This window comes from Protopterus annectens, chromosome 4.part0 (assembly GCF_019279795.1).
Source record: "Protopterus annectens isolate FY-2018-M chromosome 4.part0, PAN1.0, whole genome shotgun sequence".
In the NCBI taxonomy this organism is placed as follows: Eukaryota; Metazoa; Chordata; order Ceratodontiformes; family Protopteridae; genus Protopterus; species Protopterus annectens.
This window is the reverse complement of record NC_056733.1, coordinates 1,810,795,516-1,810,867,604: the sequence shown is the minus strand read 5'-3', so window position 1 is coordinate 1,810,867,604 and position 72,089 is coordinate 1,810,795,516. Positions and strand designations below refer to the sequence as shown.

The following is a 72,089-nucleotide window of genomic DNA, read 5'->3' as shown; positions in this document are numbered from 1 at the left end:
AGTATCTCCTTAAAGTATCGGTTCTTGGAGGGTGTTAGCCTGAGTTTCTACATATTGACTGTTAGATACCCTCACCATTGTAAAAGAGTCAGAAAGGCACTTGAATCCAGTTTTCAGTGGTTGTTGGAAGTGGATCTGTTCAACTTTTCTGCCACCCATTTGTGGTGTGAAGGAATGTAGGAGGCATGTAAGTGGAGTAACAGCTGAGGGGCTATTTCCCAGTGTTCATCCTGGCTGATTTGCATAACTTGTATGAAAGAATACCCCTCTGCTTGTTTATGCAGCACACTAGTGTAGCATAATTTGTGATCACATTCCAGTCTTCATGGGTGCCACACTGTATTGATGGTCATCAGGGCTAAAATCAGGGCCATCATATTTCCTTTACACTGATTAGCTTCTTTATTGTTAATGTCCTTCAGATCCCCTTATCCCTTGAGTTTGTTTTTGTGATTCTTCTGTGCCAGGTCTGCAGTATCAATGGTGAGAGTTCAAAAACATACTGGGGTCACAAATGACATCACTCTTGTGCTTTGATTATCACTTGATGGGATTTCTGGCATTGTGTGTGCCTCCAACTAGCTCAACCTGCTCCATTCGCCCTTGCTCCTCTTGGTTTCACTCTGTTCCCCTACCCAACCCCCCATATCTCACCCACACCTCTATCCCTACATTTACACTTAGCCAGTGACAAGCCCACTTCATATCACAACCAATCACAGCATTTCAAACCAACTTGTTACTTAACCAAACACTTAATCAATCATACTAATCCGAGAATTAGTCCAAACCCTCCTCTAACTACACACACCTTTCTAAAACATCACCTCAATACTACCTCCAAAACATTAGATTAAATATTAACACTATGCTACTCCAACTCACATCAATAATTAATTTACATATTACAACCTACCTCTTTAGATCATATCAAAATCAACATATCATGATTATCCACTCTCCCACCAACCCAACCAGCACCCAGCACTATTCCTATTTAAGTAATATCATATCACCTCAAATATTTAACTCCATTACCAAACTTTTCACATTTAAATAAGCACACTCAAAAGCTAATTCAAGCCCATTTCAGAAATATACTCGACTACTTATTAAACTCTCACACCTATTCCCAGTCAGTACAACTCAGATTCAATTATGCAGTGACATACACCCAAATCCAGGCCCTCAATCCCAGAAACACACACCTATCCCTCCTAACATACCACTCTCTCCTTACATTAAACATCTCCATCATGATAACTGCAATCTACTAATATTAAACATGCACCTGAGAAGCTTACTTAACAAAATTCATGAATTTTATGCAACCTCTGACCAGTATTCTCCAGCTATATCAGTCCTAACAGAAACTTGTCTGAAACATTACATTCAAGACAATGAAATCCTAACCCATGGTTATAATATCCACAGACAAGCTAAGACTCATAAATGTAGAAGTGGCATCACAATATTATACAAAGATAATCTCAAACTTGAATGATTTGACAATAATCCCCTTGACCTGTCAAACTGTAAAATACTGATCCCCCGCCTTCAAATAAACGCTAATAAACACACCATTATAGTAGACATGTATATCCTCCAGGAAACAATCCAACTATTACTGAAGACTTCCTTTACTGGTGTGTATTAACTTTTAGGCATGAAACCGTTATAGTGGGAGATTTCAATATATATTGGTCCACATGCTCCTCAGACAATCTCTCAAACTTTCTAACCCTCCATGGTTTCAGTCATGTGATACAAAATCCTACCAGGTGTGACAAGCATAGCAAAAAAAAAACATCAGTCCTAGACTGGACCCTAACAAATACAACCATCCTTTGTCACCAATCAGGCTGTCTTCCAGACAGCCTAACTGATCTCCTGCCTACCTACCTACTAAGATACCATACATGTCCCCAAAAAAACACTCTCTACAAACATATCCACAGCAAAAGAAAGTTCTCCCCTGAGTTCTGTAAAACGCTCTTAAGTCAATATGACTGGTCCCCACTAAAACACCTCCACCTAGAACTAGCTGTTCAATATTTCAATGAAAAATTCCTCACTATCCTAAACAATATGTCTCCCCTTAGAAAGATACACGTGAAATCTAAACCCATACCATGGCTCACCAATGAACAAAAATGCTCCTCAAAGAGAGAAACAAAGCATGGTATCATCATCAGGAGACCAAAAAACAAAATTCCCTTCACACCTACCGCCAACTACGTAACCAAGCCAAAAAGCAAATTAAACGTGACAAAAAGTAATACTATACAACAATCCAAAAAAAGTACCAAAATAATCCCCAGAAATTCTGGGGAGCCATCAATCAATTGCTAAAACCTGGTCATTCCACTACCCCAACTTCATCCACAACTAACTCCACTGATAGTATTGCCTGACAATTTAACACACACTTTATCAACTCTATACTATCCCTAATTGAGAATGATGCCAACACCCCTCTATCTGTCAATACAGAACTGGAAACTAACCTCAAATCCTTCTCCATAAATCCAATCCAAACTTGTGCCATACAAAAACTCCTATCCAAACTTAAACCATCTTTCCTCACTGCCGACCAACTCCTGAATGAGTATCCAGGTCACTCATTGGAAGTTCTAGCTTGGCTGGAGTTTTCATTTAGTTTTTTCTGATTGTTTTTTCAGTGTGACCTTTAATTTGTTATTTGGGATATTTTGCAGTCACCCTAATGATAATGGACATCATCTGGGTATAACAGCCCTGTGTTTCTTATGCTTAGTCAAACACTCTGCTTATGCTATACTGATAAGGTCATAACAAGGCCGAAATATACATATCCATAGCTAGTGGGGTTTGGCTTTATTGGCCCAAAATTGTTCATTAAAACGACTTCAAATGTAAAAGTCACGGGCAATCAGAATCGCCATATAGCTGAAACACCTGATGTTCATAAGGGTCATTTGCATAAATCCAATAATAGTCATGGTGATTCTGTATACTCCAACAAAATATCAAAATCTTGGAATACCATGCCTCAGAATATACACAATACCACTAGCTCATCCAAATTCAAACAGCTACTTAGGAAACAGCTAAACAACGCCTGGCTTTGCTCCTGCATTAAGCCAGGCTAAACATATTCCTCTCCTTATCTCATTACAGTGCTATCCTTACTATAGCCTCGTCATCTCCCTTCTATCGCTGTATTCCAAATCCATCACCCTCAAACAGCTCCCCTACCTTCCTCCTCTTTCTGACTTACCCACCAGCCTGCTCTGTTGCTTCTTGATATACCTATTTAATAGCACTCAATTTATTCACTTACTGTATTATATTGTATAAATGCTACACTCTGATCCTTTACAGTTTCTACTAGTGACATACTGCCCTATTGATGTACATTTTTTCTGTCACTGCGCTAAGTACTACCTAAGTAAACCAAACTTTTGTTAATACTGCAGCTTTTATCCCAAGGCTCAAACATTGTACTGTTTTAATATTCTTTAATAGTGAGTTGTTAAATTGCGCCAATGTAATAATTTTTTTTGTAATTTTGTGTAAATGTAGTGGAACTTTTCTCCCTTGGTCTCTGCAGAAAATGGGTCAACAACCCAGTCAGACTTTCCCTGTAAACAAATGTAAAATAAATAATCAAATACATTGCCAGGAGAACCTGTGCTTTATATTAGGGAATCATGGTAATATCTTGCCCAATGGAGAATGTTGCTGGGCCTACAGACCTCTTAGATGCCACAAATTTTAATCATATTCACATTGGCCAGTGGTACTTTTATCACTGAAACTTACATGTAGCATGAGGTCTTAGGAACATCTGAGTTTATATGGCCTATCTTTCACATTTATTAACCAGGTAGGTGGGCTGGTCCAAAGACTCTTTTCATTCACAGCATGAACAAGCTAGGAAAGTACAAGAAATAGTAACATTTATACAATACAAGTAAATAAAACAACAGCTAATAAACATTCATAAACTAATTGTAAGTATAAAAGCAGCATGCTTGACGTAAAGGTACTAGGTGTATTGAAATCAGTTTGTACAGAAACATTCAGAGTAATTAAAATAATGACATTTATGAGTACTTAGAAGAGCCATTACAGTAAAATAGTGAAGTGTCTGAACCAAAATGAATCCAGTCTAGGGCAGGATTATTCATAGTCTCTGTAGAGCATGCATTTGATTTCATTTGCCAGGTGAACACATAGTGACTTCTTGAATAGTATAATGTCTTCCGCTTTCTAATGGTTTCAGGGATAGAGTTCCTGAAGGAAGGGGCTGTTCTGGAGAATGACCTATCACAAATAGTATAGTTGTATGTAATCTGTGCCACACAGACAGTAGAAGGTGTTCTGAATGCACAATGTGTTAAGAAGTGGAGGGCAATATCTGTGATTCTCTGTCTTAGAGGTAGTAGTATGGAGGAGAAGAGAAACCTTAACATTACCTGGCAGACAGTTTGATTTCACTAATGTAGTACAATGGTGCCCATTTGTATTAGACAGTTGGATAAAACTAAGGATTTTGTATTCAGCATTTTTTAACAACAATTGGCTACTTTTTCCTTCCACTGTTTTTGACTCTGCTACTGCTCTGATATTCTACACTCCTTTTTTGACCTCTGCCTGTAGACTGAAGTTTGTGTGACACTATCTCTCCTGTACTGCAACTAATATGTGCCTTTTCTGTACTTTTCTTTTGCATTCTTGTATCTTCTGATTTCCCATGAATTAGTATTGCTCCATAAAGGTTTCTCTGACTGTATTGCTGCTCACAGCCTTATGCCCTGTAGTGACCTCTTACTGTCTCTCTCTTCAGCTATGATCTTTTTGCATCTATTGAACAACCCAAGCTTACATTTTCCTCTTATTTTCAGCTCACTCTGTACCAGAACTCCACTGGTTCCCCCCTTCCTCCAGCCTGTATCAAGCTGTTTTTGGACTGTGCCCTATACAGAAAATCTGGGAAACTCTTTATAAACCATTATTTAACAACATAGGTGGTTATCTACTGTCTTATCAAACTTGGTCTTTACAATACTATCTGATTTGTGGCTTGCACACTTACAGAGACTACTCGGGGAATGTTTGTTTCCAAATCCCGCTTTTTCTTAAAATTTTGTACTACTAATTCCTTTTTCTGGCCACCAGATGGCAGCATACATTAAGTAATACTAACTTTTTGAGCCCTAGCAGATCTCCCTAGCCAATTCCCTCACTGCTCCTGAAATTTACCAAAGTGCAGAGTTTAAAAATGAAAAGTACAATTATAAGTGCAGTGCCCTGTTAAAAAAAAACGCATCAGATCCTTTGTGACTGTATACTTAACTTTTGCTCCCTCACTTACAGTTTATGGGAAGAATGTAACTTACCTGAGTGATAGTTTTTTCCCCATCTCTTTTGCCTTTTCCAACCGAGCCAACCCACTTCATTTCCCCTTGCTGGATTCGGGCTCTCTCCACTCCCCTAGCCTACCTCCATTCCCACCGACCCCCACTTTCATTATATTAATACTCTCGATGCCATACCTTCTCCTCCCCTCTTGCCAGTTACCTGTCCCTATCAATTAACATCCCCTCTCTACAGTCTCCACTCCACCTCACTCTCCTCCCTCCAGTCCCACAACTTACTCCCTCCCCCTACATCCATCAACCTTACCTCTATCTCTTTTTCACTAACCTCATATAAGTAGCTCCCCCCCATCCCCTGTTTCCCTTACTAGAACAAATTACTACCATCTTTTAAACTCTTCTCTCCTTTCTTAAGCACTATTTATCTTTCATGATACCTCTTTATCTTTCTGCCTCACTCCTCCTCTTCCTTTCACTATCAACCTCATACCACATTCCACTCTACTATCAAACACCATCTCCTACACTCCCCATTACTTACATCACCAGCTCCCTCCCTCACTTACAGCTTATCTCCCCCATCCCTCTTTCATCGTACTCCTTCATACCTTTTCAAGACTTACACATTTCCAAACATCTTTCTTACCTCTGTTCTGAAATCAAGACATACTACTACCGCACACCTTCTCACATATATTGTTACTTTCCTGAATACACTTCTCCTGGATGGGGACATCCACCCCAACTCAGGACCACCTGCCCCTACCTCCCACAAATACACTCCTCATACCTCACCCCCTAGTTCCCCACAAGTCTCCCTCCTTCTCCCAAATAATTACAAATCTTATCCTAAAATATCCAAAATCACACAATTGCATTCCTGGATAGCTAACACCCCCCCTGAAACCTGGTTGAAACCCCATATCTTAAGCACAAAAATATTATCTCCAGGCTATAACATCATCCGCTCTGACAGAAGCAATAGGAGGGGTGGAGGTGTTGCTATCCTCTACTTTGAACACCTCAGTCTCTCTCCACTCTCCATTTCTATACCCAGCTTTGAGCCTGCAGAACTCTTCATTATAAATTGTCACCTAAACCCAAATAAAAAAATTGCCATAACCTCCATCTACATACCTCCTGGGAATAATACTGCTATCCTTGAGAACATTCTGTCCTGGCTTGCTCAACATGACCCATATGAAACCATAATCCTTGGTGATGTTAACTTTCATTGGACTAAACTCTCAACTACATCTCCTAGTTCCAGTCTCAACTTTCATGGCTTCCAAAAACTCATATCCTCCCCTACTTGGACTAACAAAAACTCAACTTCTGGACCTATCCTGGACTGGATTCTTACCTCATATCCTAACCTTTATCATAACCATGGCACACTCCCTAACTCTTTTAGTGACTACTCCCCTACCTATATCAATATATTCTCCAAACATACTCCCTAAGACCACCTCCACAAGGAATGTCACAAACTCACCCATTTCATTCCTGATACTTTTAACTCCATATTGTCAAATATAAAATGGTCCTTCCTTCAACACCTCCCTGTCAGTGAGGCTGTAACATCCTTTAATAAGATATTCCTAAACATACTTAACTCCATGGCACCCATCAGAAAAATCAGAATAAAATCTAACTCCCCCCCCCCCGGCTCACTAAACATACCTGCTCCATTATGCATCAAAGAGACAGTTTCTGGAAAGCCTGGGTTAAAAATATGTCCGCTACTCTATTTCAAAGATACAAGGAGCTCCGAAACCTGTCCAAAAAAACTTGTTAACAATGATAAAAACATTTTTTTTCAGTTCCAACCAAGATAACCAACATAAAAATCCAAAAAAATTCTGGACTTCTGTTAATCATCTTCTTTATCCCAGCAATCCTTCAACTCCCAACCCTTTCCCACATCATACAGCAACTGAAACTGCCACTCTCCTTAACAACTACTTCATAGAAATAATCCAAAAACTTACACAAAATAGTAATACTTCCCCTACCCCTCCTCCACCCCCCTCAAAACACCTTTCTATACCCTCTCTTTCAAACCTGTTCCCACCTCTTTCATCAAATCTCTCCTTTTCAGACTCAAACTCTGCTCCCCTTCTGCTGATAAACTACCTTCATACTTTCTTAAAATTGCTTTAGAATCTATCACTTACCCTGTTTCTATACTCATTAATTGTTCCATTACCAAAGCATGTGTTCCAGATATTTGAAAATCCTTCTACACAATCCCTCTTCACAAGGGTGGAAACTCTTCCGATTCTTATAGCCCCATTGCTATCCTGTTCCCATCTCCAAAATTCTGGAAAAGTATATTCATACCCAATTACTCAAACACCTGATTGATAATCACCTACTAACTTCCACCCAACATGGCTTTAGACCCCACCACAGCACTTCCACTGCACTGCATTCCTTTACCCAAACAGTAGCAGAGGCCCAGGACAACAATTACTCAAACACCTGATTGATAATCACCTACTAACTTCCACCCAACATGGCTTTAGACCCCACCACAGCACTTCCACTGCACTGCATTCCTTCACCCAAACAGTAGCAGAGGCCCAGGACAACAACATGTTAGTCTGCTGTCTGCTCCTTGATCTCTCTAAGGCCTTTGACACTGTCTCTCACTCTAAACATCTAACTAAACTCTCCAACCTCAATCTTTCAGGCTCCTCAATAAACTGTCTCTAGTTACTTCACCAATAGGCTACAATCCATTCGCTGGCAAACTGTCTTCTCCCCTTTCCTTCAACTCAACACTGGTGTTCCACAAGGATCTATCTTAGCCCCCCTCTTGTTCAATATTTTACTAATAATCTTCATTCTGTCTGTAGCCTCTCAACACTCCTACAATTTGCTGATGACTCTACTCTTATCTCCACTGCACATAGCATTCCCCGATCTCTTAGCTCTTACTCAGGATACCTTTTCTTCAATTGAAACATGGCTCTCTGACAATCAACTTATACTTAACCCCCCAAAAAAACTAAACTCTTTTTTGCTCCCAAAATGCTGGCACATCACAAATCCTCCTTTTCCATCACCTCCCTCAACAATGTCATCATTAAACCCAAACCCCATTCCAAACTACTGGGTGTCATTATTGACAATGAACTGAAATATGATATACACACCCAACAAAGTATATAAAAACACCAGAAACTTTATCTACTCTATCATAATCAGAAATTCCTTACACCTTTCTCCAAAGTCTCCCTAGTTCAGTCTCTTCTATTACCCTGTCTACTATATGCAGCCCCTGTCCTTACAAATATTCAATCTACACTACTCTCTAAACTTGAACAAACATGCAATAAAATAGCCAGATTTGCCTCTAATCTCCCTTATAAATCCCATCACTGTCTCACCCTTAAGACACTTCAATGGCCTGAATTCTCTAAACAGCTACTACTTCCTTAATTGCATATTACTGACTCCATTCTGAATGACCCCCCTTCCTGCCCCTCTGTCTCTAACCTAGTGTCTTACTACAGCCCTTGCCATCACCTTCATACGACTGACAAAGTCTTCCTTGATATCTACAAACCTAACAAGAATATTGGAAAGTCCCTGTATAAGTACTCAGTAGCTCATGCCTGGGACACACTTCCCCTCAATATAAGAATCATCTCCCAAAGGCACCTGCTTAAATATGAACTTAAACACTACCTACAAACGACCTGGTCCTGCCCCTGCCAATCCCCCACATGACAACTTTCTCACATACTCATCTTTTACTCTTTTTTGTTTATTCAGCTCCTTTTCCTCCTCTTCTCTCTGTCATGTAATCCTACTTTATTCTTCTTGTATTTAAAAACACAACAGTTTTTCAACACCATGTCTCTTTTGTCAAATGCTGGAACATCTCTCATATATTATATTCTCTTGCAATAATATTCTTTATTTTTTAATTTCTACTCCTGAATATAATGATGTGTTTTGCTACTTATATACCTCATGTTATGTGTTTATACAGTGTTAACTATCTGGAGCATTTCTCCTCAGGTCTCCACTGAAATGGGCTTCTGGCTTAGTTGGACTAACCCGGTTAACAAATATCAAATAATAAATAAATAAAAATTGTATCTGGGCCAGGTCTGCAAAGAATCACCTTGAAGGAATATCTTTGTTCTAGTACAGGAAGAGTTTGCACAGCTTAGTACCCAAAATACCCACCTGGAAGTACTTTGATGTTTCTGGTGCCAGGTTTGATTTTGCCATGTTCAAGGAATATTCCAGGCTGGATAAGCAGTGCAAGAAGTAGATGACACCCCTTTACATCTCTTCCTTATTAAAGATCTGAATTGGATAATTGTCCTTGTAATGGAAAACATGGATTCCTTGGGGCCTGTGATGGGTGAATGCTGGTGCCAAACATTTGGTGAGTATTCTAAGCACAAGGAAAAGACCAAGGGGCAAGGAAATGAACTGAAAGTGGCCCTGCCCTGCCCTGACTTTCAGAAAATGCATGTGCTAATTGCAGATAAGGACATGAAAGTCTGCATCCCTCAAATCAGAATAAACAGTGGCTTCTTTGGCAGAAGCACCCGAGGGTCAGTATCTTGAATATGGTTACAGTCAGAAATTTGTTTCAACTTGATAGGCATAAAAGTGATCTCCCAGAGCCATCCTGTTCTAGTATTAGGAGCAGCCTGGAATAAAACATTTTTCCTTGCTCTTCTTCTTCTAAGGCCCTCTATATTCTTCCACATAGCATTAATTAAGTATTGGTTCATAGGTTCATAGGTGTATACTAGGCTAATGGCCCTGGAGCCTTTACAAGCCTAGCCCATAGAACTGCCCTGGCATCGTGCTGCCCAACGTTAGTTCCCAGTGCCTCTATCAACTAGAGCCAATGGAGTGATCCCCGGGGTGAACTTTCTATTTCCCATCCACTCATCAAGATTTCTCTTGAAGAGGGCCAGTGAGGTGCTCTGCTTGACATGTATGGGAAGTCTATTCTAGAGTATGGGCAGTCTCTGGGTTATGAACCTGCCCCTCCAGCATGTTCTGTTGATTGTGGTAATGAGGTTGAGGTCTCTGGAGTGAGTGGTGCGGAAGGACTGGAATTTCTTTAGATGTAGCATTTCTAATAGAGCTGGGTCAGACATGGCTTTGTAAGTCAAGCAAAGATCGCCTCTTAGTAGACAATGTGAGACAGCGAATAGCTGGAGTTTTTTTAGTCTGTCCATGCAGGACATGTGTTTAAGGCCTAGGATCCTCTTCCTGAGGTACTTTTGTGACCTCTCCAGCTGTTGCAGGTGTCTAGTGAGGTACATGCCAAATGGGGCATTGTACTCTATGATTGGTCTAATGAGGGAAGAGTAGAGAGAAATGATGATCTCTTTCTTCCTGGATGCACAACCCTTGGTAATGAGATGTGCCACATAGAAGGACTTTCTGACCACAGTGGCAATGTGGTGGTTGAAGGAGAGGTTGCTGTCAACCTGCGTCCCCAGATCTCTTATAACGGCTTCAGTGTTCAGTGGGCTCTCATCAATGTGGTAATTAGTGGGAACTAAGTTTTTCCCAAAGGGGATGACAACACATTTTTTGGCATTAAGCTTAAGGCCATGGTTTTGACACCAGTCACTGGTCTCAGTGAGGCCTTTTTGTAGGATGTCTGCATCACTTGGGGAGTTAATAATGGCTCCCAGCTTGCAATCATCTCTGAACTTGGTCAGCCAGAGTCCCTCTGTGTTGGCCTGGACTTCTGAGAAGTATTTGCCAAACAGAAGAGGACCCAGGGCCGATCCCTGTGGGACTCCGCTCATGACTGGTCAGAAGTCTGACTTGGAGTCTGCTACTTTCACACTTTGGGTTCTATCTGTGAGTCAATTTGCAACCCACCTAATGATATAGGGGTTGATGCCTAGTTTGGTGAGTTTATCAGTAATTCCTGAGTGAGGAATGGTATCAAAGGCCTTGGCCAGGTCAAAGTAGGCTGTATGAACTGCCTTACCTTCATCCACAGCTCTGGTGACTGACTCAAAGAAGTCAACCAGGTTGAGCAGGCATGCTCTACCTTTCACAAAACCAAACTGTGTGGGATCTAGAGTTTGGAGATTCCCCTGTATCCTTGTTAATTAGGTCCATGATGATGTGCTCCATAGCCTTATATATCAGACTCATCAGGCTAATGGGGTGATAATTTCCAGGGTCTGTAGATGCTCCTCCTTTATGGAGAGGGATGATTGTAACAGTGCGCCATTCGGTAGGGACAAAGCCTGAGGTGAGGCTGTGAGTGAACAGGGCACACAGATGTGGTGCAAGTTCACTTTGTAATTCATGTAGAACACAGCCAGGGATATTGTTGGGTCCCATGAAAGCTGTATTCTTGGCCTTGGACAATGCAGCTTTAACCTGTGCTGCAGTAATGCTGGGTGCCTGGCATTCTTCCAGTATTGAGATTGGTCCTTTGGGGGGAGGGGTAAAGTTGGCACTGAATCTGTCGGCCAGTGTGTTGGCAATATCTGTTGGCTCAGTATAGGATGTACCATTGCGCAGTAACTCAAAGAAAATGTGGGTAATGCTGTGGAGATTCTTGATATAACTATAGAAATCTTTCTGCTTGTTTTTAGTGTCTGCCACAATTTTGCCTTCATAGCTGGCTTTGGAGGTTTTGATGAGGGATCTCAACTTTTTGTTGAGGCTAATAAGGGAATTTTTCCAGCCTTCGGACTTCACCTTTTTCTGCAACAGTTTCTTCCTTCTGTTGTACAGTTTATTAATGGCAGAGGACCACCAGATTGGCTTCCTTTTTTGGGACGAGAGCATCTTGGTTCTGTTGGGTGTGGCTAGTTCCATGCATTTATGTACGTGTTCGTACAGTGCATTGGTGTATGATTTGGCAGTCATGCATCTATTTTCCATTGGCATGGGCACTGTGAAGTTAGCCATCTCTGTTTTTAGGAGTCCAAAGTCAGCCTTGGAGAAGTTTTTCATCGTGGATACCTTTGTGGGGGGGGGGGGGGTGAGATGTGGATTTCCATGGTGATTAGTTTGTGGTCATGTGTAACCAGGGAGGCATTGACTATTGGTGTAGAGCAGTGGTTGCTTATGTTAGTAATAACCAGGTGAAGGATGTTGCTTCCTGTAGTGGGGGTAAGAATTAGCTGGTCCAGGGCATTGGAACTGATGAATTCCAGGAAGCATTGGGCCAATGCATTGGTGCATGAGTAGTTTTCACAGTTGATGGAGAGGTAGTTGAAGTCACCTAGTATGAGTGTTGGCTGGATCCTAATAGTTTCCAGGGTGCTTAGGAATGTGGAGTGAGAGTCCTGGGACATGGTTGGGCACCTATAGCAGGCTACGACCTGAATCTTCGTCTTACCCAATGTTAGTTGTACCTGGAGTATCTCAAATGTGTTATGCTGGGCTACTAGTCGGAGGTATATGATATGTATCTGCAGCTTCATCAGAACTGGTACGATGGGAGGAATCCCCAAGAAGGAAGGGAGGGAAGGCTTTTTAATTCTATTCTGTTGCTTGAGGACGCAGTCTCTCTCGTTGTCTGTTAAAACAAGCAGGGTGTGTGTGTGTGTGTGTGTGTGTGTGTGTGTGTGTGTGTGTGTGTGTGTGTGTGTGTGTGTGTGCATCATGTGTGTGCGCGTATGTGCGTGTGTGTGCGCATGTGTGTGCATGTGTGTGCGTGTATGTGTGTGTGTGTGTGTGTGTGTGCAGGGGGGGGGGATGCATTTTGTATTTTGTGGATGCATAGCAAGTGCTACTCTTCTTGACAGAGGGGGAACTTACCCCAACCTCCCCAGCATTTTTGCTAACCGTCTTTTTTTTAAACTGGTCAACTCTAGATTGCTTTCTATAGAAAGTTCACTGTTTTGTAGTGTAATTCTATTTTTTGAGAACAGGGGATTGAAATATCTGCTTTATTGATTGCAAGCTTTCTCCTTTTTCTACAGTTTTTATTTCCTGTAAAAGAGAGTGCAATAAAGTTTGTCCAAAGAAACATTCAAAAGCTACCCAGTAATCTACTCTGGCAGAGGCCGATTCCTAAGCCAGGCTTGCCTATGTAGGACAGAGCTTGTGGCTGTACTTCTACTAACACTGCTTGCATCATCATAATTGCACTTAATGACATGCTTCATGACCTTGCAGACCATCTCGGTCGGCTTTCAAATCCCGTCCCTCAGTATCTCAACAAGGATGCCTTCTTCCATTTTCTCTATGTGCTTTTAAGATGTCTGCCTCATACTATGAGTTTGTCAGTTTAAGGATGCAGGTGCCAGGCTAGATGAAGTATATATCCCTTTCCTTCAGCAATTCAATGTTCTAGCCTGTTTATCACTAGAGACGGCAGTTGGACCTAGGGACAATATTGATATTCTGGTTAGATCTGTGATTATCACTCCTGAGTAAGCCTCATGATTTATATCACATTTACAGGTCTGCCAGCCTGTAGAATGTATTTTGATTCTTTAGTGCTGGTAGCTGGTTAGATCCAAGGGAACCACTGCTGACTCAACCTCATTATTTTTTGTACAGATATTTACAAGTGTTTTGCACTATCTGGGTTTCTTGGGGCTGGCTGCTGTAAACCAAATTCCAGAGAAACTGCCTTCAGGGACAACCTTGGATGAGCAGCCACCAGCCTAGGCTTTTCCATGCTTATTAGTCCAGACACTTTTTATGAGATTCTGAGACTTTGTATTTCCATTCGAAAGTATCTCTCATTATGCTGGGCCTTTCCTCAAAGAATGTGTCTTCTGTAGCAAAATGAGTGTATGCCCCTGCTAATGCCATAAGTTTTTTATGCTCAAAGGCCATTAAATTCTGGACCTGGCAATGCAGATGTTTCTTACTGAAATGGCACAGTGTTTACACAATTAAATGTCATGGTTTCTGTTCTAAACAAAAGTTCTATGGCAGAATTTGTCTTGTATGGGTGTATTTTGTTGGCTTTGCTGAGGATGTAGATGACTGCAAAAATTCAGTTAAACATTCAAGTTAAAAGGCAAGCCAGTATAAAAAATAAGTAAATTATACATTACTTTAAAGAATAGAAACATTTTTCAAACTTCATACTTCCTCATCTGTGGAAGTCACCTAAAAGGGATCAATAGCAGGCCAGCCACCCAACCAGCTATACATTTGACTTGACTATACATGACAAAGAAGAATTGAATAATGCAAGCTGTGCCACCTTTTAGCTGTACACCAGGCCAATGTCCTATTCTAAGGAAAGAACCCAGCTTCAATATGGAGCTCTAGAAGTCAAATCCATACCTTTTAACTGCTTCACATTTGTGTCTGCTCTGCTGTTCTAATTTGACATGAGACAATCCCATTTTTTCTCTTTTACTGGATTGATTGTAGAACCAATAAAAAAGAGACTTCCTGGAGCAGGTCACTATGATGCCCCTGCACTGGCCCCAGTAATCAAGGAGCCTCAATCCTCACCACTGGCAACAGTTAGGGTGTACACAATGGGAGAATGACAAGTACACACACACAGTAAAGTACAATTTCCTTTAAGAGCACACAGAGATCACAGTCAGTTTGGGGCTGGTTTCTCCTTCTTTCTCCTGATCCCCAATAAGACTCCCCACTGGCACAGCTACAGGGTTTAGATCTCAGCTGAGGGGCCAAGCAAAGACCTCCAGCACTGTGTCTGTCCAACCAGTGCTTTGTGTCCCTGCCCAAGTAGCTGACACACACATACACACTTTGAGATTTTATTTATATACAAACACACACACCTGTGAAAGGCTGACACAGGTTTACTAATTCTGCCCATTCTTCCCAGACTATAAGGTAGTTTTCACTGCCACCAACCCCTATTTATTAGCTACTATAAGGCCCTTACAAAGGGTGTCCAATCCTACTGTGCAATGTTACTATTATCCAAATAGTAGTCTGACCAAGGCTTGCAAGGCTATTTAGGAGTCGTCTGTATAGTGTCACCAAATACATATGCAAGTAGGCTAACAAATATCAGCCACAAAGATAGGTTTAAATATATTTAATAATAGATAATAAAAAACAAGACAGTACTCAATAAATCCAACATAGTTACTTCAGAGTTCAAAACCACAGGAAATATTTTAAAACAACATTGCAGGACAGTCTCAAATAAATACAGAAAACATCTAAACTAATATTTACTATATTCCTATATATAGCTAAAAGATATACTATGCCCTGAATCTTATTTACAGACAGGCAAGTGCAGATGTTGATGATGAGTGGATGTTCTTGCTGGGTCCAAAACAAAATACAAAATGCACAGTATCTCTCTGAGAGAGTTCTTAAATCAATATCAAGTATTACTGCTGGGTCAGCTTGGATGACATCACTCTTTGTCACCTGACCAGTTCCCAGGCTGGATAGAAACTTAACAGAATTTAACACATCTGTGTGAGAAATACATACCTCTCAGAACTGTGCAGCTGCTGGGAAGTCATAAAGCAATAAAACACCTTTTACACTTTAAACCTAGTAACTACTTCTCTCCAAGACAATAGAAAAAACATGTAGCTCTAAACATGCTGTCTCCTTGCTGCACTGAAACTAACTTTTATAGCACATCATAAAGCATTTAATTTCAACTTATTTTCTTGAAGTTTTGTAAGTTAATTTTCTATGTCCCAGCAGGGTATGCTATGGTTACATTCTTGGAACTCAGTACATAACATACAGTTTTGTATAAATCATATCAATATTCACAAATGAAATATAATTATTTAAAAAATTCCAGATAGCTGGGCTGGCAATATTACCCTATATCACAGTCACAGTCAAAACAGACCAATAATAGACAAGCCTGCAGTCTACTACCAGTGCAGGCTTTTTAAAAAAAGCTGATACCACACAGTGCTTACACATTATATTGTTTAAGTGTGGATCTATCTGTGCATCTGGTAAGTTAATTGTGTGTGTGTGTGTGTGTGTGTGTGTGTGTGTGTGTGTGTGTATGCGCACACGTGAGCTTGGGCAGAGGACATTGCTCTGCCTCTTAACAGTCTCTAGCTTTACAGAATATCCCTGATTTTGACTCATAATTTTGCTATGTGCCCTATAATAGCTTCCTTTTTTTCTGGTAACCCACTGAACATTATAGTCAGTAAATAATGGCAGTCAAATTAGAGTTTCATACTTTGTATTATTCTGAAAATGCACACTGGTGAAAGACCTCTTGTTTTGTCATCTTCTTGCACGAAATAGAGCTGTTTAGTAGTTAGTGTAGAGGATTAGCTGTGAACTCTTCATGAACTGCTTCTATATATCAAACATACAAGGCTTGATTCCTTCCATCTTCATTTGCTTACAGTATGACTTGTGTAACCAGAAAGTGGTCCTGCATCCTTGTTTGGGTGTTGTCCACTAATTATTTCTGGCTTTGTACAGAATTCATAACCAAAGAAGTTGAGGTGTTTTATTATGCTTCTGGTAAGTTACCACATACATTGATGTACGTTGCATTCACTAAATAATGATAGGCATGTGGATTTGAAAATTCATATCCTTTAGAAAATTGCTTGCTAATGCAAAACCTTTTACAATAGTCTGTTTTTTAATCCCTGATTTTGGGTCTTTGTACTAAATGGTTGTTGCTCTGAGAGTGTTGGAGAAGTATAGAGAAGGTCAAAAGGAGCTGCATTGTGTTTTTGTGGACTTAGAGAAAGCATATGACAGGGTGCCTAGAGAGGAGTTGTGGTATTGTATGAGGAAGTTGGGAGTGTCAGAGAAGTATGTAAGAGTGGTACAGGATATGTACGAGGGTAGTGTGACAGCAGTGAGATGTGCGGTGGGAGTGACGGATGCATTTAAGGTGGAGGTGGGGTTACATCAAGGATCAGCTCTGAGCCCTTTCTTATTTGCAATGGTGATGGACAGGTTGACAGACGAGATCAGACAGGAGTCCCCATGGACTATGATGTTTGCAGGTGACATTGTGATCTGCAGCGAGAGAGTAGGGAACAGGTGGAGGAGACCCTGGAGAGATGGAGATATGCTCTAGACTAGAGAGAAGAGGAATGAAGGTCAGCAGGACTAAGACAGAATATGTGTGTGTGTGAATGAGAGGGAGGCTAGAGGAATGGTGAGGATGCAAGGAGTAGAGGTGGCGAAGGTGTATGAGTTTAAATACTTGGGGTCAATAGTTCGGAGTGACGGTGAGTGAAGAAGAGAGGTGAAGAAGAGAGTACAGGCAGGATGGAGTCGGTGGAGAAGAGTGTCAGGAGTGATTTGTGACAGACAAGTACCAGTAAGAGTGAAAGGGAAGGTCTACAAGAGAGTAGGGAGACCAGCTATGTTATATGGGTTGGAGACAGTGGCACTGACAAAAAGGCAAGAGTTTGAGCTGGATGTGGCAGAATCAAAGATGTTAAGATTTGCACTGGGTGTGACGAGGGTGGACAGGATTAGGAATAAGTATATTAGAGGGTCAGCCCAGGTTGGAAGGTTTGGAGACAAGCCAGAGAGGCAAGATTACGTTGGTTTGGACATGTGCTGAGGAGGGATGCTGAGTATATTGGGGAAAAAGATGCTAAGGATGAAGCTACCAGGTAACAGGAAAAGAGGAAGGCCTAAGATAAGGTTTATGGATGTGGTGAGAGAGGACATGCAGGTGGTTGGTGTGACAGAGCAAGATGCAGAGGACAGGAAGAAATGGAAACAGATGACCTGCTGTGGCGACCCCTAACAGAAACAGCCAAAAGAAGATGATGATGATGATGATGATGTACTAATGTCTGAGCTAAGGGGCTGGGAAGGTATGGGGTCTATAATGGATTGCACTGTGTGTTTCTGACAATAGCAAGCTGAACTACATTTCTAGGTCATTATTTATGTATTTATTCATTTGATCAAAAAGCAGATATCTGAAGTATACACAGTTATATAAGTGGCTCTTAGTGACAGCCACATGTACGTGCATTCATGTGTTTGTGCAGTAGGCATACCTCTCAAGTGTCACAGATTTTTATCTCATACTTTCATCTGTTCCTTGTAAAATATGTGTCTTTCTGCCAAAATGTTGTGGATTGCAGTCACTACATAATAACAAGATGTGACTTTCAGACTTAATATGCTAAAGAAAATGCTAATGCAAGACCTGTTATACTGGCAACTTTCTAATATATAAGAGCAGTATTTAAAGTGTATCCCAGATTTCGGGCCTTTGTACTTAATTCTTGAGCTAGGAGGTTGGGAGGGTATGGTGGGCTGCAATGGATTGCACTGAACTAGATTTCTAGGTCAGTTTTTAGGTATTCATTTGATCAACTACTTCTGAAAAGCCACCCCTAGTGACAACAGTCTTCAACCTAGCATTATGGATAGTTGGACTACCCTTGTTTCTCCTGTCAACCTTGTTGACTTGGGTCCCTTGATGCAGTGTAGCAATTGCCTCATGTACACAGACAACCCTCTACTAGTAACACAATCTAGTACGGAGTGCGAGAGATGTAATTTTATTTATTTATTTATTTACATTTGTTAACCATATAGTGTCCGACTGGGTTGAAAAAAAGCTGTTTTCAGCTGAGACCCAGGGAGAAAAGCTTCACAACAAAAAGAACATTATTAAGGTACAAGCAGTAAACTTAGTTTAAGTAGTATATCGCTAACAATATGTAAATCAGCTTAACAAAAAAAATTATAGCAACACATAACAGAAATACAATATAAACATGCATGTTTCAGGCATACAGGAATACTTTTTTTTTTTTTTTTTTTTTTTTTTTTACAATATATATGAGGTACATATACTTTTACAAGGTGAGTCACTTCTGAAAGACCAAAATTGGTCATGTCGTTTTACAAGTTAGGTCATCTGAAGGAACAAAGATTAATAAAGAAAAGACAGTGGGATAGCCCTATGTGGGAGGGTTCCTATTACATTGTCGAAACTATAAAACTTCGAACACTACAAGATTGAACTTGTATGTTCGAAGTTTTTTATAATTTCGAACAAAAAAAATAAAAAACAGCAGGCAGAAATTAACTGTTGTAAGCAGGGGGGCAAGCCCACCCTGCACCCCCCACAACCCCAGCTCTTTAAATATACCAACTCCGAGATCGCAATACAGTGCAGAAAGGAAAGATTTCCCTTTACCACACTGTAGTGCGATCTTGGAGTTGCAAGACTTTATTTCTTTTTTTCTTTTTTTTTTTTTTTATGTAATTGAAGTTCTGAAACTTCGAACATAAGGTTTCAACCTTATGGTGTTCGAAGTTTCAGAACTTCGATAACGTAATAGGAACCCTATGTGGGATGAGCACTATTTGGGCTATCATGTGTGAGATGAGTGGGGAAAAATAGGAAGAATATTCGAATCAATACAGGGGCAGAGCCAATTATCATTTAAATAGTCTTTTAGGGCAGTTTTAAATGTGGACAGGTTGGGGTTTTTAGTTATCTGTTGAGGAAGGGTGTTCCAATCTTTGGCTATTTTATGGGAGTAGAGGGAGTCTCCATGATAGGTGTGAGACTGGGTTACTTTTAGCATTAGTTTGTTGGATGACTTGAGGAGTCTACAGTTTGTGTTTGGCTGGACTAGGTTTGATAGAGCTGGGCAGTTGGTAGGGTCAAATATGATTTTATGGGCAAGTGAAAGTTGTTTTAGTAATAATAGGTTGGGAAGTTCTAGCCAGTTGAGCTGTTGGAAAGCAGTGCAGCGGTGTGTTCTGTGGGGTTGGTTGGTGACAAACTTAGCTATTCTGTTATAGCAGGAGTCTAGTTTGTTTAGGTCAGTTTTTGATAGGTTAGTAAAGACCTCAGAGCAGTAAAGGAGGGTGGATAGGAAGTGGGATCTTGCAGTGGCCAGTCCAGCTTATTGTGTAAGGTAAGGTTTAACCCTGTATAGAGCACCTAGTTTAGAGTGGATTTTTTTGATGGTCAGATATATGTGTTTATCATATTTTAGTGAGTCATCTATGGTTACCCCTAGCAGCTTGGTCTGATTGGTAGGTTTGTTTTTTGTACTGTTGTTAGATAGTATGGAGAGGGATTGGGTACTGGGTTTGGAAGATTTATTAGAGAAAATTATGAGCTTGGTCTTATTTGGATATAGGATGAGTTGGTGACTGGTGAGGTACTTTTCAGTGTCTTGGAATGATGATGGCATTTTGTGCTGGAGTTCTTGTGGGGAGTGGGCTGAGCAGATAAGGAAGGAGTCATCTGTATATTGGATGACGGTGGCATGTTGGGTGGCGGTATATAGGTTGTTGGTAAATATTATGAAGAGGAGGGCCCCAAGTATGGAGCTTAGTGGTACCCCCGTGGTGACTGGTAATAGTGGGGAGATGCTGCTTGCCTATTTAGTGGCCTGTTGTCAGTCAGATAGATAACTGTGAACCATGTTAGGGGTGTGGTATTAAGACTATAAGTGGCAAGTTTGATGAGGAGCAGCTGATGGGATACCGTGTCAAAAGCTTTTGACATATCTTAAGAAAATGGATGAGCCTAGTTGTCCTTCATTTTTGAGGTGGCGAATGGTCTCTGTAAAGGTTATGAGGACTGAGTTAGTACTGTGTTTAGGCCTGAAGCCATGGTAGGTACTGGAGAGTAGGTTCTTGGTAGTGAGGTGATTCATGTGTTGCTGGTGGATACATTTCTCTAGAATTTTGGCAAGGGGGGATAGAATGGCGATGGGACAGTAGTTAGTTATATCTGTAGATGGGCCGCCCTTATGAAGTGGTATGATATGAGAGATTTTCCATAGTTTGGGAACATATTGTTCGGAGATAGAGCAGTTTATTAGTAATGATATGGCGTATGCAATGGATGGGGAAGTTGGCTTTAGGTATTCATTTGGAAGTTGGTCGGCAGCTAAGTAGCAGGGTTTTAATTTACATAGGAGTTTTTTTATGCAGGAAGTTGGAATGGGAATAAAGGAGAAGGAGTTTGCGTCATTAGAGGTAGGGGAGGGGACAGTGAGTGGTGGGATTGTTTTGTTGTTTAGGAGAGAAGTGAGAGAGTTGATGAAGTGGGAATTGAATTGTGAGGCAAATTGCACAGAGGAGTTAATAGTGAGGGGGCAGGAGTAGGGGTTTTACTGGGGTTAAGGAGGTGGTTGACATTCTGCCAGAATTTTTGTGGATTGTGCTGGTATTTTTGTTGGCAGGTGAGGAAATCGGTTCTTTTTTCTTGATGATGTTTTTCTTAGCATAGTTTCTAAGTTGTTTGTAAAGGGTGAGATCATTGTTATTTTTGGCCATATGATATAGTGACCAGGCCTTATCTCTTTTTTTTCATTAGATGTTTCGTTTCTTTAGAAAGCAATGGTGGCTGTTTGTTTTTTTGTCAAATTTTTCTGAGGGAAGCAAGATTATTTAATATTTCAAGGAATTTATTATTGAAAATCACGGTTAGCTGCTTGTGTGGTGCCAGGGTTCATCAAATCATGCATGCACTCAGATCTGTCAGCAACAAGTACCATTATGACTCTGTCATACTTTATGTTGGTGTGAATGACCTGAGATGTACCTCACTGGACTATATGAAGAGAGACATGGTTGAGTTCTCTGAGTATGTGTCCCAGGCAGGTATGTCCCTAGCTTTGAGCAGCATACTACTGTCACCTAGAATGATGCCACAATATAAACAAAAAAAGATTGATTTTAATAATTGACTTTGTTTTTGGTGTCATTCAAAGGGGATCCAGTTCCTGTCAGCCTGGGAAGCCATGATCGACAAACCTCACTGTTTTGCCAGACACGGTTTGAACTTGGCACCCCTAGGCTTTTGGCTGCGAGCAAAGGCTCTTGCCTCCCTGTAGTGCCTTTTTTTAGGCAAGGTCTCGAAAACAACATTACCAACATGAAATTAACCAATCAGAACAAAATAAGGGTCATGCTGCTAAATGCTAGGAGCTTAAACCAAAAACTGCACTTCCTAGAAGCACTTCTGTCACTCAAAGATGTAGATGTCTGTGCAGTCACAGAAACCTGATTTAAGGCCTCAGAGAGTACCCCATCCTTGTAAGGCTAGAACACTTTTAGGCCACGGAATGAACATGTGAAAACAAAGGAGGCTTTGTTTTAATCTATATTAGAGATAAATTCACCTCCCATCTAGTTAGACTGGACAACTCCACATAGTTATTCCAGGTCCAGGTTACGGTGGGTAATACCACCCCATTCAAGTCATAGCCAGTTATAGATTCCCCCTCCATGGGTCACAACACCCACAAAGCCTACTTAACCAAACTGAAGGTAATCCAAATTTTACTGAACACACTGATTATGGGGAATTTTAATTATCCCACCATCAACTGTGAAACCTACACTAGACCAAACTCACTAGCACAAAAGTTCCTTGATTCTGTGAATTCATATGCCCTGGAACAAACTGTCCATACCCTGACAAGAGGAACAGACATTCTAGAGCTGGTCCTTACCAACATGTCAAACAGGTGCACTGCTGCAACTGTTGGACTCTCATTAGTTAAAACTGACCACAAATCAGTCACCTTTGAACTGACACTAACACCAGAATTCACAAAGGGTGAAATCAGACTAAAAAGTTCACCAAGGGAAACTATACCCTCTAGGTGAAGGTATAAATGCATTCCAAGCCCCACCTCAAGGTGGAAGTGGTAACTACATTGAAGCTTATACTAATGCCCTGTACAATCACTTGCATAAGTGTATAAACTCAGCTGTACAAGAAAGAATCAAAGGCGGGCCCCAAGTAAAAACAAGCTGCCATGGGGTACATCTAGCATAAACAAACTCTACAATAAACACAAAAAGTTGTTGTCCAAGAAAACAAAGGCAAGGCCCCAACAATGGAAAAGCAGCCTCCTCAGCCTCAACAGGCAAATAAGACAAACTGTCAAATCTTCCCAGAGCTCCTTTGAGAGAAACCTAACAAGTACTGCAAGGATAACCATAATACCTTTTACAGCTACATACATAACCTAAAGGGTAGGACCCAAGCATGTGGAGAATTAGTGGTCAACAGTATCACACACACTGACCCCACAGAGCTAGCAAACCTGCTAGCGGATAGGTTTGATAAAAATGTCACTCCCTTATCCCCTCCTAACTTACAGCAAACCCCCCCCACCTTACATATCTGAAGAACAGATCCTCAAAGTTCTGTCCAAGGCACAAAACACAGCCTCTATGGGACCAGATGACATCCAAGGCTGTCTTCTAAACAGGTTAAAACATGAACTAGCATCACCATTAAGTAACCTTTTCAATCATAGCCTAACCACAGGCTTTGTTCCTGCAGAATGGCGAACAGCTACAGTTATTCCCCCTCACAAAGGTGGCCTAGCAACAGACCCAGGGAATTACAGGCCCATAAGCCTGACCAGCCTGATTTGTAAGGCCATGGAACATATCAGTATGGACCTCATAAATAAAGATATAGGTGACCTGAAATCCCTGGATCCTACCCAATTTGGCTTCATGAAGGGCAGATCTTGCCTGTTAAATCTGGTGAATTTCTTTGAAAGTGTGACCAAGGCCATTGATAAAGGCAAATCTGTGTACACAGCATACCTCGACTTGGCAAAGGCTATCAACACAATCCCACAGTCAGGCATTACCGATAAACTTAGCAAACTGAATGTAAATCCCTTTGTTGTAAGATGTGTTGCCAACTGGCCCACAAAAGTACAGTTTTGTACCTACCATAAATGTAGATGTTCGAAGATCCACATTGCTGCAGTCCTTACATATGGGGTAGTCCGCTGTCCTCGGTCGGCCCGAATACCAAAGTATTAGGCTGACGTCGGTCAAGGCGCTTAAAACTGACATCAGGACGTCAGGGTATAAAAGCGCATGACCGACGTCACATCCTCAGTCTTTTCTTGCCCCAGATGTCAGAAGGCCCTAAAAAGAAAGGCCAAAGCCAAAAAACAGCAAAAAACAACCAACCACCCCTGCACTAACTATATTTACAATATTTACAACCCAAACCACACAACCACCTCAAACTACAGAGGGGAAGGAGGGAGGGAAAATTGGACTGCAGCAATGTGGATCTTCGAACATCTACATTTATGGTAGGTACAAAACTGTACTATGTTCTTCATCTCACATTGCTGCAGTCCTTACATATGGGTAGAATCCCAAAGCAGAGGTAAGGGAGGATGGCAAAACTATAAAGCATTAGGAGCTGCCAAAATGCCCTGTAAAATTGCAGTGGCAAACCCAGCCCTAGATTTAGAGTAAAGAGGAAGGTGGTAATGCTTAGAGAAAGTATGCACTGAACTCCAAGTAGCTGCCTCCAAAATATCTTTAGTAGCCACCCCCCCTTAAAAAAGCTGTAGAAGTGGCAGTAGCCCTAGTGGAATGAGGCCTAATCCCAGCTGGAATCTCCTTACCATGATGGGAATTGCAGAAAGCAATGCAAAAACCAATCCACTTAGAAATAGTTTGTTTTGAAACAGGTTTGCCCTGAGAACCCAAAGCAAATGAAACAAATAACTGCTGAGACTGCCTGAACCCTTTAGTTCTGCTCAAATAATATCGCAACTGTCTGTGTATATCCAAAGTGTGCAAAATCTTTTCCCCTTTATTTTGGGGATTTGCATAAAAGGTAGGCAAATGAATAGTTTGGTTTAAGGCCACACTAGAAACCACTTTAGGCATAAAGGAAGGATTAGTACGCAAAGATACCCTATCCTTGTGGAAAATTAAGAAAGGCTCAACCGCCATAAGGGCCTGTAATTCAGACACCCTTCTCGCAGAGGTAATGGCCAACAAAAAAGCCGTCTTCCATGATAAATATTTCAACTCGGCAGAAGCTGCAGGCTCAAAAGGTTGTAGAGTGAGTTTCTCCAACACAAAATTGAGATCCCAAGCAGGAGTAGGAGCTCTACGTGGGGGTCTTATATTCTTTGCCCCTCTAAGGAATTGCTTAAACAAAGGATGAGAAAATAATGGTGGGTCACAGTCATAGTGAGCAGAAATTGCTGCAGCATGAACCTTTATAGAGGAGAAGGACAAACCTTTGTCCAATAACTCAGTAAGGTATTGAAGAGCAACACTTAAATTAGGTTTAGAAACATCAAAGTCCTTTGCTGTACTCCAAATTAAAAATCTCCTCCATTTATCTGCGTAAACTTTCCTTGTACTAGGCCTTCTGGCCTCCAAAATAACATTCAAAACTTGTTGTGGAAGTTGAGACCCTTCAGGGTTTAAAACAGAATATGCCAGGCTGTTAGATGCAGAGACTGAAGTTTGACATTGAGTAGGTGACTGTTCTCCTGAGACAGCAGGTGTGGAATCGAAGGCAAAGGCCATGGAGGCTCCCGTACCAGACTTCTCAGTAAGGGGTACCAGTGCTGTCGAGGCCAATCCGGAGCAATTAAAATCATGGTTGGCTTGTCCTGTCTGACCTTCAGGAGTACCTTTGGGAGGAGAGGCAGTGGTGGAAAGGCATACACGTGAAGACTGCTCCAATTGAATGAGAGAGCATCCACTTTCCAAGCAGTGGGATGAAACCTTTTTGTGCAAAACTTTGGCAACTGGTAATTTAGTGGAGAAGTGAACAGATCTATGTCTGGGGTTCCCCATAACACTGTCAATTTTTTGAAATACATGAGGATCCAATTTCCACTCGTGGGGATCCATGATTTGTCTGCTCAACACATCTGCTAAGGAGTTCTGTGCTCCTGGCAGAAACCTTGCCTGAAGATTTAGCTGCAAACTGAGAGCCGTCTCCCACAAAATCATTGCTTGTCTGCACAGAGGGTAGGAATGTGTCCCCCCTTGCTTGTTGATGTACCACATGACAGTTGTGTTGTCTGTTTGAATCAACACCTGCCCTGGAAGAAGTAGATCCTTGAAAGCTATCAATGCAAATTGGACTGCTAACATCTCCTTCAAGTTGATATGTAAATGCTGAAGTCTGGCAGGCCACGTGTCTTGTACCCATTTTCCATTTAGATGAGCTCCCCAAGCTTTGTCTGAGGCATCTGTCGTTAGAATCTGACTCGCCTCTGGTCGGGTCACAGAGAGTCCCTTGTTTAGGTGACATTCCTGAGCCCACCACAAAAATTACTTTTGAATGCAAGGTATTATCTGAATGACAGTGTCCATATCTTGGCAGTGTTGCGTCCATACATTTTTGAGATACCATTGTAGCTTCCTCATATGCAATCTGGCATTGGGAAGTACCAGAATACAAGATGCCATGAACCCCAAGGCTTGAAGGACTGTCCTTGCAGTCAGCCTGGACTGACGAGACAATTGATGGAAATAAAGAGAAAGATTCTTTTGTTTGTCCGGGGTCAAAAAGGCCATCTGGGATGCTGTATTCAGTCTCACACCCAGAAAGCACATGTCCTGAGAGGGTACTAGACTGGACTTTATTTCGTTCACAGACTACCCTAGGCATCTTAACACTGCCATCACATACTGTAAATGATGAAGAAGTTCGTCCTTTCCTTGAGCCAGAATCAGGCAATCGGCCAAATAAGGATAGATTTGTATTCCTCTTAGCCTGAAGAAAGCTATCACTGGAGCCAGAACCTTTGTGAACACTCTGGGCGCAGTAGATAAGCCAAAGGGCAATGCAGAGAACTGATAATGAAAAGTCCCAGCCCGAAAACGCAGATACTTCCTGCAACTGGGCCTGATAGGAACATGAAGGTAAGCCTCCTTGAGATCCAGAGTCACCATCCAATGATCTTTGCCCAGCAGAGGTAAAAGCTGTTGTAACGTCAACATTTTGAACTTGGGAATGTCCAGATATGTGTTGAAGATAGATAAATCCAAAATTGGTCTCCACGTGTCCCCTTTCTTTGGTACTAGAAACAGGCGAGAATAAAATCCTAGGCCCACTTCTGGCAGAGGGACCGGTTGTATAGCTCCTATTTGAAGTAGAAGAGAAATCTGTTTGTGAGCCTCTAGTCTTTGCTGAGGTGGAACATCTGGCATGCCTTTGAAAGGAGGCAAGGTATGGAAATAAAACTTGTAACCTTGGTGTATGATATCCAACACCCATTTGTCCTGGGTAATTAAAATCCAATTTTCCTTGAAGAGTGCCAACCGTCCTCCCAAAGGTGCTGCCAGGCAAGAAGGATCTGGCAGCTGAAACAGTAGGTCATTGGGCCTGTTTATGAAAGGACTGGCCCCTGCCCTCACTCGAAGATTGTGCAGGTGAACTCCATGTTCTAGGTCTGAAGGAACTCTGAGCTCTGCCCCTACCACGTCTAGATCTACCCCTAGACTGAGAATCAGAAGAAGGATACGTCCACCCCTTAGCAGGCCAATTTCTACTAAACTTGGAGGCTGAACTTGCAAAAAATCTTTAACAGTCTGCATAGACTTAGCCTTGTCTTCCATTTTCTTCAAGACTGACTCCACAGGTGGACCAAACAACACTTCAGCCTGCAAAGGAGCATCCAAAATCCTTGTCTTAACATGGTCAGATAAATTCTGATCCTTAAGCCAGGCATGCCTGCGAAGAACTGAACCAGTGGCAGCCACCCTAGAGGAGGCCTGCAAAGCATCAAAACCACACTGTAAAGAATGCTTACCCACCTGTTCAGAGACATGCACCAAATCTTGTAATTCTTTACACTCAATGCCTTCTGCCAGAGCATCCACCTTAGATTTCAATTGAGAAAGAAGAAAATTCTGATATTTCAACATATGAAACTGGCAATTCAAAGCCCTCATTGCTAAGGTAGAAGAGGTATAGACCTTCTTTCCCCATCTATCCAAAGCTCTGGCCTCTTTATCTAGAGGAACCGGATTCTTTACAACAGAGGCCCTGACACCCTTAGGTCCCTGGCTAATAGTTTCTGGGTCCGCCCTAGGACTCCTATAGAGATATTTATGAGCCTCAGGCACCCTGTAATACCTATCCGGTTTAACAGGCGCAGGAGGCAGAGAATCAGGATTGAGTGAAGCCTCTGAAAATACATCTTGCACAACATCCAGAACAGGAGGTATAGCTAAGGGCCTATGTTGAGGCAAAAACAAAAATTCCCTAAGCCTTTTCCGTGAATCAGAGAAGTCCTGACCTTCCCACTTAAAATGTTCCCTCATAGAATGAAGAGTCTCTGAAAAAGAGAAATCCTCTGGAGGGGAAGCAGAAGGAGTGGAATCTTCTGCATCAGAATCAGAATAAGGAGTGTACTCCTGCAAGTCTTCAGCCGAAGACTCTGAATCATCCGAAGCCTGTTCAAAACTTTCCAACTCCGGCTCCACCCTAGGCCTCTTATCAGGAGGGGGCATAGAACCTCTAATCAGAGTAATCAAATCTTCTGCCATTTTAAGCATGTGCTTCTTAGGCACAGACCCTGCTGAACTAGGAGTAACACCAAAAGAAGCTAAACCTGGCCTGCCTCTGGAAGAAGCCTTGGAAACAGAAGGAGAGGGCCTAACCACCCTGGGAAGGGAGGGGAGTACAGAAACCTGAGAAGCCCCTTCAGTCTGGCCTGCCTCTTGAGAGGCCACATCCTGCAAAATCAAAGTCTCCCCCTGAGACTCCAGAGAAGCCTCCGTCGGAACCACCGGTTCCATTGAAGCCTCTAAAGAACCGGCGTCCGGAACGGACGACTCATCTTACCTGGGTTTAACCGCTTTGTCTTTGCGCTTCTTCGTGGAAGCGGGCGTCGGAGTATCCGACGGCATGTTATAATTGCACCGCTTCCCGAAGACCAGCCTAGCACAATCTAATCTTCGCTTAATAGTGCGCTTATTAAACCTAGCACAAAAGCGACACCCGACTACGTCGTGCTCAGGCCCCAAACAAGGAATGCACAAAGAATGATAATCCCTATGCGGTATCTGTTTCCCACAAGAAATACAATTATTCACTTTTTCTGACATCCAGTAATACACTGAGGCAAGAAAAAACCAAAATATTCCCCAACGGGGTACTTAGCCAACTTGGATTCGGTCTGAAACTCCGAACTCGAAAAATTTCAGAACGCCGAACGGCACTTGCAACGCTGCTTCTGCATTGGACCATGCGGCAAAAAAGACTGAGGATGTGACGTCGGTCATGCGCTTTTATACCCTGACGTCCTGATGTCAGTTTTAAGCGCCTTGACCGACGTCAGCCTAATACTTTGGTATTCGGGCCGACCGAGGACAGCGGACTACCCCATATGTAAGGACTGCAGCAATGTGAGATGAAGAACATCCAGACACACACTATCAAAGTGGGTGACTCCACATCAACCAGCAGACCTGTTACCAGCTGTCAGTGCTGGGCCTTCTACTGTTTGGTATATACTTATCAGAAGTTCAGATCAAAACTAAGGGATTGTGGCTGCCCAAGTTTGCAGACAACTGCAAACTAGGTGCAATGATTGAACCCCCAAATGATGTCTGTATACTCCAGGAGTGTCTCATGCAGACCGATGACTGGTGTATTAGTCACAGTCTCAAACTGAATGCAAAGAAATGCATCGTCATTCCCTTTGGCACACACAATGTCCCTTCACACTATCAAATCAACAACAATACCCTAAGTACCCATGAAGTGGTAAGGGACTTGGGATCACAGGTTGACTGCAACCTTAACTTCGACCACCATGTGTCTACCATCGTAAGGAAAGCTCTCCACATACACATTTGATTAGTAAATGTATTGCCTTGAGAGCAAAATAAGTTATAACCCCCTATACTCGGCACTTATCCGGCCATTATTGAGTATAACACCCCATTTGGTATGTACTGTACTAAGCACCTACAACAATTAGAGAGACCTCAGAGATTTCTAACAAAGAAGATCAAGGGGCTCCAGCATGTGTCTTACACAGACCAACTAAAGTCCCTGTCACTATACTCCATATCGTACAGACTTCTTAGGGGTGACTTATGCCTGGCCTACAGAAGAATCCACGACCCATACCTAATGAACTTGCTGCATATCCATAAATCAAATGGGTCTAGGGCTACCCATTACAGGGACTTAAATATAGCCTGTGACTTAAATAGGACATGCTGGAGAGAGATTTATCTCCCAGCAACTGCCACTTCTTTGGAACAGGCTAGCAATTCATGTGAGCACCTCTATGACACTGTTTAAGAGGAACCTGGATGAATAGATGAGGCAACATAAATTCTTAGTGGGGATAGCACCCACAACCCTCCTGGACATGGGCAGTCATCCCTAAATGCAATCTTGGGTATTAACTAGCACTTCTATGATATTACATTGGGTTGAAACAGCTAGGCTTAAAATGACCTCCGGATCAATAACCTAGTAATCTCTTATGATCTTGTGAAGGCAAACCTCCCCCAAACCCTGTATTCTTGACTACAGGAAGCAGCTCATTAAGCGCTGAGAGCCTTACTCAGCTGCACTAAATGCCGGACGCTCATACTTTGCTGAATCACTGGTGATTAGTCAGTCAATAATACCAATCATTAGATTTCCGTAGTTTTTGTTATTTAGAAAACACATCTGAATGCCAAACCTGTTCAGTTAACTTTAAGAAAGAATACTCTGCCTCTTATGTTTCCAGTTTTGCCAAACCTCTTGGATTCTGTCTCATTTTATGTCCTGTCCCTCTAACTGGTTGCCACTTAATACAGAGACTAAAGCTTTGAACAGTTAAGGAGCTGCCGTCTGTGCCCAGGGTACAGGTTTTGATTTCTTCCATCTTTGTTTGCTTATTGTGTGACTTTAAGCAAGTCGTTTAATCACACAGTCATCCTGGCATGCCCCTGAAGTAGGACACTTTCTCCAGGAGACTTACCTGGTTAACAAGTAAATAAAGTACAATTTTTTTTCTGGTAAATCACTGAATATTACAGTTAGCAATGCCAGCAATTAAAGTTCATAGTTATTTTTCAGAAAATGCATGTCCATGTAACACCTGCTCTTTTAACTATTAAGTGAATTGAGAGTTGTCACACACTTAAGGCTCTGAGCTTTTAACAAACTTGTTGCCTGTAGTCAGAAGTACACGGTTTGAATCCATCCACATCTGTTTGCCTACAGTGTGATTTTGAGCTAGTCACTCAGACAGTGCTCTTGGGTTAGCCCTGAAAAGGAGCACTTTGTCCAGTGGATTTACCTGATAAACAAATACATAAAAGAAAATAATATTTAAAAGTTACCATTTTGGATTTTTTTTGTCTAACCCACCCCTCCATTATTCTGGCTTTGTCCAGAATTCCTGAGCAAGGTTAACAAGTATTTTGATCTGTTCCTTGTAAAATCTGTGAATGTCTGGCAAACTGATATGGACTGGAGTCACTAACTAATTACTGGTATTTGAGTTTCAGACTTTATAATTCATCAGAAAATGCTTGCTAATGCAATGTTTGTTGTTCTAGTAACTTCCTGATTTTGGGTCATCATGGATTCTTGAGCTAAGAGGTAAGGTGGACATGGGTGGGGTGTAATAGGTTACACTGTATGAATCGCACAGCAAGGAGCTGAAATTTACTTTTAGGGCCATTCATTTGATCACAACCAAGCATATGATGTGTACACAGTCATACAAGGGTCTGTAATTGATGGTCACATCTGTGTATATAAATATTTGTTTCCTTCATCCCAAGTAGTTATGGTGTAAAAGAAAGAAATGATTGCACTAAACTGGAGCATCATGGTATAGATTTTGTTCTTTGTGTAAGATCCTTAGTTTTCTTGTCTTGTTGACTCTTTAAGAGTATTTATTATTTGGATCATGAATAAATCGAGTAGCATGAAGTTAATGAATTTAGTTATTGACAATGAATGCAATTTTAATTTAGCTTGTTTTATGCCTAAAAAGGGTGTGAAATGCATTGTGTTGGGGTACAACAGTTTGTCTGGTACATGGTGCAGATTAGCAAGGCTATGAGCTGCTTTCTGTAGTGTAGGCCTTGATTCCATTGGTTTTAGTTTGTGTACTGTGTGACTCTGGCCAAATCACTTTACCAAACACTGCTCCTAGATTGCCCCAGAAAAGGACGTTTGTGTCCAATGGGCTGTCCCAAGCTGTTATTAAATGTATCACACGTCTTCTGTTTTATGGATTTCCAGTCAGGTTTTTAATAAATATGAGTTTCAAGTGAAGAGAAGTTTACTATTGCTCACATTAAGTCTGTTTTCAGCAGGGGCATTTTGTTTAGCAAATGTCTGTTAATGTTTTGCTTTAAACACAAGTTTTAAATTAAATCCAAATCTCTGTGATCATTGTAACAGTAAAAAAGAATGTAGTTTGCATAAGTATGAGCAGTGTTAGGTAAAGGGATATTGGTATGCCTATGAGTGGGAGGAGGGCCCATTACCTTGACTTGGGATCCATTTGAACATGATCTGCCTCTGGTGGCAGCACTAGCCAGAAACTACAGCAGACTAATATCTCCTTTGCCATTTGTCCCACACTATGAGGTGATGGTCCACATTTTTGGAGATGGTGGGTTGAAAGCTATTCCCATTGAATAATAATGGTTTAGTTTGTTAAAGTCTATGTCATTTCAAATAAACAGGGACTTGTATTTTCCAGTTGTTGTTAATTTTTGTAATACTGTAAATGATGTGAGAGTACTGCCCAGTTACTCAGCTTGGACAACAAATATCAAATAAAGTAATACTTGCCTGGAGAGAGTGTATTCTCACCAGTGCTGGTGGTGAAAAGGATTAAGAAAGAATGGTAGCACTGCAGTCTCACCTTTACATCCTTCCCAATTTTATTCATGGATCAACTGCTCTTGGTATAACTGGTAGTAGTCATGTATCACTGCATATAGCTCATAACTTTCAGCTCTCTTATTTTTGTCAGAAAATATGGATTTTTCAACTAAAATGCCAGGTTGCCATGAATTTCTGAGCTGCTCCTTTAAATTACGATGTTCAAAGTTCAGTGCTACAGCCATTGTACCGATGATGGCAATGTTACATTAGAGCCATGTCTTAACACATGCTAGGGCTTCACCTGCCTTTCATATTCAGCTGGTTAGGAAACTGATGGCTCCATTTCATTTAGTACAGGAAAAACTCTACAGCTGACTGACTCAAGGTATCTCTAGTTTGGCAATTTATGTAGTGCCACCACAGTATTTTTCTCTGTTCAGCACATGCAGCAGGCTAGCAGCATAATCTCTTAGTGCAAGAATTCTGGACAAAGCCAAAAATAATGGGGGGACAAAGGCCCAAAATCATGGACAAATTTTAAGTACTAATCTTACAAACTTCAACAGTTGCTAGAGTAACAGGTAGAAGCATAGCTAGGGTAGGGCAAAGGGTGAAACCATCCTGGGTGCAAGGTGTTATGGGACATGATCTGCAGTATTAATTTCCACACCAGCATTTCAAAATGCCAGTAGGAAAACACTGCTTTTGCGTTCAGGACTTGAAGTGAATTATTTACTTCAGTGCTTGGTGTTTGGTACAACTTGTAGCAAAACTTGTAGCAAACTGCTTTTAATTTGCTACAGTTTTTTAAACAGATGACCTGGCATTTTTTTTTTTTTTTTGCTCCTCAACTAAGAGTTGAGGCTGCCAGACTGGGAATTGGTACTGGGTGCAAGATGAATCTGAATGACATGAAGTCTAAAATGTTTTCTGAAAGCAAGACTGAAACTCGCACACCTATCATTATTTAGTGACTGTAGTCCTCAATGATTTGCCTGAAAAAAAGAACATACATTTCATGATGAACAGACCAAAAATATAAGCTAAAACTTTACTTCTGGTTGAGAGGCATGACTGTAGCATAAAGTGGTTCAGTTAGTCGCCTGGAAAGCAGCTGAAAAAAAAATAACTGCAAAAGAATTCTGAAAAAAAAAAAGTGGTGCGTGTGTGTGTGTGTGTTAGTAACCACTCAGAGCCTAACAAGTAGGCAAATGGAGGCTAAAGAATTCAAACCCTGGAGTACATGAAGGCAGCTGTCCCTGATTTTGTAGAATGTCTCTCATTTTGCTTCAAATTTTTGGGTGCTCCTGATAAAATATTATAGTTTATGTTTTTTCTGGCAAATCATTGTGGATAATAGGTGCATATGTGTATGTGTGTACTGATCACCAAAATAGTTGCGGGCATTGCACCCATGGATTTAAAACAGCCCAGGATCCCAAGGTATATGTAATCCAACACTGAAGGGAAGTTGGGTGTACCAGTGGGATTACAGTGCCTAGTTTACAAAAGGCTTAACGGGTTTATTTCCTAGAAGCAGCCTTTGAACATATGAACTACTGTACACTGCATAGGCTGTCATTTCCCTCCAGGATAAGACTTTCTGCACTGCAGAACTGTTTGAAACGTGACAAAAGAATTTGGTTGCTGTCTCAGTTTTGTGTAGTGGACTTAAAATCTTACATTGTTCCTGTTAGCAGCTTCAACACTTTTCTGCTTTTGTCAGGTAATAAAATGCCATCTGTAAATGATCTACCTTGGTTGTATATTCGTTGGCTGTACTATTTATCTGCTGTAAAGCAGGTGGGTAAGTCTTGCCTCATGATCATATAATTTTTAACAGCTTTAAAATTCTAACTCTTTTCCACTGTGCAGTGTTACAGTTATTTCTTAATAAGACTATAGTACTGACAAGTTATTATATTTCTAATGTTACGGTTGTTTTCTAAAGAAGAACAAAACAGAACAGTTGTTTTACTCAGCATAATTTTATTAAAAAATTTCAAATATTATGCATGTTGATAAATAAAAAAGAAAACACAATGTTACAAGAACTGCTTTGAGAGTGATACACAGTTAGTTCACATTATGTAATGGACATTATTGAATACATGGATCTGTACATTTTAGTACTGTTTTAGATGGCAGTTTTTCCCCACCGTGACAACAATGCATCAATTTTGGTATCATTCCATCTTGCCATTCACCTTGGTAGTTCTGAACTTAATTTAATAGAATTTTATTTTTGCTCTTTCTAGTTATACGAAATACAAATAGTGCTCCAAGTTTGAACTGATCTTTTTAGTAGTGCCTTTGTTTAAGCAACTAGTGAGTAACATTGGTTGTCTTGTGGCAAACTGAATAAGACATACAGCAGGTATTATAGAAACAGACTGGATCTTCATGCTGTTAAAGGCTGCTACTGTCAAAATGCACAGGTTTGCCATGGGATACATATAACTGGCACTACAATGAACTGTCTCAAGAGTTTTGTACTGTGGAGCTTTTCTTTTCTGTAAATGAACTTCTCAGTGGCATTAACCCAGTGAATGACATAAAACAAATGAAACATAACATCACAGTTTGGGATGGGGGAAACTGCAACACACCTTGTCCTGATTTTTTTTTCTGCTAGGTTACTGGCATCAAGTCTTATTGCAGAATGTCAGTTGTAACATCACTGTCTTAAGATGAATTGCACAGATCCATGCAGTGCAATTACATACTATAAATGCCCATCAATGATACAGCAGTTTGGTCCCAGATGCTGCTTAACCACATGGCATTAAAAAAACTGAATAAGTACATTATAAAAAGCTGAAAAGGTGTTACAATGGAAAGCATCGTAACACATATGTCCATGTAGTGGTATGTTACTCAAACCTGTTTATTAGAACACTTTTGTGGCTATATTACATTGTACATGACAGGAGCAATCTAAAATAAAAATCAACAAATACAAGTTTAAAGTAGTAACACAGCATGCACAGTCTCAAGCTTTTTGGTTCTTATTACAGAATGCACTAACTCTTTAGAAGTTAGTCTACTGGACAGGATTAAACAATAATTCATAGTTTTCTGTCTTCTAGAAAAAAAGTCTAGTATTTAAACAGTATTTCTATGCACAACTTTTATGGCTACTACAGTGAATATTGCACTGTAAATTAACTTCCATTCATACATTATGGTTAACAGTGAAATATAACTGAGGCAACCTGTAACCGCAATCCTTTTTCAGTGCAACCCCACTAGAAGAAGCTAACCTTTGGGGTACTGTTGCTTAAATATTTTCATAATGCAGGAAAAATACAGTATTTTCATAAAAATGTTCATTTGTGGTATTTCCTTACAGAAATACTCTAGAATCTGTCTATTCCCACCTGCTTGGAAGAAACAATGGTTTATGGGCAACCCCCCATTTTTTTTCTTGACAGAATATGGACTGAATGGACATTTTTCCTGGCAGATGACACACCAATATTTATGTCTATCTATCTATCTCTCTCTCTCTCTTATACACCCACTCATTTTTAGCATTAGCATAAAACAGTCTCACCTTTGGTCATAAATGAGGTATAGCACATTTGGGGGGGTCAACATTTTGATTTACTGTTGGCAGTCAAAAAGCTAAAATAATCATGCCAAGCCTGGACAGGTTAGAACATTGTCGGTAGGAGAAGGAGCACTCAATATTTGCATATACTGATTCAGCATAGCTGTTGTCTGGTACCTCTAGGGGGTGCATTTTACTGGTCTTGAGGGGTCAGTTAGCTTCATGTGTACCTGTCCATTACTGACAGAAATTACTACATCAGTGGTCTTGTCCTTGTACATAGGTTCATAGATTAGTAGTAAGCTAACTGCCCTTGTGAGACTCAAACCTTGCACCTTGTTTGTAAGACAAACACCTTAACCATTAGGTCACCCTCCCAACCAAAATAAATAGCCTTTGCAGGTCTTGAACCCAGGACCCTGTACACTATAGTCACAGCACTTAACCACTACACCATCACAGCTGTGATAGTGGGACTTGAAAAAAGTCTTCTTGCCCTCACTTAATGCTAACATCTTGAGTTTTTCTGAAGGCCCTTGGAGTTTAATTCCTTCTGCTACATCCCTTTTCTCCTCAGAACCTGTTTTCAGGTCCTTCCAGGTTCACTATGGAGAATAAATATTCCACTTAACACTAAGAATACTGTCCAAGTGCGTTTTTGTTTCTCTTCCATGAAAGCAGGACAGGAACAGTATGTGAGGCAAACTTCCTGGATTCAAACTGGTCCAGGCCAAATATATCCTGGGTCGAAAATATTAGAGTTCTAATACCTTTCTGGGACAGATAATAAATGATGCTATAGCTCATTTCTTTCTTTGCATTTTAGTAGTTCATGCAAATTTCCTTACATGCATCTCTTCTCTGTACTTGATTTGACCCTGTACATTATATGATCTAAAACAGCATATAACCAATACTGTGTTCTTTCATCCTGAAATTTACAGTGAAACTGTTTTGTGAAAGCACAACCTTAATCTATGTAAATGAAATGTTGGTTTATATTCCTAAACCGTTACAATAAAATTATAGTACATAGCACCATCCTTTTACATTATAGATTATATTGCTTTTCAGAAAGATTTTAAAATTGTTAAATTTCTGGTCCTTTATAGTCTGAATACAGCTCTAACCACAGACAGCAGAAACATGACGTCTGTGCTTATCTGCTACTGTACAGAGCTGAACACCTGTCTGAAACCATGAGTTAGGTGACAGGGATGGCATAATCATTTGCCACTCCCTCCTACATGAAGTAGTTTTGATGTGGCATCTTTGAATAGCGCTGACCACAGCAAGTCAGTATTTACATAGTCATGCAGCACTGTGGCACATATTTACTAGTGTTTGCTACTTAACTAATGGTATGGCTCAATGTTATTAAAAGAAGGGGTAAAAGAACTACCCCTATGTTGTACTATTTGATGACTCAGTGACAGCTGTCAGGCTCCAGACTACAATTTCCTAAGAAGGGGTAAAAGAACTACCCCTATGTTGTACTATTTGATGACTCAGTGACAGCTGTCAGGCTCCAGACTACAATTTCCTACCTCTAATTAAGCTTTTGACTTTCAGTAAATTAACTTACAGTGTTGCAGTAGCTAGCATGCAAGCTTACTGAAAACAGAACTGAAGGTTTGATTTGCCTGCCCTTTATTCACGAATATGCAGCCTTCTTTAGGCTACTTGTGTCACAGAGGCAGCACAATATCCGTCCCAGAGTTTTGCAGCTACCACAGAAAGCAATTAACCATTTGCAATAAGAAGGACAATGTCTGCACCCTACTTGACATAGACTAGGCACCCAACAGAGAACCATTATTTCAGTACTAGTATTGCATGCCATCATAACAGTTTAGCTTCAAAATTATTAAGACTCTGCCCAAGAAAGCCAGTATTATCTTTTTCCCCTCATGCAGTCCTATTTTGTGTTGTAGCACTTTGAATGGAGAACTTGATTTCATTCACTCAGTCATATGGATGAAAACTTGTTGACTTGCTGTGATTTCCCTTTGCACCATTTTTTGCTCTGTTTCTTATCTTCCCTTTAATGAGCAAGGCCATTCCTTACCTAGTGCAAGCACTGGCTGGCTGCAAGACGTCCTAGGAATATAGCAGGTTACATTTTGTGAAGAAGTGTTAAAGCTGGCACTGCAGTTTAGAACCAGGTAAATATAAAGCACTTCACTGTTAATCTGAACTCAAGTCTCTTTTAATTCCTACATGTTCTTTGAGATAAATGCCAGAATCCTTTTACAGGGCCTGCAATCCCAAGGCAATCACTGCCAGCAGAAAACCAAAACCAAGGACATATCGAAGGAATGGACTGCTGCTAACAGTAGACATGTTCTTATTGCTTTCTGCACCGTGACTTTGACCTAAAAATCAGAAATAACATTTATAATGTTAATACGTTTACACATACATATTTAGTCTATGTCTGTTACATTTACACATTTATTCTTCAAATGGTTTGCAGTTGAAATTCAGCTTTGTGCCTTCCACCAATTACTATGTATTGAGATGCTTCTTGTTCACATTGGGGTGAGGACAGTGTGTACTGGATGTTTAAGGTATGGTAAAAAACGGACAACTTGCCAAAGCTGCAAATTTCCTGTTCTGCTTTTATCTTTCTGTCAAAGCCGTACATGTTGATGTCATACCTCTCAACCTCTTAGAGCAAGAAATCTGGACAAAGACATAAATAAAAGTGGGACAAAGGCCCAAAAATAGGAAATTTTTTTAATACTGTTCTTACAGACTTAGGAAGTTGATAGAATAACAGGTTTTGCATTAGCATGAATTTTCTGAAGGGTATGAAGTGTGAAACTAAAATGGCCGTCATTATTTTCTAACATCAGTCTTTAATGATTTGCCACTAATTTGCCATAAAACTACAATTTTATGAAAAACAGACCAAAAATATGAGGTAAAAATCTGGACATTCTGCAAAAATCTGAGAGGTATGGTTGATTTGGCTTGAGGAAACATGACCACACTAGAAACAGCACTCACTGTCTTTAATCGGATAAAAAGCTTAAAAGAATAAAGGCAAAAATTCAAAATCAGGTAGACTGTTTACTGGCTTCAAGAACAAATGAAGCTAAAAGAATATAAGCATTTGTATTTATATGCATTTTTCTGAATATTAAAAAGTCATCAGCTGCATTTTTGGCAATAATTAGTAATTCATACTTAGTGTCCTGTGATCAATGCACAACCGTTATAATGGAAAGAGCAAAACTGGGAAGATTTGACAGACATAATGATGCACAGTGTTACACATCTTCACTGTATTCCTTTCAATTGCACTGGCATGTTGCTTTCACTTGGAAGCAAGTAATTACTGTAGTCTGCAAGTTATTCTACTACCCCCCCCCAAAAAAAAAAAAAAAAAACAAACAAACAGCAAAGGGACTTTGTTCTCTCTTCTAGGACAACCCTTCCACAAGCACAGCTCATGCCTGGAAATGAGCACATTTGCTAGAATGGTTTTCATTAGAAGACAGTTTTTTATTTATCCTGTTTAGTCTTAGCGTTGAGAGGGAGCCAGAGACTTTCCTGGTATGAAACAGGCATAAGGCAGAGAACCTGTCTTGGAAAGGATAGCAACCCATCGCAAGGTGCAAATATGTGCCCACTTACCTTATGAGCAGTTTTAAAGGAATGCCATTCCACTTATTGATATATCTTTGAGATTTGAGGGGAAACTGGAGACTCCAGCAAAACCAGTGCAAACAAACAGAAGATGAGCATTTATTTGCAATGCTTACTTCTTAAGAAAGTAGTGTGTGTATCAGTGGTAGTCATGGGGGAGTGTACCTTTTCTGAAACACTACTGTTGTAAATTGATAGTGCACTGCTTACAGCCAACTGCTGCAAACAAGTCAGAATGTGGCACAAAAACACAAAACTTCAGCAAAAGTTGTTTTGTGGTACTGACAATACTTCGGAGAAGAGCACAAACATTGAAATACCCACAATGACAGAGCAAGGCACAAACGTTGAAGAGCCATTAATATTATATGCACCTCTCAAGACTTCGCAGCAGGCTACATCCCTCTTCTCCTCTTAGAACATTTGGTATTTAGGTGTGTAGGGAAATTTGGGATTTCAATAAATAGTTTATATTTCCAATGTACATCCTTCATGCAAAGGCCCGTTATTCATTTTAATGGCAAGTTTTTTAGAAAGCAACACTGAATTGCCATCTTATACCATGGAAAGGACAGAAGGGGAAAGCTGAGGGGACAAACTGATAGTGGATAGTAGGTGGTCTTTAGTGTATGCCAGACTGGGAAAAGTTTGAGCCAGTCTTAGCACATTTGACCACCAACCCAAACTAGTAAGGAGCCCACTTTAGAGGTAAAGACTTGAATATCCAATCATTACGGTCGTTCGGCCAAGGAGGAAAAGTTAGTTCTGCAACTGCATTTCATTATCTATGAAATTTACAAACAGCAAATGGCTGCTTACAGGAAAATAAAAATAAATTAGTTTTGCACAGTCTTTGCAAACTTGGAATAGCTCTGTTTATTAGGCAATTGCCAATTTGACAAAAATATTTAAGTACAGTAACAATAGTTGATATACTGTCGTGTACAGTGTCACTCTTGAAAAAAACTCTGTCATATCACTATTGGTCAGGAGGGGGCACTAAAAGTATGCCATTCTGACATATCGTATGGTACAGTCTGATCAAAGCGGGTAGAAAAGGATTGCTTTTCTAAACAAGTTTTTGCTGTTTCCAGTTTATTTGTAGAGCATGCTTTCTAGAATACTTGACAACCATTCCTCTAAACAGTACAGACTTTCACAGAATGTTCAGATGTTTGCCTCGTATTTTGGGTCTGTTCTTAATTAAATTAGTGGTTTTCCGACAAATCAGAGGACAGACCATTAACTAATGACAAGCGTTATTAGAGTTTCAAACTTCATATCCTACAGAAAATGCAGGCAAAACCTGTTATTTTAGCAACTTTCTAAGTTTTAAGAACTATTTTTAAAATGTGGTCTTACTTTGGGGCCTTTTATCTCCCCTGGCTATGACCACATTTCCTGCTGTAAGAGGCGGAGAGATATGTTTGCTTCAAACATATTTGGTTGGCAATGTACTACAGTTGTTTTATTAGTCGCAGAAAGTCTATTTGGCTTATTTTACTACCTGTGTTCTTTTTACACATACCTTTCAAATGCCCCTGATTTTGTCTCAAATTTTTGCTCTGCTCCTTCTAATCCTTCCTAAAACTGACTTTTTTTTGGGGGGGTGATGAATTAAAACTTTATAAATGACAATAATTAGAGTTACATACTTTTTACTTCAAAGATGCACATTCACATTCTCTTATTCTGTCAACTTGTCAAATTAATAATACTAACATTTTGAAAAGTGTCCCTTACTGTCCCTGACTTTTGGATTTATCCCCGACTCTGGAGGTAAGAGACTGAGAGCTACGTTCTCAGAAAAGCATGTACCTACACACTGATCCCTGGTTCTTAGAAAATAGGTTTTTAGTGCTTCTTAGCAGAACACCAATAGAAAAACATTACAGCAAAAATGTAAGAGTTAAATGACGTCATATTACAACTGTACCACCTGTGACAAAAATGAAATGCAGACTACAATGCCCTTATATTTAACTTGCTGAACTTTGAAGGATTTTTCTGTTATGATTTTGAAGTCGCTAAAGAAGCTGCAAACTATCATGGGAATTCATGAACAGGCCAGTTGGAAGCCATAAAATTGCCCAGCTCCAACAATGCGGTACTTTGAGATTCAGAGACGTGGTAGCAGTGATGAGGAAAGATGTCCTTATTAGCTAATTTGCATGTTTCTGAATCACAGTTAACTACCTTGATAAACAGATCAGCACTTCCTGTGGTAGTTGACTGCGGCAGTTCCATCGTGTAGGCAAAGGCATTCCTCCTACCTCAGCCACTCTGTCTCTCTCACACACACACACGCACACACACACACACACACACACACACACACACACACACACACACACACACACACACACACACAAACAGCCCCTGATGTTGTACACTCACTCACACACCTTCTGACCCTACCACACCACTAAACTCTCCAAAACTTATCTCTTCCACGATGGCCGAACACAGTCTTTTGGCCATTTTCACTACTGCAACATGGCAGGCACTGCCATGCTAATCTACACATCTGAGTGAGTCTGTGGAATTGCTCAGCATGTACATGCCTTGATGGAGGCAGGTCCAGGGGAGAGAGCACATGAATAATTAGCACGTCTCTGCCCTGCACTGGCTAATTAGCATATAGCACAACCACGTAGACACCATGTTAGGGCTGTCTCTGAAATCAGAAATGTTACCCACAAGGTGTATACCTCACAGCAATGAATTCCCCTAATACGTCTCACCTGTCCAGACTTTTTCAGAATGACCTTTTTGCCTCATATTTTGGGTCTGTTTCTCATAAAATTTGTTGTTTTCTAGAAAATCACTGAGAATTGAAGTCAATATAGAATGACATACATTTGAATTTCACACTTCATATCCTTCATAAAATGCATAATTTTCCAAATCCAATTATTCCAGCAAGTTTCTAAGTGCAACACTTAAAATATGTCCCTATTTTTGGGCCTTTGTCCCTATTATTTTAGGCTTTGTCCAGATTTCTTACATTAACAGGTTGAGAGGCACGATTCCCCTATATGTTATTTGACCTTTACATCCGTTTGGCTAGAAAGGAATGTGGCTATTAATTAGACTTGTTTTATGCGATTGCCTGAGACTAGTTTTAGGGCAATTTTGTTTTCTTTTCTGATCTTTAAATTTAATGTCCACAGAGTGTGGCAGTATGGAGCACTGCCATCATTGATAGTATTTTACCAGCAACTATTTGAAGTGCAATGTTTTAATTATTTCTCTGTATTTTACTTCTTGCTTGATGGGATTCATTTAATTCAAATATATTATATAATGTTCATTTATAAAGTTGGCTTTAACACTGTTTAAACTTTGTTTGACTTATTTTCTTGCTGTAAGTGCTTAGTTATAAGCCCTACAATAAACTTGATCTTGAATCTGACAGTTCAGTATTCAACAGCACAAAAAACCGGAGCCAGCAAATGGTGACTAAAATGAGTATATTTAACAAAATAACATCCCAGCAAGTACAAACATACCGGTTTCGGCTGGTAACATACACAGCCTTCTTCAGTGTATACATGTAGTTCATTACAAGCTGTTTAAATAGGCAAAACCTGAATCCTATTGGTTTGTTCCTCATGAATATTCATTAAGACCAGGGTGAAAAAGACCACCTAATATAATTATCCACTTCTTTTCTTTACTGTTCAATATATTATGCCAACCACTTTTATTCTTGCGATCCCCTTGTATTAAATCAATTATAGTGAACATAAATTTTGCTGTTGGATGGACCAACTGATGTTTATAAAGGGCATTAGTCACCTTTTTGTGTTTTATATTGCTGTAGTGTTCAGAGATGCGTAATCTAATGCACCTGGAGGTTTGCCCAATGTAGAAAGCCCCGCAGTTACATGTAGCCATATAAATAGCCCAATCACTGCTACAATTCACAAAACTATTGATGTCAAAAACTCTGGGGCAATTTCTACTGGAAAACTCATTGGTTGTTGAAATATATTTGCAATTAATGCAGTGGCCACAAGGAAAACACCCACGCAAAATATGACCTGATAAGGTACGTTGTATCTTAGTGATGTATTTAGTATCCCTACTTTTATAATGATTAAAATAAGGTTGAAGCTTCTTGCCATTCCTATAGGAAAACATACATTGATCAGGAATAATGTGTGCAACCTCAGGGTCACATTTCAAAATATTCCAATGTTTTCTAACACTCCCCAATAGGCAGTTGGTGTTGCGACCATAGGTAGTAACAAGTCTCAATGGTTGAGATGATTGAACCGGTCGTTCCCTATATTGCAATAAATCATGGCGTTGCATATTGTTAACCTGACATTTGGCAATAGCAATAGTACCAGCATTATAACCCCTTTGTTTAAATCTATAAGTAAGATCAGTTTGGTTAACACAAAATGTAGAATGTTCAGAGCAAATGTGTTTTGCTCTGATAAATTGGGATTTAGGTATGTTCCTCGCTATATGTGGAGCATGGTAACTGGAGGCATGTAATAGGGGGTTGTATTGTGGGAACTTCCTGTACATTTCAGTTTCCAATGTGCCATCAGGTTGTTTCCGCAAAAGTACATCCAGGAATATAATCTTATTGTTGTCATGTTGTTCCGTAAAACACAACCCCCATTCATTATTATTCAAATACTGAATAAACTCAGTAAGTCGGGATTCCGTGCCCCTCCAGACAAACCATATATCATCCAGGTAACGTCTCCATATGTCCTTATCTGTAAGAAAAATATTCCTTATAGAATTGTAGATCATCTCATTCTCTACATAGGCCATGAAAAGGTCGGCATATATGGGGGCAAAAGATGCCCCCATAGCCGTACCTTTAATCTGCCAAAAACATATGTCTTTATAATAAAAGACGTTACAAGTAAGGACATACCTGGCCATATCTACCAAAAAGGAGTTAAAAGTGGAACTATACAGTTTGGAATATTCAAGCCAATATGCTAAAGCCTTGAGTCCTGCCTGATGTGGAATATTGGTATAAAGTGCACTCACGTCAAGCGTGCACAAAAACCAGTCTGCTTCCAATTGTGTATCCGATGCAATCTGCAAAAAATTGGTGGTATCTTTAAGCCTGGAACGAATGGATGTTAGTAAAGGTTTGAGATGTTTGGTCAAGAACAATGATAAAGGCTCCGTCAAACAGTTTCTGCCAGAAACTATTGGTCTTCCTGGGGGATTCTTAACAGCTTTGTGGATCTTAGGTAGAAAGTAAATGTACTGAGCACTTGGATCTTTAATAGTCAATTGTTGTACTGTATCTTTACATATAATCCCTCTATCATGTGCATCTTGTAAAAAACATCCAATACATTTAGCAAATCTACCCATAGGATCCACCCCCATCTGTGTATAGTATCTTACATCAAACAATTGCCTCCGAGCTTCCTTATCATAATCAGACCAATTTAAAACCACTACTGCTCCACCTTTATCAGCATTTATTATAACAATTTGTTTGTTGTCCTGAAGTTCCAAAATTGCCCTTTTCTCAATAGGGGTAATATTGTTGTTCTTGAAAACTGTTTCAGAACCAAGAAAATGAATATCTTTCAATACACTATTTTGGAACTGCTGAACAACCGCATTCATAGGCGGAGTGAAATTGGATTTATGATATCTGAAATTACCACCATCCAAATTAGTGTTAGTATCACCAAAGAACATTCTTAAATTAATAGCTCTACAGAATTGAATCAGATCTTGTGCAAATACATCTTCAGATATAACAGAGCCAGGTATAAAATTTAAACCTTTATTAAGGACTTGAAGGTGTACATCAGATAGGTCATAGTTTGATAAGTTTAAACATTGTTTACCGTGGGGCAATTCAATTCCCTAAGGCCAAATCCAGTAACCCTTGTAGATTGCTTACTTTGCTTGTGTTTCCGCCCCCCCCCCGTCTACGTGTGTTTCTAAAGGGACACTACCAGAACTCCTTTTGGGTGTTGGAGACCCTGTTGTTGCCAAGGATTCATTATCAGTGCCTGAAGAAGTATCATCAAAAGATGAAGTGCCCTCAGATGTATGCCTACGTAAAATAGACCTAGGTCTTTTCCTTTTTCTACCAGATGTGGGGAGATTATTGAATCTTACATGTTTGGACTGGAATGAAAAAGGATTGCCATTGGAATAGTCCTCCTGATCCCTAGTGAACTTTTTCATTTTCCTGGAACAGAGCTCGGCATCAAATTTCTTCAAATCGGACCCAACCTTACTTAGTTTGGCCTCAAAAGAAGCTTCATGTTCAAAACTTTTTAGTTTCTCAGCCAAGGCATTAATCTCCGCTAGTCCCCTATCAATAGCCCTATTATGAAATTTGTGTAATTCAATTACAAAAGACATTGTAGCTTCCTGCTGTATTTTTAACCAATTGGTGTTTAATTCAGCATCCCCATTATTGACATGTGGAATTATTCGTATTCTCAAGCCCCTAGGAGTAATGTTGGTCCGCTTGGTAAGCCTTAAAAAGCTTACTGTGCCACACATTGGCACGTAATGTTCTAAGTTGTCTATTAAGATCATCAATTAGTTTATGGCTTGTTAGGTCAGAGTTGGTATTAACACCACAATCAACATTTTCACTATTCAAAGACCCCAAGCCAAAAACCCCAAGATCTTCCCTGTCAGCTACCAATCCAGAAATAAGATTCGATAAATCCATAATAAGGGCAGGATAATGTACCAAAGGGCTGTCAATAATGGTCGATATAATAATCCCATGACAGCCAAAAATACAGGACAATAACAGCAAAAAGACAAATATAATAAATATCTGAGCTGCGTCCAGATTAGAGGTCCAAATCCAAACAAATTAGAGAAAAAAAGAGGGGCATGGATGGAGACCAAACACGATAATGCCCAAGGCACCCAATGGAATGTTAAATGAAGCAGATTGATGCTGAGCAATATTCCAGGAAATGAAAACAGAATCCTGAAATCCTATAGTATAATATGTATATATAATCAAATATCCCAGAGAACGGAGGAATATATCCCATAGACACAAAACACCCCAGTCCTGTTGCTGATAAGAACAGCTAAGATATCACTAAATGGGCTAATAAACCCACCTGTTCTAAAAATATATGGAAAAAACTATTAGGGCCGAAAGTCAAGAGGGTATATACATATACAGAGACCCCAAAATTATCAAAAAATAGTACTTGGGACTAATATGTGTGTAATTCCCAGTAAAGGGCTATACTAAGTTAAATGACAATGTATGGTGTCAACATAATAGTTCTCACTTATTGCCAATATCATGAGCCAATGATGGCTCAAAACATCCTCATAAATGAGTATAAATACATGATGTAAAATAGATTACCCAACATTGTATTAAACCTAAGCCTAAACTGTTTTAATCCCAATGTCATAGTACTCCAACACATTCAAAGGACCTCTGCATAATAATGACAAACTCAAAAAATATATAAAAGGGAGTAAACAATAATGTGAATGTAGATGTAATCCCAGTTTATCCTAAAATGAGAACATGCTGTTGCTCAAAAGAGCTTGACAAAGCTATAACAAAATAAGCAAGTTCAATTACTCATAGATCCGTTGGTACCACCCTAAATCATTCCAAGAAGTCTCCGGAAGTGCTCAAAAATACTTCCAACCCCTTAGAGTGAAGTAATGTCCATAAAGATATGACCCTCCAAAAAGGGACAATCACCTACAATGTTCACATCAATGTACAGACAGAAACATAGGTACAATAATATCTAGAACACACTTATGTGGCCAACAGGGTCTGTATGATATGCTGAAATAAATTTCTTATAATTCGGTAGGCCCTTTTCAAAAAGAAACCCCACAATATGAACACAATAGCATAAAACGGAACATAACAAATGTGTATAATTTACAAAAATATATAAATACTAAACTGACTGTATAATAAAGGACCAGTAAAAATTGTAAAACATACAAAGATTGTTCCCTCTAGTCCTGTTAGTTCCGTTGAGGCATGTCCACTTATGACGAAAAAAATAGACGTGGTGATGTCACAATAAATATATACTAACTCAAAGTATTTAACCAAACAAGGTTATAAAGCATACATGCAGTTAATCCCTTAATGTCCCCTTATATCCAAAGAGTCCCGTATAGGCAATTCCGCCAAATCCGCCAATGGCACGCAAAAAAGTATGATGTTACAAAAGCGGTAACTTTTATACAAAGATTTTGACTTGTAGTATATAACCAAAAAAGGTTATGAGACATACAAACAATTAGTTCCTTTATGTCCCTTTATCTCCAAAGAATCCCGTATAGACAATACCGCCAGTCCCGCCAGTTGCACACAAAATGGCGTGATGTTGAAAAAGCGACAACTTTTATACAAAGATCCTAACTTGAAGTATATAACCAATAAAGGTTATAAAGCATACATACAGTTAGTCCCTTTATGTCCCTTTATGTCCAAAAAATTCGGTAAAGGCAATTCCGCCAATTCCACCAGTTGCACATAAAATGGCGTGACGTTGAAAGAGCGATGGCAAGGAAAGGAGGCTGAATCCAAATATAAACCAAAAAACATAAACCAGTCTCCACACCCAAGCCAAAACAGTAAAGAGTGTAGTCAAACCATATAAGTATCCAATATACAGGGAATAACCAAAGGATCCAAAAATATTGAATAATCCAATAAGACGAGCTGCAACAAATCCCAGAAGCAGCAACAGAGTCACCAACCCCAGCAGGAAGTGAGAGAGGCTAGCACCAAGAGACTTCCTCCTGCACGTAGGTCAATGCACGGCTCCCAAATGAAATCAACAGCACAAAAAACCGGAGCCAGCAAATGGTGACTAAAATGAGTATATTTAACAAAATAACATCCCAGCAAGTACAAACATACCGGTTTCGGCTGGTAACATACACAGCCTTCTTCAGTGTATACATGTAGTTCATTACAAGCTGTTTAAATAGGCAAAACCTGAATCCTATTGGTTTGTTCCTCATGAATATTCATTAAGACCAGGGTGAAAAAGACCACCTAATATAATTATCCACTTCTTTTATTAGGTGGTCTTTTTCACCCTGGTCTTAATGAATATTCATGAGGAACAAACCAATAGGATTCAGGTTTTGCCTATTTAAACAGCTTGTAATGAACTACATGTATACACTGAAGAAGGCTGTGTATGTTACCAGCCGAAACCGGTATGTTTGTACTTGCTGGGATGATATTTTGTTAAATATACTCATTTTAGTCACCATTTGCTGGCTCCGGTTTTTTGTGCTGTTGATTTCATTTGGGAGCCGTGCATTGACCTACGTGCAGGAGGAAGTCTCTTAGTTCAGTATTCAACCCTTATCGTAAGACTAACACCTATAAATATTGCATTATGATTTCAAACTTTGAAAACAAACAGATAGGGTGAAATGTTTCTCTAGGAATGTCAACTTGAGATCATACTAAATTAAGGTTTCCATTCAGACTGCCACCAGTGTTAGATACACCATACTTTTATAACTATTTTAAGCTTGGGATGAGATGGCTGACAAGCCTACTTGCTTTGTAAGGGATGGCCTGCACCTCTCAATGCATGGCTTCTGACTACTGGCAAAAGTCCTTGCTGAGCCCTTAGTGCCATTTTTAGGCAAAGTCCAACCTCTGGACATGGCAATATAACAAAATTACAGCAAAGCCAAACTCTGACAACATTAAGGTGACTCTATTTAATGACAGAAGTCTGAATAATAAATTCAGAGCTTTAGGCTTTTCTGAACCTTGAATGCATCTGTCTTTGTGTTGTAATGAAGACTTGATTATACTGCATAGCTCTCAACTGTCCCAGATTTTGCAGCACGTCCCTGATTTTGCCTCATGTTTCTGGTCTCATAGAATTCATGGTTTTCTGGAAAACTGTTGTGCATTCTAGTCAATACACAATGACACACACTTGAGTTTCAGACTTCATATCTTTAAAATATGAATGTTAATACAAAATCTGACATTCTAGTAACTTTATAATCCGACCCCCGTTTCTGGGCCTTTGACCAATTTTTTCCTCGATTCTTGTAAGACGCTGAATGCTACGTTTCACTGTAATGACCACCCTCCCTTCATAACTGGGTATAGCACCTACTATGCATTCAGATCGGAGGTAAAGGGGAGGGATGTTTCCATGGTTGCCAAAAGCCATATCATCTCTGGGCAGATTCCCCAAGTTCCACAGGCAGCACTTATTGAACCCCAACTCACCCTAAATAAAATTGTCAATTTATAGCCTGCTATATGACCTCTTCTATTTCCCCTGATGATCATTAAGATTCCTAAATGTACCTGGTGAACTGCCCAAAAAAATTTATTTTTTTGTGATTAGTGGATTTTTGTTATTCATTGATTAACTGTTGCACTACTCCTTGACTTAATTAGCTCAATGGGTGGCACAGTGGTGCAGCTGTTAAAGTTGTTGCCTCACAGCAAGAGATTCTCTGGTTCGATTCTCGGCTGGGGTGCCCTCTGTTCAGAGTCTGTATGTTCTCCCTGCATCTGTGTGGGTTTCCTCCAGGTGCTCCGTTTTTTTCCTACATTCCAAAGACATATGTCTGGAGTATTTCTCCCCGGACCTCCACTGAAAATGGGCTCTGTCCCAGTTGGACTTTCCCAGTAAACAATTGTTAAATAAATAAATACATAAATAAATACATAAATAAATAACATTAATTCCCTAGGACAAATAGTAACAAGCCCACTAAGGGTCAGAACATTTTTAAAAAATAGTCCTTAATGCAACCCCAACTTGTACCACCCCTACAATAGCTCCATCTCGACTTTAATCAGACCCAAAATTAGTGATACTTCTTTAAAGTCTCAACCACCATCATAACGGCTTCAAGGACATCAAGCAAATAAACTTATTCATACTCTGTTATGAGCTCTGGAAATGTATTTGCAATATTACCTACCCCAGGTAGTCTCAGGTGCTACTTGCATAACTTGAGTTCTGCTTCCACCTTTAAAAGTGCATAGATTTAGTTGGTAGACCCATATATAACGGAACATTCAAACACAACCCCCTTGGTGACTTACCAGTAGAAATAAGCTCTACAACCAAAGGAATGGATTTCTGAAGTCCTACATCAAATCTAACTATACTCACAAACTACAAAAAGTGTCAGAAAAAAAAAAAAACTAAAAAACAGCATCAAGAAAAAATCAAAGCTGAACATGAATTGAAATTAGCATTTGAAGCCAAGGATAAGAAGTCCTTCTTCAAGTACATCAGAAAGTTTAGTAATAATACCCAATAATGTTCTGAACCAATTTATGGTGTCATTATTCTCACCCTAAAGATATAGTAAATATGCTAGCAGATACATCACTGGTGACTTTCCCCAGAAGCAATCTCCAAACTTTCACAAATCCTAAAGTCCATTATGCCCGCAAGATTACCAAAGATATAAAAAGATCATTCCTCTACTTTCAAAACTTAAAAATAGAACATCCTCGGCGTCAGATAATTTACCAGGAGGCCTAATTTTAGCACTAAACATGCCCTTTGACTAACTTGTTTATGTTTAGCAATAGAATATGTACCTGAAATATGGAAAATGGCTGTTGTGATGCCCCTCAACAAGTAGAGCCCCATCACAGACCATGAGAACTACAGATACAATGGTATAACTAGCCTAGTTTTCAAAGCAACTGAACGCACATCAGATCTCATTAGCCATGATGTTAAAAATCTCATACAACTAGACCTCCAACTTGGTTTTGTCAAGGGCATGTTATGTCTACTTGACTAAGTAAACATCATTTGAAAAAGTCAAGGGGCTAGTGGATAATGGTCATTCAGTTTACAGAATTTGTGTGGATCTGGCCAAGGTATCTGACACTATCCCCATTTTGGTATTATAAATAAACTAAAAAGATTCAAATGTAACCCAAATGGAAAGGTGGATTTATTAAGTGGTTGAATGACAAAACTCACTGGCAACATGGCAGGTACAACATCAAAAAGTGAGAGATTAACTATGTGATGTACTTGATGGCAAAATCTTGGTACCCCTGCATATTCTTCTCTGACCTCAAAACTTTAAACCCAGACTTTTGGCTAGCTAAATTTGCAGATTACTGTAAGCTGGGAGTTACTGTTCCCCACCTCCCCAGTATGGAATCACTTCATAAAGTACTAATCCTCACAAACAAATGGTTTACTAAAAATGTTGAAATTAAATGCAAATGCATTTGGACGGTGCAGTGGTAACTCCGGTTCAATTCTCGGCTGGGGTTGCTTCTGTGCGGAGTCTGCATGTCCTCTCTGCATTCGTGTGGGTTTCCTCCGGGTGCTCCGGTTTCCTCCCACGTTACAAAGACGTGTCTGGAGCATTTCTCCCCGGGCCTCCGCTGGAAACTGGCTCGTTCCAAGTCGGACTTTACCGGTTAACAAATGTAAAATAAAAAACAAATAAAAAAATGCATTATTATTACATTTGACAGAAACCTTTGTCTGCAAGTTAGTTTAGCTTGTATCCCACTCAAATTGATGCGATAATCAGTGTTCTTGAGAGTCTGATTGACAACTTCCTTTTGTTTAACCACCATCACCATATAGCAGCAATAGTCAGAAAATCCTTTCAGCTAGCCCAAATGATATCCAAAAGCATCTCACCTACATTAAAAAAATGTCATCCCTCTTTACTTATCCCTAATCAGACCGGTTATATAGTAAAAATGGCCCTTTGTATCCAGACATGTCACACAGCTGCAAGAGCCCCAGAGTTTCCTAACTAAGATGATTATTATCTCCCAAGGCAGGTTTGAGACCTTATTCCAGTTCTTCCTCTCTTATGTGTGGAGAGCTAGGTCTTGCACTCTGTGCAATTACGAACTTAATCCTGTTTGACCTCCTGTACCTTTGCAAGACAAACTGTTCCACAAACTCTCATTTTAATCTCCACTGACACATACACGAAACGTGCTGGAAAGATAAAGTTATTACTCAATATTTACCACTTCTCTAAAAGAAATAGCTGCTATACTTGAAGAGTGATACCCTAGTGACCTTCAGTATGAATTTTGATAATTGGATGGATATCCACAACTTCCTTCCTGGTCTGACCAGCCTTACTCTTCTGGAAATAGGAGGTACCTCACCAGGATGGTTATTGGTAAGACAGATTATCTACAGACGTACTTGCCTTGTAAATTCTTATCACCACATGCTGATGAATATTTGCAAACCAAAAACCTAGAACTTACAAAAATGCCTTTTTAAAATTTATGACTTTTTGTGAACAGAGCTTATCAAGTTATATATGCCCTTGCAACTCCCACTCTAATATCACCCACCCCTTCCAGCCACTACCTTTCTTTCCACTCCACTAAATACCTTGATTATAGCAAGCTCAGATACTCATGAGCCTAGTACTTATACAGCAGGAACTTCTTATTTTAACATTTGTTAATGTCTGTTATATACTTCACAGATAAAGATTCTAGTTGTCTACTGATGTACTATGTTCTTCATCTGTAAATATGTTGTAAGTAATTGCTATGTAAATTGTTAAATCGCTATGTAATCCAATGTAACTACTGTGTTTATTTTAACTGTGGAGCTTTTCTCCCCGGGCCTCCGCTGAAAATGGACCTACGTCCAGTCGGACACTCCCGGTCAACAAATATAAATAAATAAAATATACTGAAAAGTATGCATGCTGTCTAAAACATACAGAATCTATTGTCAAACTGTAGTCTCACAACTAAACATCTTCTCTATCTTCTTGCTCCATCTGCTAGGCAAGCCACAGTGAGGAAAGCATTATTCCCAGAACTAGAATATGGCCTACCTGGTTTCCTTAACAGTTAGGAAACAAACATCACTGTAACCCATTAAAAACATTAAATGGTTACTAGCTCATGTCAGGGCTATTACCTTATTTGGTGTTAGTGTCCTACTTTACAGGATCATGCCACAACACCATTGCCCACCACTCAAGTCACTACTCACTATGAGGAAACATACACACTAACAGATTTTGATGCAGAAATATTACATCAATACAGACCACCTTTTGTTAAGGCAGTTGGTGAAAAGAGCAGTCAAACTGGCCCCAACAACTTGAACCCCTTACTAACAGAAATTCAGAAAAAAAGTATAAAAACTCTCAGAAAAAGACCCAAGAAACGGTAACCATTTGAAATGTCTTGACCTGCCATTGAGAGTCCTAAAATACTGAGACTAGATGGCCAAACAAATGGAATTTTGACTTGCTTACACAAAGCCTGAGATAGCCATTTCTCCAAGTGATCTTGGAGTTACTATACATTTATAAGGTCAGGGTATATATGAGGCTTGCCCCCTGCAAAAAAAAAAATAATAAATAATATATATATATATATATATATATATATATATATATATATATATATATAATAGTTTAAAGGAGAAGGGTGATGTTCCAGATTCACTATTCTGCATTTTCGGTCTTTTCCCCCAGTGTGTTAGCACATTTTGAATGCTGACATTTCAATATGAAGCCCCAAGGCAGACCCATGTGACTGCTTCAGGGATTAACACACACAATAATCATCTTTCTAACCTTAATTAACCTCTGTGAGGAATTTATGTTCAGACTACATGAAACATGCCAATATGTTTGACACATTTTAGTGTCCATCAGTGTAACCTATTATCACAAATGCATACCTGTTCAAAATGTTGAAATATATATATTCCATTCCTGACCCTTTATAAACCTTAGAGCCTGAGTCATGGCTGAAAAGGATCAGTCTGATCAGCTCATCCACCCAGTTAACAAACTGAAAAATACAATAAAGTATTTGTTTCAAGATATTCAGAATAATCAACTCTGCCATTTAAATAATGAAAAACAGATTTTTCAAAAAAGACTTTCACGTGTTGATTATACTACATGTATTACAACTGTATTTTTCCTTACCATTTGCTATATGTTTGACCCGTTTCCTGACATCTGTCTCTTCTTTTTTGGCTGTTTGTGACTGTGATGTAATTTCTTGAAGTTGTTCAAACATCTGAAATTTAAGACATATTTTCACATTGATAAAGTATATTTGTCATCTTTTAGTTTAAAATTTGCCAAGGCATGTTCCTAAGAAATTTTAAAACATATCTCTCTACTATCAATGATTTATTTAGTTCCAGAAAATTACTCCATCCTTCATATAATTTGTGACACCAAAGACTACGGTAATGAAATGTCACACGTTTTTAGACCTATATTGACCTATAATGGAGTAAAGACACAAATTGATAAACTGTGTGTAGACTCTATTTTTTTTTCTCAGACACAACAGAATATACATATACTTACAAAATCTTACGCAAAACAGTTTGGCTGCACAAAGCAGGTGATATGTTGTCCTAGTGACATTTGAGTAACATGAGATACTGGCATCAAATTAGATTATATTGAAAAAGAACTATGCAAACTGAATCCAAACAAAGCACAGGGAGGAGATGGAATTAGTAATAATGACCGGAGAACACTTCAGCAAGAACTTATGGTACCATTACATCTATTATTTATTAAGTCATATAAGTATGGGGAGAGTCCACAAGATTACAGGGGCATGCCCATTATTAAAACTGTCTTTAAGAGAAAGGGGAGTAGGACAAACACAAAGTCATACAGACAATTATGCTTTCATTTTGTGGAAAACTAACAGAGGTAATATTGGATAAGTTATAGTCAAAGATTGGAAGAGATGGGACTTAAAACCATATTTCAGCATGTATATGCTGAAAACAGATCTATTACCACCTGTAAGATGATGTTCTATAACAATATAATAGCAGCTATGAATGAAAAGTTGTGATGTAATTTATATAAATTTGACTTCAGCATTTGATAGGGTCATACACAAAACACCGATCAATAAATTACAACAAAAGGGTATTGATGTACTCTTGATAAGATGGATAGCTGCATGGCTTACAAATAGGACATGGCAAGTATATAGCAATTGGACAAGTGAAATTCTTGGTTACAGCCAGGGTGAACCACAGGGCTTTGTTGTAGGCCCATACCTGTTTAGATTGTATCTTTCAGATCTGTCTTTTTTATCCGAGGTGTTCTACAGTCTATATGAAGATGACCTGAAATTGGATAAACTGATTACATGTTTTACACATAAAGGGATGTCTGCAAAAGGACTTGACTAACTTGCCCGTGTCGGCACAGGAGAATAATATGACAATAAACACATCAAAAACTAAGCACATGAGACTTGGGAGACAAACTGAAAGGTGAATATTTAATACAACACACAGAGGTTCAAACTGTAGACTCATTTAAGGACCTGGGTATACGGGTAGATCCAGCTTTGAGTTTTTCTGATCATATCAACCAATTGGTTAATGATAGTTCTAGAACAATAGGCTGTATAAAATAGTTATAAAGTGTAGGAAGTCTGAAATGATGAAGTCATTGTTTGTCCATTACATTAGACCTAAACTTGAGCATGGAATAACAATTTGGAAACCTTATAAGAAAACAAGCATGAGTAAACTGGAAAGAGTATAACATAAATATCCCAAGGACATCCATGGATGTGAAACTTTAAGTTATTATAAAAGACTGAAATATCTGAATTATAGATATTTATGAGGAGACCTTTTCAGGTATATAGAGCATTTAGAGACAACTACCTCTGGGAATGTTTGGGGTTATCAAAGATTAGTAGAGAAACATCAGACAACCAATGTAGAAGATTCTATAGGAATTAGAAATATTGTAATTGGTTCACTGAAAGAGGAGCTAGTGCATGAACAGACTACCAAACTGTATTAAAGCAAGCACTAGTTTATATAATTTTTAAGAACACCCAGGACTCTTACATGAACAACTGTTTTGGTATACTGGCAGGTTAGAAAGGCATTAATGCCCTTGCCTGAAATATTTTTATGTATGCATGTATATTTTTTGACCTTATATACTTGGATATAAATCTTTATACAGTGACTTTTGATATTTAAACTGTCTGATTTGGGCCCAAGACTGATTACTTTCAAAATTATCAGCATTTTCATTTCTCTAGCAATTTGTCATGCTGATTTAAGGCTGCAATTGGTTAAAAGATTTATACTAAGCAGGCCCGTTAAACCACTCAGATCTCCAGGATTACTTCTGAAATGTGCCAAGTACACTTAAAGTGGTTAAGAAATAAAAAAGGGTTGTTGAATTCTCAGAGAAGAGATTGAGAATCAAGCTATCTAAAGCATTTTCAATTCTCAAGATAACAGGGAACACCGCACCATATATGAAAGACTAGATATGGGTTGGGGTGCGATGGCTATGTGGTAACTGGCTGTCTGATTATTATTATTTTTTTTTTACAGCAGAGTATAATAAAATTGCTCTTTTTTTGGTCATGGTGTGACCTTGGAGTGACTGTAATTAGTAAGGGAATGCAGGTGGCAAAGTGCCTCCATGGACTCCCAAGGTTAACTTTTACAGTACTTTATATAGTGTTTCATCATGTCACAAAACTTTGGGAGTAAGATTAGGGGCATACCTCTTTACCTCTTAGCAAAAGAAATCTAGACAAAGCCAGAAATAATGGAAGGGGAACAACGGCCCAGAAACGGGTCCAATTTTAAATATTGCTCTTATAAACTCAGAAAGTTGATAGAACAGGTTTTGCATTTGCATGCATTTTCTGAAGGATATGATGCCTGAAATTCAAATGGCTGTCATAATGACTTCAATTCCTCAGTAAATTGCTATAAAAACACAAATTTTGTGAGGAACAAACCAAAAATATGAGACAAAAATCTGGACATTCTGAGGAAATCTGGACAGTTGAAAGGTATAATTTGGGGCAATATGTCAAAAAATGGGAAAATGGGCTGTGGGTAGGTGGGTGTTAAATATATCATCTCTACAAATTAGACAAAATGCTGACAAACTTCACTTTACACTGACTACCACATCACAGTGCGTCTCTGGAACAGGCTCCACATCTATGTGAAGCAGAGTTCCTCCCTAAAATTCAAATATAACTTGGTCAACTGGATGGGCAACAGGAAATTCATCCCTGGTTTGGCACCTATGTTTCTAATGGACACAGGTAATGGTTCCGGTTCCTCTCTCAGGCCCCTGCTTGTAAAGGTTTAATTTCCCAAGCCCATGTTTACACTTATCAAGGGTACCAGAACTTGTCAGAGATTTGGGATGCATGTCTAGGCTTAAAAAAGGCCCTTGTTGTTGTTAGCCTAGTAAACACCTACAAACCTAGAAAACACCTACAAACCTAGAAATCTGTCACGAATACTATATTTTTAGTTTTGGTTTTGCAAGACTCAGAAAAGGAAAATAATGTGTTTTACATTTATTTTCCAACGTGTGTGTGTGTGTGTGTGTGTGTGTGTGTGTGTGTGTGTGACCTTGGATTTGGTATATGTAGAAATTGTGGGTGTGGGGGTGCCCCCACATTGGAAAATGCAAGGAATAAGCCCTCTGCAAAAGCAAAGGAGTGCTGTGTGATGTTAACAGTATCTTTGAGACTATTGAGACATTTAAATTAAAAAGAACCCAAGAAGGAAGTGCTGAGTCCTGAGGATGTTACATATGGAATTAAAATAATTCAGATTTACTTAGTCAAACTAACTAAATGTCTGCTGTTCTGGAGTCACTCTACTTTAAAACCTACGCTGTCAGCTTCTTTAAGTCAATGCCCGCACAGTGTGCAGTTGTGTCATGTATGTTAGATGTGGAAAAGTCTTACTTTTCTCGTGTGAAACCTTAAAAGATAAGTCCTTATTCTGAAGGGTTGAGGTTAGTGTTTGCATGTAAATCACGTACTGACACATGGCCGGTATGAACGTGTAATGGTACTAGGCGAGTAAGGGGTCATACACTTAGTTCTCCTCCACACTAGCTCCTTGTTCAGCTTTCTGCAAACAGCCTGCATATAATCATGTTTCTGCCTGGGTACATCAATATGCCACTTCTGAAAAGATGTTTTAATGCCTGACTATCCATCTACATCATTAAAGTACCTAGGGCTCCTATTTTCTGAAGTTAACTAAAGCAAGTAGCTATTAAAGCAAGCATTGTCTGAATGTAACTGGCTTCCTGAATACTTAAGCGACAACTGCTCTACAAATAAGGTTACCTAAAGGATATATTCTTTGCTCGAATTGTGCAAGCTTAAGAGATATTACAAGGCATAAGGTACAGCTAGGTACCTAACAGACACTCAAGGAATGCATACTGGGACAGTATTTTAATCAACAACAAACACAAGAGGCTGGTTAAAATCTGGTTAAAAGTACAAGAAGTTTTGTGAACCCTGAAGTTGTCTAGACTAGAAGAAAAGGAAATGCTTATTTTTTTCTGTGAAACCAATAAAAGTTTGGAAATTTAATATGGTTCAGTCACCATGGTCTGAGAATCCATAGATTCTTTTTATAGGGGCAATCTGCAAAGTAAGTTCTAGGATATACATCCAAGGGTTCTGTTTATACAATTAAGGACATAAAGATGTTAATTATATGGACCTGTAAGGAGAAGAGTATGATTTCTAACAGTAGGAACCATGTCTTAAACTCAAATGTGCTTGGACGGTTCCCCTTCATATGATCGAATTACTCTAAACTCGAAAGTCATAAACTCGAAACCAGAATCTCGATTTTAGAGAAACTCTAACATATGAAAAGGACAAAAAAAAAATTAACACCTTTCAAATGTTTTCGCAGTGGGGCTTTGCCTCCCTGCACCCCCCACCCCCCTACTTATATATACCTACTCAGAGATCGCACTACAGTGAAGGAAAGGGAAACCTCCCATTCTGCGCTATACGTATAAGTGTAAAATGGAAGATTTTCCATTCCTCTGCTATAGTGTGGTCATGAAATATTCACATTTAAACTGCTAGGGTACAGGGGGGCCTGCGATAAGGTAAGTTAACTTTATTTTTTTAAACCTGAGGCTCCCATTCACAATTTCGAGTGAATGGAAGTTCGAGATTCTGGTCTCGAGATGATGAATTTCGAGCTTCCATCCATTCGATCTTGTGAAGGGGAATCGCTTGGACTTAGTTTAAGGTTTAAACAGAAGAGATTTTTTTTTATAACCAAGAATAACTAGTTTTTATAGCAACAAGGACATATGGATGCTATGCTGAAGTGGCTATTGGAGACATATGTACTGGACTCCAAGCTCTTTTTCCAGTCAAATTTTTTCTTTGAGTCCATTTTATAATCAATTCTGCAGTGCTACAGGTTTGCTCATAGATTTACTCTGAATCTGCATAGGTTTACAGATACTATTAGCAGTGCAGAAACCATGTCTGAACATAGAAAAAGGAGAACACAACTGAAATAAGCTAATCTATGCCATTCTTATAACTAAATATATGAGATAAGCAACTCTGTCCTCTTATTATTTACAGTAAGACTTAAACTGTTGCAGACTTTGGCTACTTGTACTTAACTGCAAAATGCTTCAGAGACCCATAATTCACCTGCACTCTAAGAAATCCAGGTTTAGGTCTGATAAAAAAAATCACATAGTCTAGAAAGCATACAGGGTGTCCCTACAAAGGCAGTCCTGTATCACGTTAAAGTATTTAGTGCTATGGTTTGTTACACATGCCCACTACAATGACAAGACAAGAATTTTGAAAGCATACTGGGTGTCCCTACAAAGGCAGTCCTGTATCACGTTAAGGTATTTAGTGCTATGGTTTGTTACACATATCCACTACAATGACAAGACAAGAATTTTGACATGGAGAGACATATCAGGTGCACCCTATAATGACAAAATGAATTTTGACAAGTGCATGTATTTTCTGATGCAAGTTGTTTTCAGAACTGTAGTTACCTTTATGTTGAGCAGGAAAGCTGTCCTGGCCTCCTCCACAACCTTTTCCTTGCTGGCTTTGTCTAGATCAAGCGAGTTCATCCGTGACCTGTACAGCTGCTTGAACTTCATGGCGCTTGAGACTGCATCAAAGGTGAAGAATGCCAGTCCTTCCCCCGTGCTTGGCAGCTGCAAAGCTTTCTGAGCAATCTTCTTAAGGACCTGCCCCCCTGACAGGTCCCCCAAGTACCTGGTGTAGGCATGGGCTACCAGCAGCTGGGGCTCCTTCTGGCCCACATAATGGAGTCGTTCTACATACTTCTTTACTGCTTCTGGGCAATGAATCACACTTCGCCATTTAGAGCCGTAGAAGTACAGCATATCCTTCTCTAAGCTGCTCTTGCGGTGAAGTTCTGTTGGAAAATAGACTGGCGCAAAGCAAGGGTTCTCCTTGTTCCTTTCAATCTCTTCTTCAAGGGCAGAGTAGATAAAATACAATGAGGACATTACCAGCTATAAAACAGAAATGTAGAAAAGAAATGGAAATTATTTGCCAAAAAATGAACAGATGCAATACTATTTCATCTGGATATTTCTTGAGTATATATTGGTTTGGTGGATAATTATCAAATTCAACCCAATGTTTACCTTCTGCTATGTCTAGGGGACCTTTCGCCCTCTGTACATAGGCCAACCTTCCCTGAAGGGAAGAAATGTACACTATGCTTTCAGCCAGAAAAAATGAACTCTTGTTTGAATGGCATGCCAAAAATAACAGGGGGACAAAGGACCAAACTTGGTGAGGTTTTTTTTTGTAATTACTCTAATACACTTAAAAGTTTTTATTAACTTTCACTTTTGGACTAGTTAAGTATAAAACTGTAATCTGTGCAATTATGACTTAAGTATAACCATCAAAGAGTTACCAGAAAATCAAAAATGTTATGCGGGACAAGGTAAAAATAAGGCACGTTAAAAAAAAAAAAAATGGGAATAGTTGAGAGGTATGTTGAGTGGACAATCCCTCATAAACATCATCCTATCCTATGATATTCTTTGACATTATGCATGTATTCCCATACTTGTTTTGTACTGAGTAACCAAAACTTTTAGTAAGCATACTGTACCATCCTCACGTCTGTGGAGGGAGGCACCACACTGTTAACTTTAATATGGCCTTTTCACATATACACACATACCTTTCAACCTATTCAATCACAGATGGTAGTCTTAGTAGCAATCCATAAAGATCCTTCCTACCTACAGGAGAAAAAACAGCCCATAGAGGCTCAGGCGTCCCTGTTATGGCTAACTTCTGGTAACGCAGACAGGTTTCCTGACCCAGCTTTCTTGTATGGAGTGCATTCTCATGAGACCATGACGGAAGTACACTAGCTTGTCTGTAGTCTCTAATGTATCTGCCATTAGCTTGGCTACCATTTCCTCTGCATAATCTTGCTCACTTCTCTTTTAACTGAAAATGTACAGGATTTTGTATGTCAGTTACTTGTTTCATTCAAATAAAAACAGCGTTATCAGAAGTGTATGAATGTGTCAAATGTATTTCACCATCAACAATGAAACGCCTTAGGCAGTATAGTATCCCTTCAGTTTGGTATGGCTGGTATGCAAACAATCAACAGGACTGAAGCAGTTGTAGGTAAAAATACCATCACAGTAAATTGTCTAGCTTCTCTGTAAATGTATTATTAATTGGTATTGTAGCTGATGTTGTAATGTGTGCATAACCCATTTACTTTACTAATGCTTGTGTGCACAGAGTAAACCAAAAAGATTGCGAAGTAAACTGGGCAAATGCCTAAAACAAATTACAGATGACAATGTATTCCTGCCAACTATCTGCCTGGCAACCATATCTCTCAGCCTCTTAGCACAAGAAATCTGGACAAAGCTTAAAATAATGAGAGGACAAAGGCCTCCAAATAGGGACAGATTTTAAATATTGCTCTTATAAACTTAGAAAGTTGCTAGAACAGGAATTGTGTTAGCATGCCATTTGCTGAAGGATAAGTCTGATGTACATCATTAGTGGCTTCAGTCCTTAGTGATTTGTGAGAAAACCACAAATTTTATGAGGACCAAAAATCTGGACAGTTGAGAGGTATGCTGGCAACAAATCCCAGTCATGTTTATCACTAGGCTACTGCATTATATACTGCTGCTGCATTTGACAACATACCCATTTCAGAAATGATCTCAGGGGTGACTTCCTTAAAAGCCAGCCATGTGTAGGCTGCTTCTTCGTTAGAATTGAAGTTAAAATAGGGGAGACTGTCCCTACTGACAAAGTACCTAAAGAGAAATTCCTGAATACGATTGTGCCAGTAGCATAGCTTAAAACAGGTGTTATATAGCTTCCTTCTCTGAAGCCTAAATCCAGTAGGCATTCAGGAAAATGAATTTGTCTGTACCCCCCCAGTATATCCTGCTCAGACATGGTGGCTCTTGACCTGCCTGCTGCATAGTGAGAGGTACACAGACTTGCAAATCAGCACAGAGTTTATTACTGGCATCTTAATTGTCAGGTAACTTAATTTCAAGATTTCACTTTCTCTGCATGTGAGACACACACATGCACATGGACAGAAGGTGAACTCCCAGTTTTGTCAAGTTCCTTTAGGATATGCCCTGGGCACAACCATGTGCTCCCTGCAAACTTCCTGTTACAATGCTTTTACACATATTTTATGACTCTCACTATTTCATATTACAGAATCTAAACGAGGAGTCACTCTGTCTCTAATCACAGTTCACCTGGTGTCTAGGATTCAATGATGGTGATAGAACCCAAGGTGTTCAGTGGTCTGGATGCAGAACAGTCTTGGATCTTGATCCACATGCTTATCTGCTCTCTGTGCTCCTGTTCAGTATGACCAACATCTGGTTGTCTCAGACATGTACTGTTGTAGTCTGCATGGAGAGGTCAGCTATTTTTTGGCACATCAAGAAGTTGAAGGCTTTCTCCACATGGCATAATATGGAGAAAAACTGATCAGCAGTTTGGTCCGATTCATAACCAAAACTTTCAGCACAGTATACAGCCACTGTGTTAGTGTAAGAACACAGTAAAATGTTTATACTGCTTCTCATTGTCTTTGGTTTCATTATAAACAAGGGGGTTACGAAGGTCAGATGGGCCCAATATTTGTCTCCATTTAAAAGTAGTTCTGTCTATGAGATAAATTAAGGCGTTACTATCAATGGGGTCTCATATTGGAATTCTGATGCAAGCGAAAACTTGTGCATACCTGAACCTGCTTTATGTGTGAGCTTAAAGAAGCTATTTCTTCTCCCTCTGTCCTTGAAGAAAATGCAAGACCAAGTAAAGCCCACACCTGTATGCAGATTACAACAGCTAAAGTACATGGTATGTGCTTCAGAGAAATCCTCCTTTAAAAATCAGTGAGATTTTCTTTTAGCTTCCACTTAATCCCTACACACATAGTCAGTAATATTTATTGGCTGCCAGAAGCAATTGGGTAAAACCGGTAAGCAGTTTACCATTTTACTTCTTGTGGACTGTTATAGAGTGAGAGGGAGGTAGAGAGAGAGAGTTAGAAAATAAAAGTAAAGTAAGGATATAGGTTTACCTTAAACTCTTCCAATGAAACTTGCCCCTTCTGAAAATTCTTCATGAACTCTGTGTTTTCAGCCTGTTCGTGGACATCCTTGGTAGACTCTTTTAGTGCCTCTGACAGGTCACCAACAGGGCTGTGTTCAAGAGATAAAAAAATTCAAGTTGTCATGTTCTGAGATGGTACCAACAGTCAAGCTGCCACATGCAACTCAGCATATGATTCTAACTACTACACACTTTTTAATTTGAAAAAAAAAAAAAAAAAAAAAAAAAAAAAAAAAAAACTACACCACAATTGCACACCCACTGTACCCCTCATACCAGACTCTCTGGCCTATCCAGAGACCAAGACTTACTTTCCAAGTCCCTGGTAAATATAATTCCAAGTCTACAACTTTCCCTAAGCAGCGGTATTTTTTTGACACCATCATGCAGTTGTATTCACTTTCTTGGTGGAGACTGGAACGGGGATTTACTTCCCTCATGCCATCTGCCACCCTTCTATTGGTCTGTGCAGAGGTATACAATGGTGGTTTCCACTGGGGGTTGGGTCAACGGGACTTTTTCTTGGCTTCAAGTAAATCCCCCTTAATTCTTCATACAGTGACTTTACAGTATGCACACATTCTCAGGTCTTTTGCCTCCTCCATTTGTATGAGCCTTGAATACTGTGTGGCCTACAAATATCCCCAGCATACTCTTAATGCTGGTGCAGCCACTCTCGACTTTTGTGCAGACACCCCCTTCACCTAGTTTCCACTCTTCTATAGATGGTGGTGTGTCACTTATCTTCACTCCCTCCAAAAAATGTCAACCTATTGCAAGCCACTGTCCATTATAACTTTTTTTAGTTTTTTTCCTGTTTTCAGTCTGTTCGGGGGGGGGTGGGGATGTAGAAAAAACACCAAAAAAAAAAAAAAAAAAAAAAAAAAAACACCACACTAAACCAGGTTGCTGCCTTAAGTTGGAGATTACAGTGGATGAAGCTGGAAATGTCTTATTGCCACAGGTACTGCTACACACATGCCCTAACTCTAAAACATGGTGCCCTGCTTAATGCAGTTATTGTAGTATAAGTTGAGTGATACACAACAATGAGAAAACATTCCCCTTTAGGCCAGTTACTGATAGCAAGACTCTGCCATAATGTAGGTGCAATCCAGGCATGTATTACACTTATAAATTGGAGTTGCTCCCCAAAGCAACAAAACAGCATCCAGGGACATCATGGGTCACAAGACCATGCCAAACTAACCCCATGAATAAGCTGTTTCTCTTTCAGTATTAAAGATTAAAATGCACTCCCAACATGTAGATCGTCAGAATGTTGGGAGGTGTTGGGGTTCCAGTTCAAACATCAGCAACTGTACAACAGGACTTGAGCTAGTTAGCACCTGGTGTGCCACATTAGCCAACTGTTGTGCCCCAATGTCTGTGACCGGATATGATGTGGAACCAGGGGCTACTACTGGCCACTACATACAGTGTAGGAAGCTCCAGCTTTTTCTGCACTACAAGTATCACTGTGGCCTTGACTAAGGCTTACTGATCACTTTTGTCAGGTCATACTTACAAAAGACAGCATTCACGTCAGAGGATTTTTACTACATATTTAATAAAAGGAATACATTGTGATGCTAGACCAGTTTTAGGATGGGTCCATGTCTAAGAGGGCATAGCTGGCCCTGAGACAAGTGAAAGTTTGTGGCCAAGTAAGTTCAAAAAAAGATTCAGGTTAAAACTCCACAAGGATGTTACTACTGACTTTACAGTGTCTGCCCAGCGCTCTTACCAATATCCTTACAATAAGATCCTTCGGCTAAAGATGCTGTTTGGCACATCTGTTTGTTCACTCCTTCATACGCTGCTATATAGCCATCATTACCTGGATGTCTACAGCTTCGTTTGTCAAATAAGAGACTTGTATCATGTGCCAGAAAATTTTGCTTTTGCTGACATATATCATCTGAATTCTTAGTTACTGCCAGTTTCTTGTGTCTCTTGTCTCACTGCCCTGGTCCATCCTGTACTGTGCCCCCCCCCCCCCAGCAACAAAACATCTGCGCATAATTATCCTTCCATGTTAAAGCCAGCAGCCAGTCCCCACCTTGTGTCTACCAGTACAATCTCCTTTAGTCCTTACTAAATTAAATACACCTTTACATGTAATATTTGAAATAATCTTCCTGCTTCTCCTCTGTCTTGGCTTGAAATGTAGCACATGATAATTTCATGTCTACTTTATGGAGCATTGCAATGTAGGTGGAGTTACAGTGACCTGAAGAGTTGTAGCATCAATTTCAGTGGTTGCAGAAAAACAGTCTCAAAACTGTGTAATGATATTGAACATATAAACAACAATACACCATTATTAAACACACTCTGAAGCATAAACTGACATTTTTACTTGAGCATTGCAACGAGAATTAAGATTAAGCAACTTATTCTCCTGTCCTAATTTACAGGGCTCTAAGCAGTCTGGATGTAAACTTGCAAAATAGCACAAGGGGTTTGGAGTGATTTTCAGTGCATCAAAACAAGACTGTTATTTGTATCTTCAGATGCTGAATGTGGGTAATGAACATTGCCCTTAACTATACTGTACTTATCAATCATGCATATACTTTTATTTATTATACTAAAAAGTGGATAGTGTTGGAAGTAAAAATGGCATGCTGAAGAAGAAATGTCTGCTTTTTTTTCATAATTTTTGCATCCTTTCAGTATTACGATTCTTAGACTCATCAGTTTTTCTGCATGTTAAGTACTGCTCACATCCTGCTTAGAGAGAGAAAATCCTTGTTTTTCCAACTACCAGATGTTTTCTATTCAGTCCTTTACCCACTAAATTAAGACACAAGATGCTTTTTCCATTTCCTAGTAAAGGAAGACATGTCTAATGTTATCTGTTTGGCGTGGCTTCACTGAGATAGCACTGTTGCCAGGATTAAATAAAGGTAGGCGCCCCTAAACTCAGCCAGTTGGCCAAGGCAAGCTGTTGGAAATATTAGTTTACAAACAGCAGGTGTCACTCTTGGACAATGTGACCGTCTAATGCAAGCCAGAGTTTAAAAACATTTTTTTTGTCCACACTAAAACATCATATACCTACATTGATATAGGCAGTGAACAGAGACATTTTTTTGGCCTGTGACTGGAGTCTTCACATTCAAAACTTTTTGCAAAATTTCTGACTTTTCTTTTGTGACACCCCACATTTATTAATGCGGTTAATCCCATTATCCCTGCTTGTGCCTTTAGCTTTGTTAACAAAATTCAGGAAACATTAGCAGAATTAATTCACTGGGGCTCCTGACACATTAATTATACTGTAGTTTCACTGACTCCATCAGCTGTACTGGGATACCTTACTAATTATGACGGGTGCCCCCTACATAATGAATCTGACTTGGGAGGCCCCAAAACTCTTACGCCAGCCTGTAGTGAAATTATGTAGCTTAAATGATGCCGTACTACTTACAGCAAATAACTACATAAATAAAATATTAAAAGCTTGCGAACCCTGTGTCAAAAGATGATACTTTTCTACAAAGGTCAAAGACTGGTTAAAATGGAGAACATATGGCATGAAAGCCCTTATGTCTGAAACAAATGGCTTCATTTTCTAAGACACAAACCTTTTTATTCAGTTTTATAGGAGTGTTCATTGAAAAGACACTTTTACTTTCCTGGATTTTATAAGGCTTACCACTTATTCCAACAACCATTAGTATTTTTTAGTTCAAACCCTAAACAGATAGGGAAAGAGAAGCAGTGAACCGTACCCCAAATCTGAACCCACCACCATGTTAAATGTGAGACCTACCAGCTATTACACTTGGCTATTTCAAGAATGTACTTGTTGTTTGAATTCAATAGTAGAAACAACTGAATCTAGTTCTGCAGGCATGGCCAGGCCATATCAGCCTTCAGGAACAATGTACATGCATTCAGTGCCAAGTCAGTATGTGCTGCAGATACATGCGGACACTGTGTGCAACATGCTTCAGCAGAAATGTACAGTCCTCTTATGGTTAGGTTACCTACTGCACCTGTATACAAGCATGCTCCTTGGCTTACCCTGGAGGATCAGTTAGCATTCTGACTCACATCCCATGAATACACTATATAAACACTGCTACATTACAAATACTTACTGAAACACAGAGAATGTATAGAAGAATCATTAAATCATATTTCAAAGTTAAAATATACACCAGGGGTACCTAAATAAACTAATTTAACTGTGCACAGCATATACTATTACGATATTACCTCTAAAATATAAATATCCTATAAACATTATTTTTTCTTTATCAAAACCCTCGCAATACAGTAAGCATCCATTTTGTATTCCCCAGAAGCTTTCTTACATTATGGCTTACGTTTGCTGTCAAACACATTAGTGAAAAAAGAGGTTCTGTAGTCTGAATTGCGGGCTGATAGTGTTTTCAATGACACAATGTCCAGAACCTCTGGGACAACAGTCTTACTGCAGTATGCCCTTGATCAGAGAATCTAAGACCCCTGAATTGAGAGACACAGGATTTACTTATAGACCTCAGGAAAAAGACATGAATCCCCCCACCACCACCAAGGACTCAAGTTTCTGTGCAGAATAAAACAATTACATACTACTAATACACCATCCTGCAACAAGGTTTATGAAGTTAGTACAAGTTTTAGTACAAGCGTCTATTGTTTATGTTGAGCGTTTTTTGGGGGGATTCTCCATCTGTCGCAAGATACACCTGATATCCAGAGTTTTTCCAACCACTTTCTGCAAAATCTGAATGTTATACTGCAGTTGCACCCTTCTGGTATGCTTACATTATCACAAGGCTGACACCTCGTATGCCTATTATCATGTTCATTTAACCATCATGCTACTTTAAATGTAGTGCAGCAGCCACTGACAAAGCAATTTTAGTTCACAGTGTTTAAGCACTGTACCTGTGCTCTGCTCTCACGTTAATCAGCAAAACTCTAGTGCAGAAGGTATTTTGTTGTGAAGTGCTTTTAAGAAATAAAATATTATTTTGGTTTGGAACCTAAATTTGCACACATTACTTTCTTGTACATTAGATCCTTTGTATTTCCTTTTCCATGCAATAAAGTTCAGTCTGCCCCATCTTGTGCAGGCATGTAACAGGATGACCCATCTGATAAGGATAAAAGGCAGATGATGTATTATATAATGCCATGCCTTGAGATCGCCAAATGATTCAGCATACCCATGGTACAAACAAGAATGTAAAAAGTAGTCAAGTATGTTGAGGGGATATACACAGCTGCTTGTTTCTTTGATTATTGTTCATGAGGCAAACAGTGTGTGCTTACATATGCTTTAAGATACAGTCCAGAAAATGCAGACTTGAAAAAGCTAAAATCAAGTAAATGAACTTTTAAGCATTTACCACATCAGCATGTTTTAAATACATTTATTTAAAATACTTTAATGGGAACCATAAAGTAAAATATTACTTAAAGTACAACATTTTTCTCCTAAACTAAATTCGGTTTAAAAGGGAGAAGCCCTATGTGTTATCTCCCAACTGGAAAAAAACAACAACTTGATATATGCTGTTATTCAGCGTAGACCAGTGAACAGCATCAGTTCAACATGCTTCTTTGTTCCTTTTTTTAAACTCTAGAGTTCAAAAGAAATTTGTCAGATCATTTGTTATCTTACCTTTCAGAATTCTTGGTGTCTGTACTCATATTCTTGGCTGACTCCATGTTTTCTTTGTCTCTTACTGAGTGCTGGATGCTAGCAGATGAATAGTAGGCAGACAGCTTTCTGATTCTCTCTCTCTACTCTGCTACTTCTAAGCCGCTGTTAACTCCTTTATACTGTTGTGTTCAGCAAGGACACGTGACTGACAACCCCACAACCAGCTGATTCACTTTTAAAAGGAATTTATTTCTGTTGCAACATCATTTTCAGTTGAGGAGCACCCCCCACTCAAAGCACAGATGCGCATGCACGTACACACACACACACACACACACACACACACACACACACACACACACACACACACAACCTCCCCTTCCTTTTTTTTTCCAGAGTCACATGACATTCTACAGCTAGCACAATAACAGGATGTTGAGATAATGTTCTGCCTGTGTTTTTGCTTTTTCTGTAACCCTTTCTTACCCCAGAGCTAAAAGAATTGCACTTCAGAATTGACTCCACTTTGGTCTACTTGTCTCATGAGTCAGAGTGCTTAAAAGCAAGGACATATATTATAGATTAGTTGTTTTATTTAGAAGCCTTGTAACATAACAGCATACATGTAAAATTGCATTTTCTGAAAATTACTAAACATGCAATCTTTGTTTTTCGTATAATTTGTGATTTTAATTTTCATTGTTTTATAACAAAAGTTCAGAAATTATTTGGAAAAGCAAGAACAAAAGAAAATGAAAAGCAGTGTCAATTAAAATGGTTAGCAATAAATGTTATGATATTGCAACTCTAACTACCTTCTGAAAAAGAAATATTAGAAATTCCCGAGAAGAAATTCTAGATGTTTTGGGTTAGCTTTGTGTATGTGTGTGGCGTGGGGGTGGGGGAAGGTATCACATGCTGCAGGAGACAGAATGCTGACTAAGAGTTTCCGGCTTCTATCTCCAATGCCTAAGCCCTGATTTGTGGAATCATCTTTGCACTGTTATGGTGCTAATGTGGTAGAAGGCTAGGGAGACAATTTCATGGACAAGAAATGCATGAGTTAAGTAAGTAATACACACAGAATTTTAGAGCAGTGGTATGGTCACTAGGGACGAATTCCATACTTCAGCTGTTGACCCTAACCAATGCCCTAGACAGTGTATGATGTGGCATGCACACGCAGACATCATGCAAACATGCATACACATGTATATATACATTTATGCCATTTTGGACTATGCCTGGCATAAATGTTTAAAAAAGGATAATGCAAGATGAAATTCAGTATCTGCAGATAAGATCTTTTTGTAGTTAGCAATAATCTCTGCACCACTATTGATGTATGTACCTTCTTAGATAATCTATTTATGACATTTTATTTCCTTTGTGTCTTGTGTACCCTTATGTACAATCCTGTTGGTTCATTAAGGTTTTAATCTATACTGCTTTAAAAGCTGGTTTGAAATTAATCTGTGCCCAGATGAATGCACTTACAAATTCCTAATCAAGCCTAACACATTATAGCATCTGAAAGTAATAGTGTATTGAAGCGTGCCTGGGCTTCAGGCAGTTTTGTTACTTAAAAATTACTTCCATGGAGAATGCTTCCTGTGTCCTTTCATCTGTTGCAAATAAAATGCAAGCACAATGACTAAGACTGATTGTAGCTTATGAGAAGTATTCTTTTATGAAATATTAGCAGTAGAGCTATGTAAATAAGAAAAAAAAATGAAACATAACACTGTCAAATGGTGCAATAACTCAAATCCCACCACTCAGGTTGAGGTCAGTGAAATTTTAAAGGCCACCTGCATGTTTTTGTGACAAAATTGAAGACATGGCTTTTCAAAAATGTATTTTATGTTGTA

General features: G+C 39.4%; 1 protein-coding gene across 1 annotated transcript; it reads right to left on the bottom strand.

Moving 5' to 3' along the window:
• Positions 1-34,872: 34,872 nt before the first annotated feature.
• Positions 34,873-70,529, bottom strand: HMOX1 (heme oxygenase 1). The gene is made up of 5 exons (XM_044069494.1): positions 70,237-70,529; positions 64,558-64,678; positions 60,968-61,459; positions 55,058-55,151; positions 34,873-38,832 (listed from the first exon to the last, which is right to left on the bottom strand). The coding sequence occupies exons 1-5, from the start codon at positions 70,281-70,283 to the stop codon at positions 38,708-38,710; spliced, it is 879 nt and encodes a 292-aa protein (XP_043925429.1). The 5' UTR covers positions 70,284-70,529; the 3' UTR covers positions 34,873-38,707.
• Positions 70,530-72,089: the final 1,560 nt, after the last annotated feature.

Bases quoted from the DNA above. Each gene is read 5' to 3' on its own strand.
- HMOX1 (XM_044069494.1), bottom strand. From the start codon at position 70,283: ATGGAGTCAGCCAAGAATATGAGTACAGACACCAAGAATTCTGAAAG. The intron at 64,679-70,236 runs GTAAGATAACAA...TCTTGAACACAG, and splicing joins GACACCAAGAATTCTGAAAG to CCCTGTTGGTGACCTGTCAG. The intron at 61,460-64,557 runs GTAAACCTATAT...TCTGTTTTATAG, and splicing joins TTTCATTGGAAGAGTTTAAG to CTGGTAATGTCCTCATTGTA.